Source organism: Cnephaeus nilssonii (genome assembly GCF_951640355.1).
Source record: "Cnephaeus nilssonii genome assembly, chromosome: 1".
NCBI classification, from domain to species: Eukaryota; Metazoa; Chordata; class Mammalia; order Chiroptera; family Vespertilionidae; genus Cnephaeus; species Cnephaeus nilssonii.
This window is the reverse complement of record NC_137072.1, coordinates 46,770,826-46,842,914: the sequence shown is the minus strand read 5'-3', so window position 1 is coordinate 46,842,914 and position 72,089 is coordinate 46,770,826.

Genomic DNA, 72,089 nt, shown 5'->3' with positions numbered 1-72,089 from the left:
ACTGCCCACTGAACATCCAACAGTTTCCTTTTTTATTGGATTTATTGAGGTGACGTTGGTTAATAAAATTATGTAGGTTTCAGGTGTACAGTTCTATAAAACATCATCTGTATATTGTATTGTCAAGTCTCAAAGCCGAGCCTCCTTTCACCACCATTTATCCCACATCTATCCTCTTCTGCCTCCCAACACGCCCCTTTCCTTCTGGTAATCACCATACTGTTGTCTGTATCTATGAGGGGTGTTTTTGCTTTTGTTTTGTTTTGTTTTGTTTGATCCCTTTGCTTTTTTCATCCAACCCCCCCCCCAACCCCTCTCCTCTGGCAGCTGTCGGTCTGATTTCTGTATCTATGAGTCTGCTCCTATTTTGTTTGTTAGTTTATTTTGTTCATTAGATTTCACATATAAGCAAAATCATATGGTATTTGTCTTTCTCTGACTGGCTTATTTCACTAAGCTTAATACTCTACAGGTCCATCCATGTTGTCACAAAAAAAAAATTTCCTTCTTTTTCACAACCAAGTAGTATTCCATTGTGTAAATGTACCACCTCTTTTTTTTTTCTCAGTTGTTTTTTTATTTCAAGGGAAACGATTTTAAATATAATATTATATGCAATAAACATTAATATCTCCAGAAAACTTATTTTAAATATGATAATGTTACTTGCAATAGACACCAATTATTCAAGAAAAATTATCTTACATATACTAATATTAATGCAATAGACATTAATATTTCAAGAATAAAAGGATTTTAAGTATAATAATATTACCAAAACTGTATTAACATAGTATGACATCACAAAAGTTGTAGGAAATATTAAAAAATCTGCAAATAACAAGATTATTTCTATTATATTCTAGAGTACCCCCCCCACCGGCTCTGTTTTTGTTCATCAGTTTATGTTGTTCATTATATTCCACAAATGAGTGAGATCATATGATATTTATCTTTCTCCGACTGGCTTATTTCGCCTAGCATGATGCTTTTAAAGTCTATTTTGTCAGGTATGAGTATTGCTACTCCAGCTTTGTTTTCTTTTCCATTTGCATGGAAAATTTTTTTTCATCCCTTCACTTTCATCCTGTTGGTGTCTTTTGTTTTGAGGTAGGTCTCTTGTAGACAGCATATAGTTGGGTCAGGTTTTTGTATACATTCAGCTACCCTACACCTTTTGATTGGAGCATTTAATCGATTTACATTTAGGGTTATTGTTGAGAGGTACTTATGTATAGCCATTTTCATTCTGTATGGCTAGGTTTCTCTCTCTATTTCTTCTTCTCAGCAATCCCTTATAGCAATCCCTTTAGCATTTCTTGTAATGCAGGCGTGGTGGTGATTAACTCCTTTAGCCTATAGAGTTTCTGATGAGAAATCAGGTGTCAGCCTGATGGGAGCTCCTTTGTAGGTAACAGTTTTCTTTTCTCTTGCTGCCTTTAAGATTCTCTCTTTGTATTTAATTTTTGGCATTTTAATTATGATGTGTCTGGGTGTGGGTCTGTTTGGGTTCTTCTTGTTTGGGGTTCTCTGTGCCTCCTGAACTTGTATAACTTTTTCCTTTACCAGGTTAGGGAAGTTTTCTACCATTAGTTCTTCAAACACCTCTTTTCTTTTCTTCCTTTCTGCCTCTTCTGGCTCACCTACTATTCTAATATTGTTACTTTTTACATTGTCCCACGTTTCCCTTAAGCTGTCCTCTTGTTTTTTAATTGTTTTTTCTTTATTTTTTCAACTCTGTCTTCTAAGTCACTGATTCAATCCTCAGCTTCCCCTAATCTGCTGTGTATTCCTTCCAATGTGTTTTTTATTTGTGTTATGTCATTCTTTATCTCAGACTGTTCTTTTTCCATAGTTACTATATCTTTTTTCATACTGTTGAGAATTTTTAGCATCATTACTCTGAACTCTGTTTCAAATAAATTTTTTATCTCTGCTTCATTTATCTCTTCTTCTGGAGAATTCTCTAGTTCTTTCATTTGGGGGTTGTTTCTTTGTTTCCTCATTTTAGTTGTCTGTGTGGGTTTGTGACTAAGTTTTAGGTAGATCCTCTATACCTCCCAATCTCTAGTGCAGGACAGTGTTAAAAGCTGTTTTTGACTAACGATCAAGCAAAGACTCAAAGCCTCCAGAGACCACCACAGAGAAACACATGACTCAGATACCAAGGGATGAATCCCAGATGGAACCAATCTTCACTCCCTTTTCCCCTCTACAGTGTGAGCCACCCACCCGGACTAAAAGTTCCTTATGAGAGGTGTGTCCTTCATTACTGTGCTCCAGCCCAACCTGGATACAACTGCCACTTGCCACCATACAGCTGAAGCATCCCATCTCTTCCCTTCTGGCCCTGTCCTATTTCTGAGCAGCTTCAATTATAACTCACCTTTTCTCTCTTCTATTTTCTAGTTCTGAAAGGGGAAGGGCAGTGTGTGCCTTGCTCTTTGTGGTATCCACAGTGTTCAACACAAAGCAAGTCTTTAGTATCATTGACAATTGGTCTCTGTCTATTTGTCTAAATTTTACCCATCAAATGACAATTATGGTGGTACTAGAGGCCCGGTGCACGACATTAATGCACGGGGGGGAGGGGAGTGTCCCTCAGCCCAGCCTGCACCCTCTCCAATCTGGGACATCCCTCTCACAATCCAGGACTGCTGGCTCCCAACTGCTCGCCTACCTGCCTTCCCGATTGCCCCTAACCGCTTCTGTTTGCCAGCCTGATCACCTCCTAACCACTCCCCTGCCAGCCTGATTGATGCCTAAGTGCTCCCCTGCCATCCTGTTTGCCCCTAACTGCCCTCCCCTTCAGGCCTGGTCACCCCTAACTGCCCTCCCTTGCAGGCCTGGTTACCCCTAACTGCCCTCCCATGTAGGTTTGGTTCCCCCCAACTGCTCTCCCCTGCAGGCCTGGTCGCCCCCAACTTCCCTCCTCTGCCAGCCTAGTCACCCCTAACTGCCCTCCCCTGCAGGTTTGATTGCCCCCAACTGCCCTCCCCTGCTGGCCTGATCACCCACAACTGCCCTCCCTTGCAGGCCTGGTCCCTCCCAACTGTCCTTCCCTGCTGGCCATATTGTGGTGGCCATTTTGTGTCCACATGGGGACAGCCATCTTTGACCACATGGGGACAGCCATCTTGTGTGTTGGAGTAATGGTCAATCTGCATATTACTCTTTTATTAGATAGGATAGAGGCCTGGTGCATGGGTGGGGGCCAGCTGGTTTGCCCTGAAGGGTGTCCTGGATCAGGGTGGGGGTTCTCTTGGGGCGTGGGGTGGCTTGGGCGAGGGGCCTGTGGTGGTTTGCAGGCTGGCAATGCCCCCCAGTGACCCAAGCAGAGGCCCTGGTATCTGGGATTTATTTATCTTCTATAATTGAAACTTTATAGCATTGAGTGGAGCCAAGCCTCCTGCTTGCTCTGTGGCCATAGCCATTTTTGTTGGGATTTATTTATCTTCTTTAATTGAAACTTTGTAGCCTTAAGTGGAGGCCAAGGCAGGCCAGGGCTGTGGAAACTTGGCTTCCTCCATTGCTGGGGGCAACTCAAGCCTCCTGCTCTCTCCAGCTCCGTGGCTGCCGCCATTTTTGTTGGGATTTATTTATGTTCTATAATTGAAACTTTGTAGCCTTAAGCAGAGGCCAAGGTAGGCCAGGGCAGGCGGAAAGCTTGGTTTCCTCCATTGCTAAGGAAACTCAAGCCTCCTGCTCTCTCCGTGGCTACAGCCATCTTGGTTGGGTTAATTTGCATACTCGCTCCTGATTGGCTGGTGGGCATGGCTGGTGGGTGTAGTGGAGTGATGGTTAATTTGCCTATTACTCTTTTATTAGATAGGATAAGCCTGATTGGAAATATCTGAAATGGCCCCATTCCATCCATCTTGTAACAATTCTAATGGATAAATCCTTTTCAGGAAACTCAGTTGTATGGGCACTTTCTGGGAGGGGTGGGGATGAAGGTAGAATTCTGCATCCTAGAAGCATATTTTCTCCGTATCATTGTTTTTCTTCCTTTTGGGACTATGCAAGGATAACCATAAGCCTGTCCTCAATATTCAGTGAATTGAAGATAAGTAACATTTCCCCAGCTCAATGTGGTTCAGACTGAATATGGCCAGTTCCTCACCTTGCCCCTCATACTAACTTCTACCCACCAGCCTTCCCTTTTCCTTTAATATACTAGTACACCTTCACTCCCTGAGCACAGCTTTCTTACTTACTAATAACACCAGGGAGGGCTGTTACTAGTAAGTAAGAAAGAGAGTTTGATTCAATGTTTATCTTAAGAAAAAGTAAAATATCCATGGGCATTAAATAACTGATATTTCTAAATGAGAAAAAAATAATTAGGAATATACCTATTTGAAACCCCTTTGAGAAGATTCTTGGAAAAAAATAACATAGTTGAATAAAGTTCTGTCAGACTATTTTAATCTTCCCTGACAAATTGACAGATCAGGTGAAATTAGTGGTGAGCATGCCTTTAAATTCTGATCATGGAGCAGACTTACCCATAAATCAAAAGGTAAAACTTATCTATCAAGTAACAATTATGGGGATATAAGCCTGATTGGAAAGCTGCACTGACAGTGTGGTTGATTCTCTCTTACCGGAGGGACATATAACCAGGTGCCACAGACTGGAGTCACGCAGGAATTAGAACTGACCTAGTGAAAATACATGATTTTATTCCTGGGACTCTTACTTATGCATTTTAAGAAGTATATCTGATTGCATACTCCTTTTTCCCAAACTTAAATTTTACATATGGGGATGAGGTAAGTGTGTGTGTGGGGGGGAGGGGGTGGGGGGGGAGAGATCCAAGGATATATCTTATCTATACACAGAGTACCCAAGTTAAAAATATTTGGCATCTTGCCCTGGCCCGTGTGGCTCAGTTGGTTGGCATTGTCCCATGCACCAAATGTTTTCTGTTGTATTCCTGGTCAGGGCACACAGCTGGGTTCAGTTTTGATGACCAGTAGGGGGTGTGAAGGAAGCAGCCAATCGATGTTACACTTTCCCATTGATGTTTCTCTCCCTCTTTCTCTCCCTTCACCTCTCTAAAATTCAATACATTAATCTTTAATTTATATAATAAAGAGGTAATATGCAAATTGACCATCATTCCAACACACAAGATGGCCACCCCCATGTGGTCAAAGATTGCTGCCCCCATGTGGACACAAGATGGCCATCACAAGATGGCCAGCAGGGGAGGGTAGTTGGGGGCGATCAGGCCTGCAGGGGAGGGCAGTTGGGGGCAATCAGGCCTGCAGGAGAGGGCAGTTAGGGGTGAACTGAATGGCAGAGGAGGGCAGTTGGGGTGGACCAGGCCGGCAGGGGAGGACAGTTAGGGGTGACCAGGCTGTCAGGGGAGGGCAGTTAGGGGTGACCAGGCCAGCAGGGGGGGCAGTTAGGGGCAATTGGGCCGGCAGGGGAGCAGATAGCCATTGATCAGGCTGGCAGGGGAGTGGTTAGGGGGTGATCAGGCTGGCAGGCAGAAGCAGTTAGGGGCAATCAGGCAGGCAGGCAGGCAAGCAGTTGGGAGCCAGCAGTCCTGGATTGTGAGAGGGATGTCCCAGATTGGAGAGGGTGCAGGCTGGGCTGAGGATCACACACACACACAAACACCCCCGTGCATGAATTCCGTGCACCAGGCCTCTAGTGTGTGTGTGTGTGTGTGTATATATATATATATATATATATATATATATATATGTGTGTGTGTGTGTGTGTGTGTGTGTGTGTGTGTGTGTGTGTGTGTATGTATATACATATCTTTCCAAGTTAGAAGGGAAAAATAAGACTCATGCTTTTTCCAATCATCCAGCCCTCAAAATGAGCTTTTTAAAGAGTGCAAAAAGTGCACTTAAGGATATGTAATATGAATTTATTCTTTGTGTTTTACTGACATTGGCATGAACAAGTAAATCGAAAGTCAAAATATCCGTCTCTAAAACTAAAGCAACAGTCTTAGTGAGCAAGAATTTACTTTGTAATTCTCTCTCCACAGACAGACGCATTGTTGCTAAGGTGGCAAGTTATTGCTGTTGGTCAGAAACATTCTTGCCTTCAGTGTTGAGGTTTTTTCCTGCCTGAGGGGAAACCACTGTGCTCCATCAGCAAAGCTCTTGGTCTTGTAGCTTTCGAAGGGGAAGCTAATACTCATTGTTAAATCTACAAGGGAATATGTTCACCAAGATAACCTTAGCAAAAATTACCTCATCATGAATATTAAATTAGAAGCTATTCATTCCAACAGTGCCCCCCCCCCCCATGTACATTCTACACAGAGAAAGTTTGCATTGCACCTCTCAACTGAAGTAAGTGGGAGAAGAGAGTGGGACTCAAAATAAGAACAAGCTTTCATAAATGGAACACGTAACATGTCAATTGCAAAGAGTGTGTAAATGTGAAGTATTGTGCTGGTCATTCAAGCTGTCCAAACGTGGAAAGTCCTGCCTGAAAACTTCTGCATGTCCCATCACTAAATGAGCTCAAGTAGTTCCCCCAAGGACAGTGTCAGAGGGAATCCCCACACCAGATGTTTTGGTGAGATTTCAAAAAGCCCTTCCAACACCAAAGAGGTGATCACACTGGAACCTAAATTGTTACTCCAAACATATCCACTGTTTTTACTCTCCTTTCTTTTTTTTATATATGTTTTTACTGATTTAAGAAAGGAAGGGAGAGAGAGAGGAATAGAAACATCAATGATGAGAGAGAATCATTGACCAGCTGCCTCCTGCATGGCCCCAACTGGGGATCGAGCCGGCAACCTGGGCACATGCTCTGACCGGGAATCGAACTGTGACCTCCTGGTTCATAGGTCGATGCTCAACCACTAAACCACACTGGCCAGGCTGTCCACTGTTTTTTTCAAACCATAGATGCATGTGCATACCTTATTCCAATTGTGTTCTAAATTAATTTCAAAAAGTCATTTCTAATGAGTTGAAAGCAGATGTTTTTGTTCTTTAAATGGCTGTAAAAATTTTTATTAATGGAAAAAAGTTAGAGTACTTTTTTTAAAAAGTAGCATAAAAAAAGGATATAAGCTTTGTAACTAGCACTTATTAGCTATATTACCTTGGGCAGAATGCTTAACCCCTCGGAGTCTCAGTTTCATCAGCTGCTAAAACAAAGAACACAGTCCTGTGAATTTGTTGAGAGGACCTCATGGGGTAATATGCCCAATTCCTATGGCCCAGACGCTGCCCAATCAATGGTATCCACTATTATTACTGTTGTTCTTATAAATAGAGAATAAAATAAAGACCTTGTGATGTGAACTTGTTTTTATATTGCAGAAGCACTAAACACCTTAAAAGGAAGAATTATAATCCTGAATTTTTTTATATCATTTCTTCAGAAGCATTTTTCATTTAAAAACTTTCCTTGGAAATGGAGGACATGATACAAAAGAATAAAATCACCTTTTTTTTTTTCCCCAGACAGAATGTTAGACAATGTTACTTGTTTTTTAAATGAAACCTTTTGAGCCATGTTCCTGGGAAAATGATTTGTGGTCTGAGCATCAACAAAGGAATAACCTGTGGCAAAGAGGTCTATTAGGAATCATCCCTCTTGGAGCCCTTATAACTTTCAGTTTCCTGAAAACAAGGATTTGTGCTGAAGGACCTCAAATCAAGATAGAAAATTTAGGGAAAATTAATAGTAACACATTAAAAATCTCATAGCATATTTTTAAATATATTTTTATTGATTTCAGAGCGGGAGAGAGAGAGACAGAAACATCAATGAGGAAAGAGAAACATTGAATGGCTGCCTCCTACCTGCCACCCCTACCAGGAATCAAGCCTGCAGTCCAAGCATGTGCCTTGACTGGTAATCAAACCAGGACCTCCTGGTTCATAGGTCGATGCTCAACCACCCAGACACACTGGCCAGGCTCATAGCATAATTCTCACCTCTCAGATGCACAAGTCAAATGACCACCCACAGTACACTTTTGTGAAATAATAAGCTTTCCCTGAGAAAGAAAACATTTGCAAACTTTTCCCATCCCTTTCTCTCTCTCTCTCTCTCTCTCTCTCTCTCTCTCTCACACACACACACACACACACACACACACCAGTGGTATATAATCAGAGGGTTTTACAACTCCCTGGAAAACAGCCTACACATATAGAGTGTATCAGCACTGTAGCACTGTCTGGAAATGGAATAGTTGGACGTCAAACATTGTGAGCTCTCTAACAGTGGAACCTGCAGTTTCAGATGTTAAAATACTAAGTTTTCCTGAAGCAGAAGAATAAACTTCCAGATTTCTCCCGATCTCAGCTTAAAGTGTTCAGTTGGTTGTATTTAGTTTTCCTAAATTCAACCTGTGAATGACTATTATTCAGTAACTTTGATAAACAAGCAGACTACCTTCACTTTTCAAAGCATTGTTTTACCCCCTTCTAGTCCCGACTCTTCAAAACACTCATCGTTTCTTACTCAAACTGGGAGCAGATAGAACCAGTCACGCTCCGCCCTCCCCCACCCCTGGTACTCAGAACACTGTAAGAAGTTAAATAAAACCTATCCACCTGCCTCTTAAATAAAACTTTTAAATCAGCTGATACACTTGCTACCAGTGGATCTCGCAGGGTGTCCAGGAAGGTGAAAGGAAACACTGAGAAACACTGGAACACACTGAGAGAAAGGCATTCTTCACGTTCATTGAACTGGGAGAGGGCTAGAGGTGTTGTATCCCCACCCTTCATGTTACTGATGAGGAAACCAAGTCGCACCTCAGCACCCAGCTTGTTAAAGGCAGAGCTTAAAGTAAACCTGATACCCAACCCCTAGTTCAGCTTTCACTCACACATACACACACACCTCAGTTTCACTTGAAATTCTCCCTCTTGTTTGATAAAGAGTGAAACCACTAAAAATTGTTGTGAAAAAAACTGGTTTTATAGTTGACTGACTTAATTTCAGAGGAGAGAGACAGAAGGATGCCTCAAAGCAACATGATTACCAGAATGGCATCTAGTCAGGCACAGTCGTGGGGGATGGGAGAGTCCAGAAGACCCCTGAGGGAGAAAGTAAAGGGGAAAAACGTCCTATGACTTAACCGTGATTTAATTATGGGAAAGCCTCTATCTGTGGAGTGGGAGGAGGATGAGTAACATTAATTGCCACTTTGGGCTTCCTCCCCAAAGTACTTAGGACTGGTTTTTCCAGGAAGAGCACAGACAAGCTACCACAGCCCATGGCACATTTCCCCACAGCCCATAGCTGGCCTGGCACCCCTCTCCCCGCAGATGTGCTCCTGGCCCTGGTCTCCATTCAGAGAGCACAGCCCAGGACACGGTGCTGGCAGGAGAGGAAGTGGTGGTGGTGGCATTAGAAGACAGAGGAGGACAGGACTAGAGCTCTGGTGTTTCTCAATCTGCGCTTGTCCAACATTCAGAGGGAGCCGCTGCCTGGGTGGCAGTTGAGAGCAATGGATGTGCTCACCTAGGACAGCCCCTTCCCTCCGATCCTAGCTCTCCTTTCCCTTCAGCGTTCAAAAGAGCAGCCCAGGTTGGGAGCTACCACGTCAGCGTCCACTGGCAACATTCAGGAAAACCTTGCGTTCACACGTGACCAGTGTTCCCAGTCAAAACCTGTGGCTTCTGTTTTCTTTCTTCATTCTCCTGTATCTTTCTGGCCATTTCAGCATAGTTGACATTATGGAGAATTTTGAAGATAAATTAGGACTGAAAGGACGAGTAGAATCTGTCCCACATTATTCCAGGAAGTGAAAATAACATAAATGACTTTAAAAAAAATACATTTTTATTGATTTCAGAGAGGAAAGGAGAGGGAGAGAGAGAGAGAAAAAATATCAATGATGAGAGAAAATCATTGCTTGGCTGCCTCCTGCACACCCCCTACTGGGGATCAAGCCTGCAACCTGGTCCTGTGCCCATGACCAGAATCAAACCCGGGACCCTTCACCCTTCAGTCTGCAGGCTGATGCCCTATCTACTGAGCCTGCTAGGGCTAACATAAATGACTTTTTAAAGAATGGCCCTAGCTGGTTTGGCTCCGTGGATAGAGCGTCGGCCTGTGGACTAAAGGGTCCCAGGTTCGATTCCGGCCAAGGGCACATGCTGGGATTGCGGACTCGATCCCCCCAGTAGGGGGCGTGCAGGAGGCAGCCAATCAATGATTCTCTCTCATCATTGATGTTTCTATCTCTCTATCCCTCTCCCTTCCTCTCTGAAATCAATAAAAATATATTTTTTTTAAAAAAATAAATAAATAAAGAATGTCTGCTGTTCATATATCACCTTCACAATTCTTCCATGTTACATACTTAACATTTTATTTAAATTGACTTTTTAAAGTTTTAATATTTACTTTAGTCTCAGTCTAAAAACTAAAAATCTGTCAAATCATGGATTTGAAGTGCATGTGTATTTTTCTAGATTACATTAAATTTAAATATATAACTGAACATTTTTGAAGTTTACTCATATACCACCAAAAGTTACCCGTGGGAAGCATTGACTTGGGCAACACTGAATTAGTCAAATGAAAGCATGCGGTGAAGCATACAGGACAAAGTACTGTTAGGTGGAACTTTGATATAGGGGGGAGAGTAAGGAGCAATAAAAAGGGGGGAATGGAATTAAAGCAACGCTGAAAGGAAATTCATCTGCTAGACACAAACAGGATGCACTGCAGGTGAGAAGGCCTAGATCTGAGGAGGCCAGAAGTCTATTCCAGATAGTGGGAGCCTGGACTACACTGACAGGCTTGGGAGAGGGGAGGGGGACAGGATGAAAAGCTCAATTTTAGTAGAAAAGCAGACAAGAACCTGCTGACAGAGAAGAAGAAAACTGAAGGCGACAACATCAAGGATGACTGCCATGTTCACAGCAGTGATGGCTAATGCTGTTGGCAGATGACACTGACATGAAAATGTCCAATAAGCATTTTGTAATGTGGTTTAAGGGCTGGATGAGGGGCAGGACCCCTGATTTGGGAGTGAGCAGCAGAGATTTAAAATTGTTGTGGAAAATTTTAAATGCATTTTAGATTAATTTAAGGAATGGATATGCATCCCAAGATACACAGTAAGAAGAGCAAAGTACAGTCCTATTCGGGACTCCAGGCTGAAGGAGTGGAGGAGGAGGTCATTGCTCAACAACAAAAAATCTACTCTAGAGTAGGTTCCTCAGCCTTAGCAGGGCCTTGGAAAGATTGGGGAACTTTAAAAATTACAGGATCTGGATCCCACCCCCAGACCAATTAAATATGTCTTTCTGGGGCCATAGCATTAATATTTTTTACCAAATTAAGATTCTGAAAAGTATGGAGAATTCAAGGCATATAAAAACTTTAAACCAGGCCTCCTAATCCTCCACTTCAAGAAGCAACCCAATTTTCTAGAGCATTTTCTACATAGAGATAAAAAGTGAAATAAAGTACATGATTATATTAACAGTGATTTTATCTGTGTAGGATTTCTGTTTTTTTTTTAATGTGGGTTTTTTTTTTCTGAAATCTCCATTTTTTTACATCCTTTTTCCTCCCATTTTATTCAGAACTTTAGTTGTTTCATTTGTGAAGGTCTTTCAGGGTATTTAGTTTGGGCAATCATTTTTTTAAAATATATTTTATTGATTTTAGAGAGGAAGGGAGAGGGAGAGAGAGAAACATCAATGATGAGAGAGAATCATCGATTGGCTGCCTCCTGCATGCCCCACACTGGGGATGAAGCCCACAACCCAGGCATGTGCCCTGACCAGGAATGGAACTCTGACCACCTGGTTCATAGGTTGATGCTCAACCACTGAGCCATGCTGACTGGGCTGGACAATCATTTTTAATAAAATAAAAATGTATTTATCTATGTGCACTTTGCCAAGTTTTCTTTGTCTCACTTGTCAATGCTTCTAAAATTGTAGGGACTAGTACAAGATATATTTTTTTATCCTGTGTATTTTTTAATGATTTTTAAATATTTATTTGGATGCTGTTCATAACTAATGCTTTCAAGAGATCTTTCTTTTTTTCTTTTTTCCCTTTATTGTTGATAGTATTACAGATGTCCCTCCTCCCCCCCCATTGCCTCCCTCCACCTGGTTCTCCCCCCACCCAACTTTCGTCACTCTATTGTCTGTGTCCATAGGTAATGCATACATGCATATAAGATCTTTGTTTACTAGTAATCTCTTCCTGCCCGTCCCACCCCCCATCCCTTTGAGAATCATCAGTCTGTCCCATTTCCATGCCTCTGATTCTATTTTATTCACCAGTTTATTCTGTTCATTATATTTCTTATTCATGTATTTTGATTTTTAGATTCAATTGTTGATAGGTATGTATTTGTTGCCATTTTGTTGTTCATATTTTTTATCTTTTTCTTTTTCTCCTTCTTCCTCTTCTTAAAGAGTACACTTCAACATTTCATATAATACTGGTTCGGTGGTGATGAACTCCTTGTCTGTGAAATTTAAGAGATGCTCTTAACTTAGGGAATCTTATACAGAGTAGGGCAAAAGTAGGTTTTCAGCTGTTTGTATGGAAAATAATACCATAATTAATGACAATATAAGAACAAATTCTGTGTTTTGAATACTCACAATTGTAAATCTACCTTGCCCTACCCTGTATTTACTCATTATTTCCAAAACTTTAAAAATCTAACATTGGAAGAGAGCCAAGATGGCGGCGGAGGTGAACGGCTGATCTGCTGCCTCGCATGGCAGTTTTGGAAAAACAACTAAAAGATGGACTGGTGAGCGCGGCGACTCCTGCTCGCATCTCCCCAGACCGGGCAGCGGCTCCTCTCAGCCAGCACCGCAGCCGGGGCCATGAGCTCGTGGGCGCCGCGGCAGCTGCTGTGGCGGCGGCCGCGGACTCGGCGCAGCGGCTCTCGGTGAAGGAAGAGACCATCTTTCTGCGAGACGGGCCCACCCGCGTCACCGACCTGGCCCAGCTCCCCACTGAGATCCTAGGGGCCCCGGAGACCGCCAACACCGACTTAGAGGATTCTTAAGACTTCCTGTCTTACACTCAAGTCCTCTAGCCATTTTGAGAGAGGAGGACCAAGAAGGCAGCGAAGTCAAACAAAGGAACTTCGCGCACAGCAATTTCAAAGTTAAACAAAGGAACTTCGCCGCGCACAGAGCGTCTGCCACCCAGAACCACAGGAGAGCTGGCTGAATGGTGGATTTACAGCTAAGAGAGAAGAGGAAAGAGCGAACTCTGGAGAAGCTGAGGTGCGGAGGCGCGTGGGTCGGGGGAAGGGACTTGTGGCTTTTGTTCCAACCCTAGGGGAGATTAGCTCCCCAGATGCCTGCGGGAAGAGGCTGGACTCTCGGCCTTCCTGTCGGAGAGTGGGAGTGACTTCCTTGTGGAGGTGCGCCCAGCAATCAGTGTTTGCTGCGCTGGAGTGCGGAATGAGGGGGCTTGCAAACGTGGAAAACAGAAAAAGCAGACTTGCAGCCAGTGCGGTTCACCTCGCCATGGCCTGGTGGCGCCCTGAGGCCCCGCCCCGCCCTGAGACCCGCCCCGCCCTGGGACCCGCCCCGCTCGTTTTGCAGGTCCGCCCCGCACGTCTTGCAGGCACACCTGGGCTCCAAGCAACGGCTTTTGCATGTGGGTGGCCTGCCCTATGGCAGCTTGACCAGATAAACTGCGGTTCTAGTCGGACTGCTCTAGGGACGCTCAGACAGGAGGAGGAAACTGCAGTTTTCGCCGTAAGTCCTGCTGAGTGGTCTCAGGTAGTAGCTGACCTACACACCATTGGAGACCCAGAAACGAGGGCATCTAGTGGTCGGTGTGAGATGACACCAGATTTCAACCACTCGCATAAAGGACACATTCCAGAGGCAGAATCAATGAGCGCCAAAGCCTTGCTGCACCAAGACCCGGCCCATAAATCTGTCTCCTACATAGCAACTCTTCCTTTATAGACACAGAGGATCTGCACGGCCAATTGGCCTGGAGGACAATTCCTCCCAGCGACACCAACAACAATCAAGACTTAACTATACAAAGGAAGACCAAGATGGAGGCATAGGGCGGAAGCCTGATTGCTGCCTACCACAACAATTTTGAGTCTACGACGGGAGAGCGGAGCAGACACCATCCAGAACCACCGGAGGGCTGACTGAGCAGATGCTCTACAACTAGAATAAAAGAGAGGGGTACTCGGGATGATGCTGATGCCGGTGACCCAAAGATCACACTTTAAGAACTACGGCTCAGACGACACAGTGGCGGCCTGGAACGTGCTCGGCGCAGTTCCCCCGGCGGTCTCCGGCTGAGGGGAAGGCCCCACTCGCTGCCGAGCACGGACAGACGAGCCCCTGGGAGACATGGGGTGGGAGACTCCGCGCTTGCTGACCTCCGAGTCCTTCAAGAATCTCAACGCCCCGGAAGCGGCCAGGTGCGCACGCTCGGTGACTGGCCACCGCTGCAGACCCAAGGGCCGACGCAGCCACCCCGGACCAGCCCGCTGCCGCGCACCGGGCACACCGGAGCTTCGCCGAGCCCGCTGCCCAACGAGTTCTGCGGCGGCTGCCCTGGAGCTCTGAGAAAATGGCCGAAGGAATTACTGAGATGGAATTGACCAACAGGAAATGGGATCAAGAAGACGAAACCCCGCTGGGTCCCGGATCCGGGTGAAGCTGCGCGCCCCTGGGTCCGGGTGAGGCTGGGAACTGGGTCAGGGTGAGTCTGGGTCCCGGGTCCGGGCGAGGCCGCGGGCCCCCGGATCCGGGTGAGCCTGGGGCCCCGGGTCCGGGCGAGGCCGCGGGCCCCCGGATCCGGGTGAGCCTGGGGCCCCGGGTCCGGGCGAGGCCGCGGGCCCCCGGATCCGGGTGAGCCTGGGCCCCGGGTCCGGGTGAAGCCGTGCCCCCCCTGGGTCCGGCCGAGACCAAACCAGAGGGAGTCGGAACTGCATTATCACCATTTGTCCACCATCCAGAGCTGAGGGGTCAGTGCCGACATGTACTCATAAGGAACTGGTGGACATTGATATTGGGTCTCAAAAGAACTGTTGGTCCAGAAAGAAACTCACTACAGACTGATTTTTTGCCTGTCAGCATAACTATTATTGCCCGTCGCACATTCAATTCTTATAAGTACATCTCTAGTGACACATGATTTCGCTCATCTAGGGGAAATGATGAACAACATGGACTGATGAACAAGAACAGAACCAGAAACAAGGAGGCACCGATCGGACTTTCGGGCCTCAGAGGGAGGATAGGGGAGGGTGGGGGGAGGGGGGAGAGATCAACCAAAGGTCTTGTGTGCATGCATAAGAGCCTAACCAATGGTTAAGTTCAACAGGGGGTTGGGGCATCCATGGGGAGGGGTGTGGGATGGGAATGGGGGGATGAGGACAAATATGTGACACCTTAATCAATAAAGAAATTTAAAAAAAATAAAATAAAATAAAATAAAATAAAATAAAAATCTAACATTAAAAAATAATGAAATGTTTATACAATTTCAGATTTTTTTAAGTTCTTTTTGTTGTTGTTACTTTTCACATTGGATATGAAAGAAATAAACTTCCAAAAGAAAATGCCCATCCTAAATTCAGCTATATCCTTCAAGTTGTCCTGTGTAATGATGCCTGGTACACATTTGAAATATTTTCTCAGATGTGAATTTAAATACATAGAGGCAATCCATTCTAAACAGCATATGTGCTGGTAAGGCTGTGATATTGGAAAATTAACTCCATCATTTACCTATAGCCTTTTAGAACAACTTATTCCAGATAGTGAAAAGCATTCTTTCCTAAAACTCAGTAAGTCACACTAAAAAATTCAACATTTTTTTAATGTTTTTGTTAGGCAACAATAATATCTCATACTTATATAAAGCTTACTATATGGTAAAATAAGGAAACTGAGTCCAATAAAAGTTAAATAACCTAAGATTATATATAAAAGAAATAAATAGCTCATTATTAAGTTCTATATTAAGTGAGAGACAATTCACTAAGAAATCAACATGTAGAAAAGTGTTGTAAATCCTAGAATATCAGAAATTGTTTTCTTGGAGATCAAGATTTAACCAAAGAACTTATATGCATATACTAGTATGTATAACCCATGTATGCAGACAATAGCGCAGTGAAGACTTGTGGGGGTGGGGAGTAGAGAGGTCAATGGGGGAAAAAAACAGGGACATCTGTAATACTTTCAACAATAAAGATAGATTTAAAAAAAGATCTAGATTTTTATGTCACACATTTGTTTTCTTCTTCACATCCTTTCAAATACACACTATGTTCATAACTTTATAACCTCTTACCTGATAGTATTTACAGAACAAATTGTGTGCATCTTCCACACAAGACCCCTTTAAATATCTGAAAATAGTGATTAGGTACACTGACTGGTAAGCTCTCTTTTTTACATACTGAACAGCCCCATTCATTGACCTGTTCCTCACAGAGATGTCTGTCTTCTGGTTACTCTCCCCAGACCGCCTAAGAATTTTATATCTTTTTCTGAATTCTATGAACGTGATAATTCAAGTTAAGCCCAATCAAATCTGAGGGGGATGGGGGAATAGTGCCTGCTTCATTTTTTGCTACTTCTCTCATGATGCTCATTTCCTATTGAGATTTTTCATCTCTACATCCCATTCTGAATTCACTGTTGATGCTCTCTGTGAATAACTTCAAGTTTTCTCAGGAGTTGAAGCCAAGACACATGGCCCACTCTGATGCTTATAAACTGCTTGTTTCTTTTTACAGGTGTTAAAGAGCATTAAAATCCTTTTGAACTCATAGTCAAAGTGGACTAGACGTGGCAAGAGAAAAACACATGGAATCAAGCTCTATATAACATTCATGGAAGAAAATTTAATACAGTTGTCCAACAGTTAAGCCTTAGGGTTCATCCTATATGAAGATTTCAGAAAGTTTCTGTGATTATTTTAATACCAAAAGGATACTTTCAAATGATTCTTCTGTCTCCATAGAAAATTTCTAAAGGCATCATAGGTGCCCAACCAGCGTGGCTCAGTGGTTAAACATCGGCCTATGAACCAGGAGGTCATGGTTCAATTCCCAGTCAGGGCACATGCCTGGGTTATGGGCTCGATCCTCATTGGGGGGCATGCAGAAGGCAACTAATCAATTATTCTCTCTCACCATTGATGTTTCTATCTCTCTCTCCCTCTCCCTTTCTCTCTGCAATCAATAAAACTATATTTTTTAAAAATAAAATAAAACCATCATAGGGTATCCTCACAAAATTTATGAAACCAAGCCACATTATCTAAAAATGCATCCTTTGTCTTAAGGGCTGGTTTTCATTTGATTGGGGGAGGGGAACTGGTATTTTTATCTTTTCATCAGGAGACAAAATTCACACTGCAGTTTACTTGTAGACAGGGATTTGGCAGGATGAATAGAAAAATGGAAGTTTCTCCAAGCAGGAGCCAAGCCTTTATGATCTCAAACAGCAGCTCAAACTGTCTGAATGAGTGGGCAGAACAAAACCTGTGAGATTGTGATGGAGCTGGGTCGCTAATGGACAGAATGAGGATGACAGAGGTTGAAAGAGAGACCAAAAAGTAAAGAAAGGCTAAAGAAGGGGAAGCAGCAAATTGAGGTGAGAAAAATAATAGTTGCCAAAATGATAAAGCGACAAAGTCAGGAGTTAGGGAGGGACTGAAAGTAGGAAGAATAGAGGATGATTTACAAAAGAGGTGGAACAATTCACGGAAAACTGCTAGAATAGAATAGAACAATCAAGTGTACAATAGCTAAAATCTCCTGTTTCCTAGGAGAATTTTTAATACATAGATATTTTCTCATGTTTAATATTTGCATAATATTAAATTAAGAAAAGCTTTACTTTCAAGAATTTGGACTAAGTGAATGAAAGAGGTAATATTTCAAGTAAGAAACAGGATTTCTCAATCTTGGCACACGTCAGAATCATCTGGAGAACTTTTAAAAATTAAATTTTTCATTTGATTTCTCTTATAGTAGATTTTTTTAAACTTTACAAGTGAAATTTTAAAAAATATATAGCTATCTTTTCAGTTTAAAGCTTAACTCAGCAGGGAGTCATTACTAGACCTGTGGAAAATTACCTCTCTAGTTTTATTGAACTTTTCTGGAGTATTTAAATTTTTAGACATCTTCCTTTCCTTGCAACTTCTTTATAACTTTCATTTTGAATTTTCATGATGTCACGGGGAAATGCTTCTGCAGTGTTTCTATGCTAAATCAATACATTGATTCCCTTTTCAAATGATGTCCCCGTTGAGAAAGACACACTGATTTCAAGATCTACATGGCTAAACAGAGCCTCAGGTTCAAGTTCCCCACCACTATCAACAGATTGTGGAAGAAAGAAAACTACTGATTTAAATCCTGAAATGAAATTACTGATTTCTGGGAAAAGCATACGACTTTCAGAGAAAAAGAAGATGCTACTGCATGAAAATATTCCTGCTAAAAATGTAATTTTTCAGGAAAATTATACCTTTGTTACCATATGACTAATGATGAAGAATCCATATTAAGTGGGGTTTTTTTTCTAAAGCACTTAAATTTAAAATAAAGATTTTCTATTTGAATATCTAAGGCAGGGGTCCTCAAACTTTTTAAACAGGGGGCCAGTTCACTGTCCCTCAGACTGTTGGAGGGCCGGACTATAGTTTAAAAAAAAACTATGGACAAATTCCTATGCACACTGCACATATCTTATTTTGAAGTAGAAAAACAAAACGGCAGAAACACCCGCATGTGGCCCACGGGCCGTAGTTTGAGGACGCCTGATCTAAGGTACAGATAAAATTACATTTAGAATATCCCTACCTTCAAAGAGGGCAAAGACAACTAGGAATTCTATTTTCTTATATCAAAAATATATTTTTTAATTTCTTCTTTTAAGACTTGTGAAACATTCCCTCCATGTGTAAATCTAAAGGGATTTCTAATTAGCTGATGCTAAATATTAAACTACCAGTTAAAAATAAATATGTTTCAACATTGTAGTATATAGTAAAAAGGGTAACTGTTACAGAATTGGGGTATAAACAAAGAGCAAACATTTTCAGCCTAATGAATAATTGTGAAACACGTAATTGTTTTCTGAATCACTAAGTTTTACCATCAAACTTGTCTACCCTTCACTTTACACTAAATAGATTGGTAGCTTTTATATCCACATTGAACTTTCAAAAAATTGCAGATTTGCTCAGCTGGTGTTGCTCAGTTGGTTGGGTGTTGACCCATGAACAAAGAGGTCAAAGGTTTCCTGGTCAGGGCACATGCGCGGATTGTGGGCTTGATCCCCAGTCGGGGAGGCAGCTGATCAATGTTTCTCTCTCATTGATGTTTCTCTCTCATTGATGTTCTCTCTCTCTCTCTCTCTCTCTCTCTCTCTCTCTCTCTCTCTCTCTCTCTCTCTCTCTTTTAGTTCAGTTGAGTATCTTCTTTTACTCACCAAGGATGAGCTTCCTCTTAGAGTAACTCTATCATGACATCTCTCAGCCTTTGTTCATGTTTCTCCATTTGACTTGATTACCCCTAATTCTCCAAACCTACTTCTCTAACTGTCCTTCTTTCAAGTATCGTATCTTCCATGAGACTTTCCAACTGTCAAGCTTACTTTCCTTCCCTCTTTATCTTACTAGAATGACAAAACCACAGCCAGTGAGGAAGGAAAGTGGAAAAGAGGCTCCACTGGTATGTTAAACATAGTTGTCCTTTTATGTCATCAGGTCAGTCAGATTTAATGACAACATAAATTTTGTGTGGTGGAATTTTTTCCCAACCTTGCTGAGAAAGAAAAGGGACTCATATTCATTGTGTGTTGACTCTGTGCAGATACTTCCTACATGTCTCATTTAACTCAAACAACTGTCCCCTAGATGTCGCCCCTTAAAGGTTGTCTGCATGTTGTGCCTTACTAAACACTTCTTTACAAGCCAGGAGGTTGCCTTTGATCTGCTGCAGGAATGAAAGCATTGATATACTCTAAATCATCACCCCTAGCCAACTTTCTTAAAATTCAATGAGTCACAATAAGATCATACAACTAAGCAAAGCAGTTACCTGGAAAAGCATATTATGGCATCAGCAAGCCTCAACAGCATGATACTTAGAATCAGGTTTTTGCAGCCATCCTATAGAGATTTGGTTTCTCTGTCAAAGTGAATAAAAAACATTGGCTTTAACATCCTCCAGACCAAAATAATTTTTACCCACTCCATAGGGCTCCTATAAAAAAGCTGAGAGAATTAGTAGATTCAGGACTATTAATAGATATGTTCTAGAAATCGAATTCATGTGCCTGAATCTTATACCCTAGAAAGCACTCTACAGTAATCCCCCCTTATCTGCAGTTTCAGGTACCTGTGGTAAACCACAGTCTAAAGATATTAAATAGAATATTCCAAAAATTAATTTAAATTACACACCTTCTGAGTTATATGAGCAAATCTCACACCATCGTGCTCTGTCCCACGCTGGACTTGAATCATTCCTTTGTCCAGAATATCCACTCTGTATACCTGCTAGCTAGTCAAAAAAACCTCCACTGTCAAGGATCCCCAACTGTTGACATTGTCTGCTCCTGACATCCAGCCATCAATATCATCATTGCTCTGACATAGTCTCAAAAAGTCAGTATTAACTTAACACTCCATCCCAGTGCCTCCCGACATCATTCACTTCCCTTCATCTCATCACATAAGCATTGTATCATCTCATATCATCACAAGAAGGGTGAGGACAGTACCATAAGAGATTTTAAGAGAGGCCACATTCACAGAAATTTTATTACAATATATTATTATAATCATCTTTTTTATTGTTGTTAATCTCTTACTGTACCTACTTTATAAATTATATTTAACCATAGATATGTAGGTATAGGGGGAAAAAACATAGTACATGTTTTTTTGGTATTATCCACCATTTCAGGCACCTACTGGGGGTCTTGTAACATATCCCCCATGGACATGGGGAGACTATTGTATTTAGTCCTTAAGGCTTCTAACATTAAATCTCACTCTATTGTTTGATCCTCAACTTTTCATAAACACCCCTAAGAACTACCTTTGATCCTGACTGGCGTGGCTCAGTGGTTGAGCATTGACCTATGAACCAAGAGGTCACAGTTCCATTCCTGGTCAGGGCACATGCCCAGGTTGCGGGCTTGATCCTCAGTGTGGGTCATGCAAGAGGCAGCCAATTAATGATTCTCTGTCATCATTGATGTTTTCATCTCTCTCTCCTTCTCCCACCCTCTCTGAAATCAATAAAAATTTTTTTAAAAGAAATCATCTTTGAAACCCATTACCACAATTGCTATAACATGCTAAGGTTGATACTTATATTACCCAGAGCTCCGGTCATAAAAAGTTCCCATGGGATTAAGTCTGAAAGATATTTCATTTCCTGAGTTACTACTTTCTTCTCCCCTATGTTCTTCTTTTTACTTTGAAAGCTTGGCAATTCTAAGATAAGTTTGAAGCTAAATTAAAAAAAAACAACATAATGACACATTTTTGCAGAGGGATTTTTTTCTTCGGGCCTAATTTTTTATTCATATTTAACAAAGTTGACTAAAGTTATTTGTAACTGCAAGTTTTCTTATACCCTAGGGTAGACTCAGGATACCGGTAAATTTAATAAATAGATGCTAAGCACTTACTATGTTTATGCAACTGTAGTAATTATTTTTTTATTTTGAACAATCCTCTGAAAGTAAACATTCTAAAATGCAAACCTATGTCCGTCCCTGACTAAACCTTGAGAATGAAGTTCAAGTTCCTAAATATAATTGGCCTCTGGATTCCTGAAAGTTCTGCCCTCTAAAGAAAGTTCTGCCAGGCTGTTCTGGATCTTTTAAGATATAGAATCAGGAGGTCAGTTAGACAAGGAAAAGACCAGAGAAGGAGAACAACTTAAAAACAGTAAGTAAACTTATAAAGAGACTAGAGGCCCGGTGCATGAAATTCATGCACGGGGGGGGGGGGGGGGGGGCGGGGAGGGTGTCCCTCAGCCCAGCCTGCACTCTCTCCAATCTGGGACCCCTCGAGGGATGTCAGGCTGCCCGTTTAGGCCCGATCCCAGTAAGATTGGGCCTAAACATGCAGTCAGACATCCCTCTCACAATCCAGGACTGCTGGCTCCCAACTGCTCGCCTGCCTGCCTTCCTGATTGCCCCTAACCGCTTCTGCCTGCCAACCTGATCACCCCCTAACCACTCTCCTGCCAGCCTGATTGATGCCTAACTGCTCCCTGGCAGCCTGATTGCCCCTAACTGCCCTCCCCTACAGGCCTGGTCACCCCTAACTGCCCTCCCCTGCAGGCCTGGTCCCCCCAACTGCTCTCCCCTGCAGGCCTGGGTCCCCCGCCCCCCCCCCCCCGCCAACTGCCATTTCCTACAGGCCCAGTCACTCCCAACTTCCCTCCTCTGCTGGCCTGGTCACCCCTAACTGCCCTCCCCTGCAGGCTTGATCACCCCCAACTGCCCTCCCTTGCAGGCCTGGTCCCTCCCAACTGCCCTCCCCTGCTGGCCTGATCGCCCACAACTGCCCTCTCCTGCTGGCCATCTTGTGGCAGCCATCTTGTGTCCACATGGGGGCAGCCATCTTTGACCACAGGGGGGCAGCCATCTTGTGTGTTGGAGTGATGGTCAATTTCCATATTACTCTTTTATTAGATAGGATAGAAGAGAAAGGGGAGAAGGGAAGAGATAGATGAGTGCTGGGTACCAAGAAAACACTGGAGAATGACAGGCGCATAGGTCAGTCTTGAAGTGTTAGAATACAGTAAAAATAGCAAGTAGGATTTGGAAGGGGGGGGGGGGATGAGGATTTTAATGTTTTTTTGTAAAATAAAGAGCAGAACTACTTAATGACTTTTTGTAATAGGACTTTGATTTCTTCCAGGCCATTCCATAAAGAAATGGGGCTATGTGGGACCCTGGGTTCTATTTTGGAGAACACAAGTAAAACGCATAAACCTTTCTCTTTTTGTTAATTTGGCCATTATAACTTCTCCTTAGCTCACCACACTCACTCTGGCTCTATGAGTTGCCTGTGGTTCACAGAGCCAATCGTTTTTTTCCTCACATCTGAGTCTCTGCAATTTTCAAACATCGCTCTGTCAACCTAGAACCCTCACTGTCATTCCCTCTTTTACAGCCACCTAAGGCCCAAACTTTCTTCAAAATCAGCTAAATGTTTACCTCCAGGAAACCTCCTTCTCACCCCATTTACAGTCTCAGGTCTGATAGATGCATATCTGTGTAACACAGAGAAGGCACATGCCTGCCTCATCAGTCTCTTTACTTCTGTCTCTCCCACCACACTGAGCAACATGAGGCAGGATGGTGAACAGCAGGACAATGAGCAATGTCCCAGGTGAAACTAGGAGAAAAGAAACACATGGCCTCAGGAACTCAGAGTGGTTATAAAATTGAACCTCCTTCCAAGACACTTCTCCTAAGACAGTGTTCTCAGACATTAGTGGACATTGGCATCCCCTGAAGGACTTGTTGAGATTGATTGAAAGTCCACCCCCAGAGTTTCTAATAAATGGGTCTGGGTTGGGGGCTAAGAATTGGCACAAGCTCCCAGGTGGTGTGATGTGCTGGGGCCAAGTGCACACTTCTCCAAGCCCTACCCTGAACTGTTTGCCATTCCATCTTTCGCCTTCCAGATTCTAAGCACCATTCACTGGCAGGAAGTGACTTGGGACTCTTTAACTCCTCTCTGTGCCCATCCTCTTATTCTAAGCCTTCAGGAAGTAATAAGGCAGTTGCTCACCCATTGGAGATCATTTTGTGGAGTAGGTAGGAATGCACAGGGTCTCCCGGCCAGCATGGCTCAGGGATTGAGCATCAACCTATGGACCAGGAGGTTACAGTTCTATTCCCAGTCAGGAAATATGCCCCGATTGCAGGCTCGATCCCCAGTGTGGAGTGTGCAGGAGGCAGCCGATCAATGATTCTCTCTCATCATTGATGTTTCTATCTCTTCCTCTCTGAAATCAATAAAAATACATGGGCGGGGAGGGGGGGAGGGGAGAGAGAATACACAGGGCCCAAAGATAGAGCTGGATCCAAGTCTGACTTCTGCCATTTACAAACTATGACCTCAGCAAGTTTCTAATTTCTGAGCCTCTGTATATGCCCAGCATTCAACACATTGCCCACATAGAGCATGAACATAATCAGTTATTATTATTATTGATGGGAAGGTCTTTCCAGACAAGATCTGCTTCCTGTCTTCTCTTCTTTAAGCCCTCTTACTTACTGTAATTTATATAACAGCCCATGTAACCATATAGTTTTTAAGACTCCCAGGTGTTTCCAATATACAGGGCACCAACTGCTAGAATCCTCTCCATCCCAGTGCACCTCCTTCACCTCCAGCAATACAAGCAGAACTCTCCATTCCCTGGAGCTAAGACAAGGTATCCCATTAGGATAAACTACACCTATCTGAGAACCTTCGATAGAAAGTGTAGGAGTCCAGACATGGAAAAGAAAATAGAGAAATGCCAAGTAAACACATGGGTGGAGGTCAGATGAGGGGGTTAAGTTATCACTAAGGTAAAGGAATTATACCCACAGAGCAGAAAAATCCATGCAAGCCAGGACAAAGTCAGAGTCGGGGAGACAGAAACTAAGTAATGGGAAAGCCCCCAGATGCTACCTGGATCTAAGGCCCTTCCTCGTGAGGCTCCGTGAGGCCTTCTGAAACCAGAAATGTGTTGAAAAGGAGGAATCCCTCCAGCTTTCCGCAAATCAATGCAAGTCAAAGAAGAGTTGGCCTTACCCAAGCATTGCGTCCGTAGCTTCAATTACATTCCCTCCTCTACTGATGGTAAGAGTTTAGAAAACACTTCAGGAAAAATCTTACAAGAATCCATAGGCAGCAAAATAGCAGACATATGTCGTAGCAATATCTCTACCGATACAGCTCCTAGGACAATGGAAACTAAGGAGAAAATAAACAAATGGGACTACATCAAAATAAAAAGCTTCTGCACAGCAAAAGAAACCATCAACAAAACAACAAGAAAGCCCACTGCATGGGACAGGGGTCCTCAAACTTTTTAAACAGGGGGCCAGTTCACTGTCCCTCAGACCGTTGGAGGGCCGGACTATAGTTTAAAAAAAAACTATGAACAAATTCCTATGCACACTGCACATATCTTATTTTGAAGTAAAAAAACAAAACGGCAAAAACACCCGCATGTGGCCCACGGGCCGTAGTTTGAGGACGCCTGGCATGGGAGAACATATTTGCCAATGTTATCTCCAATAAGGTTTTAATCTCCAAAATTGATAGGGAACTCATAAAACTTAACAAAAGGAAGATAAACAATCTAATCAAAAATGGGCAAAGGACCTAAATAGACACTTTCTGAAAGAGGTCAGACAGAAGACCAAGAGACGTATGAAAACAATGTCACTAATCATCCAAGAGATACAAATCAAAACAATAATGAGGTACCATCTCACACCTGTCAGAATGGCTATCATCAACAATCAACAAACAACAAGTGCTAGAGAGGATGTGGAGAAAAAGAAACCCTCTTGCACTTATGGTGGGAATGCAGACTAGTGCAGCCACTGTGGAAAACAGTATGGAGTTTCCTCAAAAAATTAAAAATGGAACTTCCATTTGACCCAGTAATCTCACTTCTAGGAATATATCCCAAGAAAACAGAAACACCAATCAGAAAGGATATATGCACCCCTATGTTCACAGCAGCACAATTTACCATAGCTAAGATTGGGAAACAGCTTAAGTGCCCCTCAGATGAGTGGATTAGAAAACTGTGGTACATCTACACAATGGAATACTACGCTGCTGTAAAAAAGAAGGAATTGTTACCATTTGCAACAGCATGGATGGAACTGGAGAGCATCATGCTAAGTGAACTAAGTCAGTCAGAGAAACATAAATATCACATGATCTCACTCATTTGTGAAATATAATGAACAACATAAACTGATGAACAAAAATAGAACCAGAGACATTGAACAGACTGTCCAACCTATGAGGGAAGGTGGGGGGTGAGGGGTTAAGAGATCAACCAAAGGACTTGTATGCATGCATATGAGCATAACCAATGAAGACAGACAGTAGGGGGATGAGGGCATGTGCTGGGGGCTGGGGGCGGCCGGGGAGAGGTCAATGGGGGAAAAGGAGACTTATGTAATACTTTAAGCAATAAGAAATTTAAATTAAAAGTATAAATTAACAGAAAATAAAAATTAAAACACTCCAGGAATCAAATAGTCAAAGTTTCTTATTCTACAATGGGAAAAACGACCCAGTCAAATACAGTAAGTAGAAAAGCCAGAAAAGAATCCAAGTGTTTTAATTCCAAGTTCATGTTTCCGCTGTACTGTCTTTTCTTACGCTCTAATTAATCTTCTACCATCTCTAATCTGTTCATTTTCCAGCGGGCCAGGCAGCCAAGCCAAAGAATGAATTCTTACCTAGTTCAGCTGGTCTCAAGATGCCAATTCCCAAAACATTTCTTTTTTAAGGCCCACTTGCTTTCTCATCAAAGAGCCCTGGGTTCATCAGAGAGAGAGAGAGAGAGAGAGAGAGAGAGAGAGAGAGAGAGAGAGAGAGAGAAGGAAAGAGATATAGAAACTATGAAGAAATTATAAGAGGAAATAGCAGGAGTGGCTAGTTAATGTCATGCTACCTTACGAATTCCAAGGATTTTCAGCATGGAGAAGCAGGCTCCCAGAGCCATTAGAAGTGCTTGGGGAGGTTTTAAAATTCCCCGTGCCCAGACCAATTAAATCAGAATTTCTGAAGGGGAAATTCAGACGGGAGGGTTGTTAAGGTTTCCCAGGTGATTCCAATGTGTAGAATCACTGCTGTAATAAGCCATATGCCAGTTCCTCTCCCAGACTCTAAGGCTCATCAGCTGGTGTATAAGCTTTCTGGGTGGGAAACAGCTGTGTGTGAGAGAGGGTAGTTCTTGGGCAGTAAAAAGGGAAGTTAAATAGCTAGTAAAGACTAAAGGCACACTTTAATTTTAAAATAATGCCTTTAATTTTATCAACTCAACTTTTGCTTGTTTTACAGACTTATTTCTCCTCTTCTGTTCCATAAAATTATAGAGCTAAAGCAATAGTGCTATTGGGATCAATGCTGTTCATCACTAGAGGTGAATGGCATGCCTTTTCTTAACAGTCTTCTGTGAACTGGTGGAGCCAAAATAAATTAGGTCTGCTCTGTCCTTCTCTGCTAAGCTGGTTGCCTGACCCATTGGTCCTTCCTTTCCACTCCTTCAGACCAGCACTTCCTCCTATCAAGGCTCACTCAAGGGATCACATGCATGGGCAGAAACTTGGAAGGCTTCATAAGGGAAGCACTGGCCTGGCATTTATCTATCATCACCTCGATAAAAATGTAGTGTGGATGTTATCAGCTGGCTAGGACCTGGATAGCAGAAAAGATTAAGAAGGCAGCTCATAAGGAGGAGAAAAAAAAGAGGTAGAAAACTATAACATACTAGTGTCCCAGTTCATGGATTCATGTACATTGAAAGGAAATTAATTAGAAGAAATATATATTTTTTTTAAATATATTTTATTGATTTTTTACAGAGAGGAAGGGAGAGGGACAGAGAGTTAGAAACATCGATGAGAGAGAAACATCGATCAGCTGCCTCCTGCACACCCACAACTGGGGATGTGCCCGCAACCAAGGTACATGCCCTTGACCAGAATCGAACCCGGGACCCTTCAGTCCACAGGCCGACGCTCTATTCACCGAGCCAAACCGGTTTCAGCTAGAAGAAACATTTTAATATTGCTATTTGCCCTTTCTCTATAATAGAAGTGTCAACCAAATTAATGATTGACAATGACAGATCGAAACATACATGAGTGATTGAATTGTGATTGGTGCCAGCAAGAGCTTTATATGTATTGCGCATGTGCGAGTCAACTTAGCCTTTCATATATATACTAGAGGCCCAGTGCACAAAGTTCGTGCACTGGGGGCATGTCCCTCAGCCCAGCCTGCACCCTCTCCAATCTGGGACCCCTCGGGGGATGTCCTACTGCTGGTATAAGGATTGGGCCTAAAACAGCAGTCAGACATCCCTCTCAAAATCCAGGACTGCTGGCTCCCAACCACTCGCCTGCCTGCCTGCCTGATTGCCCCTAACTGCTTCTGCCTGCCAGCCTGATCACCCCCTAACCACTCCCCTGCCAGCCTGATTGACACCTAACTGCTCCCCTGCCAGCCCGATTGCCCCTAACTGCCCTCCCCTGCCGGCCCAGTCACCCCCAACTGCCCTCCCCTGCCAGCTCAGTCACCCTCAACTGCTCTCCCCTGCAGGCCTGGTTACCCCTAACTGCCCTCCCCTGCAGGTCTGGTTGCCCCCAACTGCCCTCCCCTGCCAACCTGGTCGCCCCCAACTGCCCCCCTCCCCTGCAGGCCCGGTCACCCCCAACTGCCTTCCCCTGCAGGCCCTGTTGCCCCCAACTGCCTTCCCCTGCTGGTTCAGTCGCCCACAACTGCCCTCCCCTACCGGCCATCTTGTGGCAGCCATCTTGTGACCACATGGGGTCAGCCATCTTGTGTGAGGGTGTGATGGTCAATTTGCATATTACCTCTTTATTATATAAGATAGAATAAACTGGCTTAATTAGACCTGCTTTCTGATTTAGCTAAATTTTTTCCAGCCCAGTGAAGCACCCCAATGTCTTTCAGGTAATTGTCAGCAACATAGCAGTAAATATCAACACGAAACAGATTATTATTGTAGATCACACAGGGAGAACAAAGGGTAAAATATTAACTGTAGCAGTGTTTGACTATATTCTGCGAAGTGAGAAAACCTGAAGTCATTTTCAAGGTCCACCATTTCTTCTTTTCAGTTAGGTCAAGTTTCTAAACTTTCTAAATTTCCATTTTCTGGCTAATAAAAAGAAAATAGGATTCTACCAAGTCTCCTATCTAACTACTCCAGGACTTCTGTGAGGATCAAATGAGATGAGGCATCTGTGTTCATTGGTTAGGCTTATATGAGAGGGCATGAGTGGGGGATAAGGACACATATGTAATACCTTAATCAATAAAGAAAAAAATTAATTAAAAAAATGAGATGAGGCACAGGAAGACGCTTCATAAACATTTGGTTAAACCAGTGATGGGCAACCTTTTGAGCTTGGTGTGTCAAACTTCACCAAAAAACCGAGCATAACTCGGGTAGTGTGTCACTTTGAGGAAAAAACATTATTTCGCGATATTTATAGTTTAAATAACATAAATGTATAATTGTTATATATAATTGTATTTAATAAACCAAAAACTAAATATTTAACTTACCTGCTTAGTGACTTCTTTGTTCATCCATCAGTCGGTTTCTTTTGTTGGTCTTGATATTATTTAGCTTGTGTGGGGTGCCGTGAACTAAGATAAGTGAGGGGGAGGGGGAATTCTTTAACTAACTTGCCTATTAGTGACTTTTTTGTTGCTGAATTTCATTGGCTAAATCTTCAATTGAAGGTTGGTATTTTGTACACTTCAGGCCCAAGCAAGCGCTACTAACTTCATCTGTCAATCTGTTTCTTTTGTTGGTTTTGATATTATTTAACGCTGAGAATAAGGCCTCACAAAAGTATGTAGAGGGAAAAATTGTGAGTAAAGCCATTGCTATATTTTTCAGGGTGCTAAAAGTGTCTGGTAGTCGGTTCCAGGCACTCCAAATTTCCTGTTCGTAGTGGCACTCCTCTTGATTCTCCAAGCGGCACCTTTCCAGATTCTCAAGCTTTGACCTCAAGTCGGCAAACACCTGAGCCCATATACTGTCTTGAAATTCTGCAAGTTGCATCTCCAAATCATCAATTTGCATCCATTGGAAACCATTTAATTCCAAACTACTGTAGACTACTACATCAGGATACTTAATTATTTTCATGGTCTGTTCTAGACTTCTAAATTGACTAAATCTATCACTAAAATGGTCAAGTAACCAGTCTAAAACATGCTGGTACTTCATATGCAAGAGTTCCATTTCATTTTGTACAGCTGCACTGGCCTTCTCAAAATACTTTGTTACTCGAGGAAAATACTTATAAGTTTTAGTTTCTACATCTTGCTTGAAAATTTTAACTTTACTTTCAAAAGCTTTTATGGCCCTAACCGGTTTGGCTCAATGAATAGAGCGTCGGCCTGCGGACTGAAAGGTCCCAGGTTCGATTCCGGTCAAGGGCATGTACCTTGGTTGCGGGCACATCCCCAGTAGGGAGTGTGCAAGAGGCAGCTGAATCGATGTTTCTCTCTCATCGATGTTTCTAACTCTCTATCCCTCTCCTTTCCTCTCTGTAAAAAATCAATAAAATATATTTTAAAAAAAAAAAAAAGCTTTTATGTATCCAAACATAATGTCAATACTTTTGCCAAAACCTTGTAACTTTAAGTTCAGTTCATTAATACGAACAGAGAGATCTGTAAAAAACATCAGGGTGTTGACCCACTTATCATCATTAAGCTGAGGAAAGTTTCCCAGATCCTTATCGTCAAGAAATACCTTAATTTCTTCAAAGCACTTTACAAAGCGCTCAAGAACTTTGCCTTAGCTCAGCCATCTTACATTATTGTACATCAGCAGTCCACTGTAGGTGGAATCGACCTCCAGTAAAAGTGCCAAAAATTCTTGCTTGTGAAGGGGGCGAGCAGCTATTAAATTAACTATTTTTGTAACAACTGACATTAAGTCATTTAAGTCGGTGAATCCTGCCTTGGCACATAAAGCCTCCTGATGGATAATACAATGAAAAGGCACAATCGGATGTCCAATAGCTTCTGTAAACAATTTGACAAATCCGACTTTTTCCCCCACCATATTTGGTGCCCCATCTGTCGTCACTGACACAACTTTAGAGATATCAATGCTTAGGTCACAAAATGTTTGTATAACAACCTTACATATTTCGCTTCGTGATTTACTTGTTGACACTGATACTAACTTGATCAATTCTTCTCTCATTGTGAGACCATCAGAATATCGACCAATAATGGCCAACTGAGCATGTGATGTGACATCAGTAGTTTCATCAAGAGAGATCGAAAAATATTTACACTTCCTTATGTCTCTCTTCAATTGATGTTGTACATTTGTTTTCAGTCTCATTATTCGGTCTTTTATGATATTTCTACTGAGTGGTATCTCAGATATTCTCTTAATCATTGTATCTTTATTCTGCATATCGTGAAATAGAACTGGTGCACATCTTAGGAGAGTTTCTTTAATAAATTCTCCCTCACTGAGCGCTTTTTCATGCTGAGCTATAGAGTGAGCAATGCTCAAACTTGCAGATGTTAAATTTGTAGAGCCTTTCATAAATTTAAGGATGGAATTAGATTGCCTCTTATAAAGGTGTAGCTTCCTGGAAATCATCCTCACTTTTTTTCCAAGAGCTGGGAATGATTAGTTTCAAAATGTCTATTTGTATTCCACGTTCTGCTTACTACCGTTTCAGTACATAGAATGCAAAATGATCTGCCATTTTTTTCTATAAAGCCATACATCTCGGTCCATGTCTCTTGAAAGGGTCGGCCACTGCTACAACCACTTCCTTTACTTAACCTTAGTTTTTTATTTTTTGGGTTCTCCATCAGGGGGGCAGTGACAGAAGATAGAATTATAGATAGCTTGTTAGGCCTGCAGGCAATTAAGGGTTAACTAGCCTAACTAACCACAAAATAGTGCATATAACTGTCTTTTAGGAAAGGGCAGGGTTAATAAGCAGAAATAGGGGTTAATAAGGATGCACAACAGTAATAGTGGTTAAATGGAGTCTGCACTATGGAGCAAGATGGTGTTCCTTATGTGAATTAAAATGGCTGCTGCTATTTCTAATGGCAGGAAATGGCACCCATAGCACGCCACAAACCCTCGCCTCTCCCAGCCTCCCCCTCACTTATCTCAGTAATGATGGATTAGAAATCCATGACACCCCAGAACAGTAGATAATGGTTGCTGTGGTTAACTGTTATTTGGTTACTGGTAATGGCAGGGCTCCCAGAGATGCGTCCCCCAGTGCGTTCCGCTGCTCCCTGCTCTGCCGACGGAAGTGAGGGCAAAGATCCCGGCTTAACAGGAAGTCCCATAACTAGACGCTCTGTGCCAGACTTCTGTTGTTTTGGCCTACAGACCTCCGGCACAGAGTGTCTAATAGTGGAGGATGAAACATTTGTGACTAGAGTCTTGGAGTTAGAGTCTAGTCGCAAATGTTTCATCCTCAGGAGCAACAAATGTTTCATCCTTGGCATGCGGCCACCTCAGCGGCCGCGTGTCATCAGAAATGGCTACGCGTGTCAGTGCTGACACGTGTGTCAGTGCTGACATGTGTGTCATAGGTTCGCCATCACTGGGTTAAACTGTAAAATGTTTGCACCTGGCTATCAAGCAAGTCAGGTTCCTGGGCTTAAGAAACTCCAAGGAGGCTAGTCGCTAGGGAGAGGAAGCTGGGCATTGCTAGGTTATGTCATTACCTGGCACTCACAGCAACTATTTCCAGGCTGGGCTGAGCTGTGGGCTGCATTTTGCACCATTGGGTCTTGGCAGCATTGGCTGCAATTGGCTGGGCTGTCGCTCTGGGGTGGTGGCAGGGCCTGTGTTGGTTTGTTGGCACCAGGTCCACAGTGCAGTTTATTTTTAAATGGCCAGTGCATGTCATGGCAGCTCCGGTGTTGAGCGTCTGCCCCCTGGTGGTCAGTACGCATCATAGCTACCAGTTGGATGGACGGACATTTAGCCTTTGATATATATAGATGTTTGGAAGTCCACGATATTATACTGGAAGCCCTCAAATAGACAACTAAGCATATCTCTTTGATTCCAGGTAAATAAATGGAACTATTTCAAATGCTCCTTTATCAATGAGTTAGGAGAGGCAGCATGGTGTAATGAAAGATAGGACCTGAAATCAGGTTCAAATCTCACCTCTTCCACAAACTAACTCTACATCCATGTGGGAAAGTTTTTTAAGACTTCCTTAACCTCTGCTTACTCACCTGTAAAACAGGGATAATACTACCTATCTTTCAGGGTTTTAAAGACTGTTGTTCTCATATGTATGCACGTAGTATGATGAGTGGAAATAATGAGCACTCAGATAATTGTGGCAACAAGAAGAATAAGCATAGCCATCATATTCACAGCAGCAGTTGATGTTGTTATTGGACCATAGCAACAAAGAAATAGCTTATATCCCAAATCAAAAGCTCACATTTTATTTTATTCAATGTTTAGGTTTTTATTTTGTGAAAGTTTGACATAAATAATATCTATAGGTATAAACTAAAATTTACAGTTATAAACAAAATTTCTTTAAGAAAGTCCCTTTAATTTCTGGTTTTAAGATACTACAGTAATAAGAGAAGGTTTAAGACAACATTTTTACTAGTAGTCCTTAACCATTAATCAAATATTATCTGATTTTCAAAGCAATGAGGGGAAAAAAAGATATTAATTCTATAATAAATAAAATATTCAGAAGTGGAGAGATTAGTATAAAAGGTAAAAATTTGCAGTCAATAGAAATTCCTTGCCAAATATGTAAAGAAATAAACTATTCTTTACCAGAATATTTAGTAAAGAAAATAATGACCTAACACAACCTGGCAAAAAGGTGCATGAAAACTTTCTACTGAAGGTTCTGAGTGTATCAGGCAAATGACCAACAAATGCATACATTATTTTCTAAATTTAAAAAAAAAGAAAGCATTAAATAGCTGTCTGACCTAAGGAATATTTCTTAATCTCTCTAAACATCATTTTCCTCATCAGTAAAGTTGGGATAATAATAATGAGGTTATTGTTATACTAGAGGCCCGGTGCACGAATTCATGCACAGGTGGGGTCCCTCGGCCTAGCCAGCTATTAGGGCCTATCAGGGCTGTCTTGCCCAGTCCCAATTGGGGCTGATCAGGGCAGCCGGCCAGCCTCGGGGAGGGACTATGGGAGGTTGGCTGTGGAAGCGCACTGACCACCAGGGGGCAGCTCCTACATTGAGTGTCTGCCCCCTGGTGGTTAGTGCGTGTCATAATGACTGGTCAATACTGGTCACAACAGTCACTTAGGCTTTTATATATATAGACTAGAGGCCCGGTGCACGAAATTCGTGCACAGAGGGGGGTTGTCCCTCAGCCCAGCCTGTACCCTCTCCAATCTGGGACCCCTGGAGGGATGTCCGACTGCCCGTTTAGGCCCGATCCTGGTGGGATCGGGCCTAAACGGGCAGTCGGACATCCCTCTCACAATCCAGGACTGCTGGCTCCCAACTGCTTGCCTGCCTGCCTTCCTGATTGCCCCTAACCGCTTCTGCCTGCCAGCCTGATCACCCCCTAACCACTCTGTTGCCAGCCTGTTTGCCCCCAACTTCCCTCCTCTGCTGGCCTGGTCACCCCTAACTGCCCTCTCCTGCAGGGTTGATCACCTCCAACTGCCCTCCCTTGCAGGTTTGGTCCCTCTCAACTGCCATCCCTTGCAGGCAAGGTGCCTCCCAACTGCCCTCCCTTGCAGGCCGTGTGCCTCCCAACTGCCCTCCCCTGCTGGCCATCTTGTGGTGGCCATCTTGTGTCCACATGGGGGCAGGATCTTTGACCACATGGGGGCAGCTATATTGTGTGTTGCAGTGATGATCAATCTGCATATTACTCTTTTATTAGATAGGATAGAGGCCTGGTACAGGGGAGGGGGCCAGCTGGTTTGCCCTGAAGGGTGTCCGGATCAGGCGGGGATTCCCTTGGGGTGTGGGGCGGCCTGAGCGAGGGGCCTGTGGTGGTTTGCAGGCCGGCCACGCCCCCTGGCAACCCAAGCAGAGGCCCTGGTATCTGGAATTTATTTTCCTTCTACAATTGAAACTTTGTAGCCTGGAGCGGAGCCAAGCCTGGGGCTCCCTCCGAGGCCGGCAGCCATTTGTGTTGGGGTTATAATTGAAACTTTGTTGCCTTAAGCGGGTGGGCCTGGCCAGGGTGTGTGGAAAGCTTTGCTTCCCCTGTTGGTGGCGGCAACCCTGGCCTGCTCTCTCAAGCTCCATTCTGTCGCCATTTGTTTGAATTTGTTTACCTTCTATAATTGAAACTTTGTAGCTTGAGTGGAGGCTTAGGCCTGGCCAGGGCAGGCAGAAAGCTTGGCTTCCTCTGTTACCTAGGAAACCTTGCTCTCTGTGGCTGTAGCCATCTTGGTTTGGGTTAATTTGCATACTCGCTCTGATTGGATGGTGGGCGTGGCTTGTGGGCATGGCTTGTGGGTGTGTCGGAGGTATGGTCAATTTGCATATTTGTCTATTGTTATATAGGATGTGTAGAATTACTAGTTGGTGGTACACATAAAGCACTTAATATAACGTCTATCACTTGGTTATTATTGTCTATCATTGTAACTCTGCTACTAGGATTAAAGTAATTTAGTAGAAGAATTTTTGAAGACATCAGAAAATAATAATCTTCCTAATTTCTAATACCTGAACCTGTCACAAGATGAGAGTGAAGTTTCAGGTATGTCACAGGCTCCCAGTGTCCTCACTTACTCTGTTTGTAAGTAGGAATTACTAACCTGAGGGAAGTACTGAACAGGAGTTCTGGGCTTTAATCAAGCAAGCTAGTTATGTTAAGAATGACACCTCTTGCCCTAACCGGTTTGGCTCAGTGGATAGAGCGTCGGCCTGCGGACTGAAGGGTCCCAGGTTTGATTCTGGTCAAGGGCATGTACCTTGGTTGCGGGCACATCCCCAGTGGAGGGTGTGCAGGAGGCAGCTGATGGATGTTTCTCTCTAACTGTCTATCTCTCTTCCTTCCTCTCTGTAAAAAATCAATAAAATATATTTTTTTAAAAAAAGAAAAGAATGACACCTCTTATCACCCACTTGTCATGATTCTTTTTCAAAAACATTTTGATCAAAAAGCTATTTTACAGAGTTTTACATTTCTAACAGTGAGAGAGCCTTTCTAATTAATCATCAAATTAGCCTGGACAACATTTCGGGAGTGTGTGAGAAGTTGTTACTGGGAAGTAGCACATAGGAAGAGCATGGTAGAATGGAGTTTGCCTGTCAGGGCATCCATCCTTAAGCAATGACCTCAGTAGACTTTGCAAAGGGCATGGTAAACCTTTCTGTTTTATTGATTTATTAATTGACTATTTCTTAAGCACTTAGGAGTGACCAACTGTTATAACAAGCAAACCTGAAATTTCATTGGTTTTTCACTACATGATGTAGTTCTCATACATAGAATCCCATCAAACATCCTAATTGGATCAATAGCTTTCATTCATGGAAATCCCAGGTAGTTCTATCAGTGAGCCTGCCATGTCCTAGGACCTCTTCAGAACCCTCTGCTGCATATTCCACACCCAGCTAGACAACAGGCAAAAAGAGATCTCAGAAATTGTGTGCCTGACACTTAAGCACTTCAGCTTAGAGTAAATACACATCACTCCCTACAGCACATTGCCATGAACTAGATACATGGTCCCATTGAGATGCAAGGGAAGCTGGGAAAACTAGCTAGGTAGCCAGTTCCCAGAAACAATTGTCCACTGTGGAAGGGGAGGGTGGTGTGATTCTGTGTTGCTCAATTAACCTTCACTGCTATAGCACCCAGGCACTGGGGATAGATTGATTTCTTTTTAATAAATATCTCTCTCATTATGGAGCTCACAGTCTAATTCATTTACTCTAATTAGAAGCTCTCTCTTAATGACCCAGTGGGCTGAATTGCCTTTTATCAACTTTGCTCTAGTCTCTGTCTATATTATGGAACTACATGTCCCAAAATTCCTTTCCAGCACCAGTCAGGGTTGGCTTCTGCCAAAGAGGTGTTCACAAAGATTTGTGCAGAAGCCATTTTTCTCAGCAGCAGCTGCTTGCAGGCAGATGAGATCATTGTTGGCAGCACTCCTTGGCAATCTGTGCTTCTCCCATGAATCACCTGCTGAAAGCAGGCAGCTGAGGTCATCAGAAGCTTCCAGTGGCTCCAGCCGTCCTCCTGAGAATAGCCCTCTTCAGTATTCCTTGCAACTAGGATCATTGATAGTGGCTGTCCTGCAATCCTGCACTTTTTAATTTGATGAAAAATAATCTTCTAGCCTTTCTCTCTCTCAGCAATTTCAAGGCTCTGTATTAATTTTCTTCCTATCCAAAATACTAGTGGGATTTCTGTTTTCTGACAAAACCTGATATATGCCAGGTATTATGCTAGATAATAGAGAATACAATTGACAGACCAAATAGATAAATGTCTGCCTTTATTGTGTTTATTTGTAATAAACTCAGTGAAAAACAAATATAAAACATAATAAACACACACACACACACACACACATATATATGTGTGTGTGTGTGTGTGTGTGTATATGTGTGTGTGTGTGTGTGTGTGTGTGTGTATATATATATATATATATATATATATATATATATATATATATATATCCTATCTAATAAAAGAGTAATATGCAAATTGATCATCACTCCAACACACAAGATGGCTGCCCCCATGTGGTCAAAGATGGCTGCCCCCATGTGGACACAAGATGACCACCACAAGATGGCCAGCAGGGAAGGGCAGTTGGAAGGGACCAGGCCTGCAAGGGAGGGCAGTTGTGGGCAATCAGGCCAGCAGGGGAGGGCAGTTGGGAGGGACCAGGTCTGCAAGGGAGGGCAGTTGGGGGCAATCAAGCCTGCAGGGGAGGGCAGTTAGGGGTGACCAGGCCAGCAGAGGAGGGAAGTTGGGGGCAAAAAGGCTGGTAGGGGAGCAGTTAGGCATCAATCAGGCTGGCAGGGGAACAGTTAGGCATCATACAGGCTGGCAGGGGAGCAGTTAGGCATCAATCAGGCTGGCAGGGGAGTGGTTAGGGGGTGATCAGGCTGGCAGGCAGAAGCAGTTAGGGGCAATCAGGAAGGCAGGCAGGCGAGCAGTTGGGAGCCAGCAGTCCTGGATTGTGAGAGGGATGTCCGACTGCCCGTTTAGGCCCGATTGAGGGGTTCCAGATTGGAGAGGGTGCAGACTGGGCTGAGGGACACACCACCCCCATGCACGAATTTCATGCACTGGGCCTCTAGTATATATATATATATATATATATATATATATATATATATTCTCACAAGCACTTTAAAGAAAAACTATAGGGTGCTACAAGATTGTCCAATAAGAGAACTTTTTTCAAGAGGGGTAATATAAAAGTCGGGATGAGTAGATGCCCACCATCGCCATCAGTTAGAAAGGAGGGGCGGGGCGGAGATTAGGAATAACTCAATGCTACATTACCAGTAGAATGAATTTGGCAGAATTGTTGACTAATTAAATGTTGTTGCCCTGGCCAGCGTTGCTCAGTGGTTGGAGCATCAGCTCAAGCACTGAATGATTGCGGGTTCAATTCCCTGTCAAAAGTACATACCTGGGTTGCAGGTTTGGTTCCCAGATCTGGTCAGGGAGGCAATCAATGATGAGGCAACCAATGATGTGTCTCTCTCACATCAATGACTCTCTCTCTCTCTCTCTCTCTTTCTCTCTCTCTCTTTCTCTCTCTCTTTCCTCTCCCTCCCTCCCTTCAAACTCTCTCTAAAAATCAATGGAAAAAATATCCTCTGGTGAGGATTAACCAAACAAAATAAAATGTTTTTGATGTCTCTGAATGATAATGATAAGATGACATATCACAGGAGGGGGTCACAATTTATCAAGGTCACAATAAATATCTTCCAGAGACAATAAACCCTACTTTCTTTTATGTAATATGACAAAATATTCCATATTAACTTTATCACTCAAGGATTTAGATCATTAGTAAAATGAAAAAAACATTTGGCTATAAATATAGTTTTTAATATACTAGTAAAGTAAATATTGAAATTTTAGAAGGAGGATCAAGTAAAACCAAGTAGATGATTGCTCTGGATAGTTCTGGTCAAGAAAAGATGGTACTTATATTCTTTCCACACATTAATTGCACGTATCAGTCAATGGCTAAAATACTTATTTATTTTATGTTTTATAAACTAATCTAGATTAGAGAAAGACCATCAATATTCACTAATGGGATGTTTATTGATAGTATGAAAATTCTAAGATATAATTATCATTAGCTCCTTTTTCATTATTATTGCTAATGTGAACATAGTTCACAATAAATAATTAATATTATATTAATATCTTGGAAAAAGAAACAATCATGATGGGGCAACCATTGGGTTCCATGCTGACCACAACTAGAACATATAAAATTTTTATAAAAGTCTAATTAACTCTTTATCTCTTCAACCTTCAGGGATAGGTCTCTTAATTTACCTACTCCCAACTTCTGAATATAGTTAAGGAGATTTCTTATAACCTCTGTCCAGTAGTTCAAAGTTTAGCACCTGGCAAGTCTAGCTACCTGCCCTATAATGTTATTGCACAGAATCAGAGACTGGCCCAGTTCTTTATAAACAAGCTTCCAGAATGCATTGGTCTGGTCAACAAATATTTACTGAACACCTTGTGTGTGTTATGCCCTGGAGGTATAACTTAAGAGGATCTATATGATCCCTACCCCAATAGAGTTTGAGAGTGTTGGGGGGGCGGGGAGTGCAGGATAGAAGGAGGAGATAAGATGTACATGGAAGAAAGTAAGGGGCAATTCATCCAAACTCGACAAATTTGAGAGTTTCCCAGAATAAATTCATTCTAACCAAGACCTGAAAGATGCTAAAGAAAGTTATCCTTGCACAGAAAAGAGGTAAAATTATCTGCAGAAGAAACAGCCTTGAGAAACCTGGGAGTAAGAACAACCACGGCAGGTGTTCTATTGGAGCAACTGGGAAGAGTTCAGTGTGGCTAGATTTTTAAATGACAGCATTGAGTGTTGCAATACATGAGGTCAGAGAATTAAGAAGATTTTGCAGGACCTGGTAAGCCAAGTTAGAGAGTTTGTACTGTAAGAGCAATTTGAAGCCATTGAAGGATATAAATTAGGAGAATGGTAGGAAATTTTTAACATTTTGGAAATTTCATTTTGACCCCCATATGTAGAATGGAAAGGAAAATGAGGAAAACAAGAGGAGGAGGAGCTATAGAAGATTATTGCCATAATTCAAATAAGAAATTATACTACTTTAATCTATGGCAGTGAGTCTTTCTCTGGATTTACTGACTGCTATTGAGTTTCATTTAGAATCGGGTTCCACTTACCCCTTTGGGACTGTAAGGGGTAAATGGAACCCGATTCTAAATAAAACTCCACTTACCCCTTACATTCTACATGTTAAATTCCTACTTTCTTCACTTACCCCTTACATTCTACATGTTAAATTCCTACTTTCTCCACTTACCCCTTACATTCTACATGTTAAATTCCTACTTTCTCCACTTACCCCTTACATTCTACATGTTAAATTCCTACTTTCTCCACTTACCCCTTACATTCTACATGTTAAATCCCTACTTTCTCCACTTACCCCTTACATTCTACATGTTAAATTCCTACTCATAATTAGTTTCAGTAACTGAATTTCTAATACATGATACCAAATATACTTGAAAGTAACTGACTCTCAGACTGTCCCTCTGCCAATTGCCTTAAACATATCTTCCCAACCATGCCATGCTATGCTCACCCCTGGGACCTGTATTTCTTGCCTACCACAGACCTTTCCCTAAATAACTCCTACCCTACTTTTCCTGATGCTGAGATCTTTCAACTTGCTGTCATTCCTCTGTGAAATTGTTTGCTCTCCAACTCCTTGCCATGTTGCCTTACTCTCCCTATGACTGAAGCTCCAATTAAAACACTGGTGGTAGCATGGATTCTAAGATGCATTGACATAGATCTTAGAATTTTGAAGCTGCCCTGATCTGCAGTCCTTAGACTGGGATCTAGTGGCATAGATATTTGCTAAACCTGCATCTAATAGCTATTTTGACCCAAATAAGCAAATTCACCATCTAAATATCATGAGAGCAATTATAAGTTTAGAGGTACATTGATTCATTCATTCTGTTGTCATTGAAGGTCAGCCCTATGCATTGAATTTTGCTAACATCTGGAAAAGATGAAAATGTCAAATGGCACATAATTCTTTCTTCCAAGAAGTTAAGCCAGTTGGAAAACCAACGAATATAAACACTGAACATTAGCTAATAATATAATTATCTCAAGATGATAGATATTGATTTAATTGGATGCTTACCCTGTGCCAGGTTCTGAGCCAAACGCATGACATGTCATTTTTTTAAATTGTTGTAATTGCCCTGCAAATTTTTTAAAAACTGGCAATGAGACTCAGAGAAGTTAGGCGACTTATCCAAGATCGTGCGGATGGTAAATAGTAAAAGAGGAATAAGTCCCAAGTCTGTTTTACCACAGGGGATTTGCCTTTTACCTGTATGCAGCGGGTGCTTGCCTCTAACGCTCATGAATCATTTTATATCCTAGTCTAAAACCCATCACTAATTCCTCCAGTATGGATGGATGCCAAGTCTATATGTGAGATGAAATGAGGACATGAAAAAGTATCTATAGCATGTGATAGCTTTATTTCTAGGTTTTGGAGTCTAATAAAGCAAGCACTAGACCACTATGTGCTACTCCTTGATTTTTGCCTTCCTCTCATCTCTATTACTCATGTACCTGTGTGGATGGTAAACTTAGGGTAATTGATACTAGAGGAAGATGTACACCAAAATGCAGGGGAAAGGTTATTAGGTGCCATTTTCTATAAATGGATATTTATATTAAAAGATTCAAATATTTTTCAGGTTTTTGCTATTAATTCAAGGGTATAGGTATCCCAGCCAAATGACAAAATACTCAAGTTTTCTTGGTAGATATGTCCTTGTAGTGAAGATGGGTAGCACAGCTTCATGACAATTAAAAGCATCATTTAGCTTAATTTACCCTGACTCAAGCAAATTTCTGATTTAAATTTAGCTTCAAAAATAGACCCTTCTAACAAAAAGCAAAAAAAAAAAAAAGTATCTTCAACTGATCAGCTTTTTTAAGTTTTCCTGTCAGTTTCAGTAGTGATATTTTTCATTGAACATGTATTAGCTAGCATTCTAGATCTTAAATGTCTATCACATGTACTTGAAATATATAGCATGTTATAAATCTAACCCATAAATTCCTCCCACTTTCTAAATGCTCCTTTATTTCCTATCGATATAAATAGCTTCACTATCCTCTCAGGTCACCTACACCAAATGCTGAGAAGTTATCTTCAAATTCTTCCTCTCCTTGGTCCTTGCATTAAACTGGTCATTGTGGCCTGTTAATTCACCCATGTAACATTTTTTTAACACCATTGCTGCTATCTTGGTCCCTCGTCAATTCTCCCCAAATGCTATAAAGTTCTCTCTACCACTTACTATTATTTTAAATCAATTATTGCCTTAAACAGAACTTTTTAAATTCTGACTGACATGACCTAAATAACAAAACCAAAAAAGGGAAATGTACTGGCTCAAGTAACAAAAAATGTAAGAGTACTAACCTCAGTTGCAATTGGATCTATGGACTCAAGCCTATTTTTAGGTTTCTTTTTCCATCCCTCAGCTCTGGTTTTTGTCAATATACTGGCCTTATTCTCACCTATTGCAGGCAGACTTTCTCCACATGGTGAGTTTGGCACATATGAAGATACACCAGCCAAATCCCCCTTCCAGACAGGACCTGCTACCAGCTGCAGGAATGCAGTGAGCCAACAGCCTCCAGGGGTCTGTGTCTCATCTGCACAGAGCCAGCTCATTTGAGGTCACACCTTCTGATGGTAGCATGTGTCTGGCGACTGATTGAAGCTGGCCAGCCACTTGGGTCCATGAAGCACACCAAGGGCTTCATTCACTCCAGACAGGTTGGCTAAGGCTTTGCCAAACCCGCACTGCAGCTCACTATGTATCTTTTCTGTCCTTTGATAGGGGTTAATCACCAAGAATCACCTCCACCCCAAACTCCATCTCTGTCTGCTTCTAGAGGACCCAGCATAAACAGTGGGTGACATGGCCCAAGTGATCAGACTTCACATAGCACAGCTGAACTCTGATTAGAATAATCCTAAAGATGGACTCTGATTGGCCCTACTTGGTTCACATATCATTCTTTGGAGGAATTAATAGGGCCGTGGAATCAGGGACACCACATGGAGCGAGGAGGAGATATCTAAAGGAAGGAAGAGGTTGTCTTTTGTAATCTCCCATGCACCCAACTGAGTGCTCTTTCTAAAACATAGATCTTAGCCTGTTTGTTTGTGTTTTTTTGTTAAACATTATCAACTTTCTCCATTGCTTACAGCAGAATATTGGTGGAAAACACTCATTCTAACACAAAACACTCTAAAGGACACAGCTTCAGCAAAACACTTCTGTGGGGCGTGTTACTTAGGAACACTTTCTGACTCAGATAGGGATTGCATTTTGCCTAAGAAGTTGTCCAGAGGAATGCAGCTGCTGCCTTTAGTGCAGCTGCTCCAATGTGTCAAGGCCGGCCAGCATGCTGGCAGTTCTCATGGCTTTTCATTCTTGGCGGCAACATGGTTGCCAAGACTTTAGCCATCATGACCTCATTTAAAACAGGACAAAGCTGGGAGGAAGGAGGCACACCAAAGCTTTCCCAGAACCACCACCCCAGGTGCACACACATACATATACACACAAACCCACCAGGTTTCTACTAACAGTTTATGGACAAGAAATAAGTCGTGGGAAAGTGCTAGCTGCAGGGAAATGACAGAAAGTAAGGCTCTGAGCTGATTGATGTTTCTAACTCTCTATCCCTCTCTCTTCCTCTCTGTAAAAAATCAATAAAGTATATATTTTAAAAAAAGAAAGAAAGTAAGTCTCTGTAAGAGTCATGAAGGAATTTAAACTAGAGAAGAGGCAAAGTGAGTTTCCCAACACAAGAGAGTTAGAAATTGACAATGAAAAGGTTGTAGAATTGTAGGTTCCAGCAAGGCAAAGGGATGTTTGGAGTCAGAGTACCAGGCAGAAGAAAGGAGGATGATTGGAGGCAATGAGTACAGTAGAAAGCTCGAAAATTGGGATTGTGGAGTTACTTGAAGTTATGTGTAATGATCAGGTATAAGATAGAGGCATGGGAGTCAGGGGTTAAGTGGAAGCGTGAATACAGAACAAGATCAATGGAGGAGAGGAGGGCAGCCAAGCAAGTGTCCAGCATAGAGCAGAAACTGGGCAAATAAATGATAAACTGACTGACTTTCCAGTCAATAGTATCTAGATTTCTTTCCTGAGATGGAAGCCTCCTGTCAAAAAGCTTTCTCCTTTCTTATGTCTATAGGCGCCTAATGTCAACATGCTCAAAGTTCAAATCATAATCTCTCAGTTTGGAGCACCCCACCCCTCTTTTGTGTTCTATGGTTAGCTAAGTGTGCCTGGTTATCTCAGCCAGAAATCTCGTTTTTCTTGACTCCTTCTCTTTCTCGCTGTCTATATCTTATCAGTTATAAGCAATAATTGCTAACTTAGAATTATTATCATTGTTTCTTCTCTTCCTCTGATATGTTGGCCAAACCTACATCCTTTCTTATGAGGACTTTTGTAGAAATCTTTGAAATAATCTCCCTATATGAAAATGACTTTTCTTAAAACTTCCTTTCAATTGAAATTTTCTCAAGAATTCCAAAGTAACATGTTAACCCCAATCTATGAATCTAGAGAAAGATGTGCAAAGTACCACCTGTTCCTCCTGCCAATGCAATGTGAATAAACTATTATCCATCTTTCACATGTCAACAACAAACATAACTAGTCACTTACATGATTATTTTTACTATTTGTTTTTACAAAATGGGGCAGACCTATATGCCCTATATGCTAATTTAGAGGATCCTAAAGCCAGCATCTAACACACTAATGTACCTCAGTAATTTGTGGGTTATGTTTGAATTATTTTGTTACTTTTGCTTATCATAGTAAGCACGTATTAATCACAACCTTATTTGCCTGTTAGATTCTTAGTCATGACCTCTATCCTCACAGTGCAATCTTGTTCACTGATATGTTTCTACTACTAGAGCAGGGTCTAATGTTAAACACAGGTTTTTTTGATTGAGTGCGTGGATAGTTAAATAGCAATAGCAAATAATGTGTCACTAAAACAAGAGCTGAAATTTGAGAATGTACTCAATGGACCAGTGCTACCAGGACAGACTATGTGCTTACATGTATTATCTCTTTTGCTACTCAAAACCTAGGAAGTAGATAGTGATATTATAACTTCATTTAGTAGATGAAGGAATAGAAGCTTAGAGAAAATTGTTACTTGCTCAGAAGTCATGATCCAGGTGAAAGATCAAGACTTTAACCAAGGTCTATCTAATGCCATGCTCTTAATGAGTATGGTACTAACAAATGCATTAACTTTATAACAGTTAGAGCATATTTCAAAATTTTTCCAAAATACATTTTGTCACTCACTTGCATTTTATTAGGCATTTTTTTTCTAGTTTTCCGTTTTTATTTTTATTGAGGGAGAATTGGCATATAACATTAGTTTACAACATAATGATTCAGTATTTGCATATGTTGTGAAATGATGACAAGTCTAGTTAGTATTCTCATCATACCTAGTTACAGTTTTTCTCTTGTGTTGAAAACTCTTTAAGACTTACTCTCAGCAACTTCTAAATATTCAATACAGTATTATTAGCTATAGTCACCATGCTGTACATTATATCCCCATGACTTATTTACTTATTTATTTTATAAATGGAAGTTTGTGCTTTTGACCTCATTCATCCATTTCACCCACCCCCTACTGTCTGCCTCCAGCAACCAATACCAATCTGTTCTCTGTATCTATGAGCTTGGGTTTTTGTTTTTTGTTTTTTAGGGTGTTGTTTGTTTGTTTGTTTGTTTTGGAGGGGGTTCATTTCACATGGAAGTGAGATTATGCATTATTTGTCTTTCTCTGACTTGTTTCATTTAGCAATAATTCCCTCAAGGTCCTCTCATATAGTTGCAAATAGCAGGATTTCCTTCCTATTTTATTGCTGAATAATATTTTATTGTATACACACATGCACATCACACTTTCTTTATTCATTCATTCACCAAAGAAACTTAGGTTGTTTTCATGTCTTGGCTACTGAGAGTAATGTTACAATGAACATGGAGGTACAGAAATCATTTTCATTTTCCTGAGATAAATACTCAGAAGAGGAATTGCTGGAACATGTGGCAGTTCTACTTTTAATCTTTTGAGGAACCTCCATACTGTTTTCCATACCTATTTACATTTTCCTGCACCAGTTTACATTCCTACCAACAATGCACAAGGGTTCCCTTTTCTCCACATCCTCTTCAACACTTGTTACTGTTTGTCATTTTAATAATAGCTACTCTGTGAGGTGATATCTCATTGTGGTTTTGATTTGCATTTCCCTGATGACTAGTGATTTGGAACTTTTTTTTTTTCATTTACCTGTTGGCCATCTGGATGTCTTCTTTGGGAGAAAAAAAAGGTCTATTCAGATCCTCTGCCCATTTTTTAATAATATTTATTTTGTTATTGGGTTGTATGAGTTCTTTAAATATTTTGGATTAACCCCTTATCAGATATATGACTTGCAAATATTTTATCCCATTCAGTAGGTTGCCTTTTCATTTTGGTGATGGTTTCCTTTACTGTAAAGATGCTTTTCAGTTTGACAGCTCAGCATTTCTCATTCCTGCAACTTCTCTGTTCTCTGCTGTGGCCTGTAGAGAGTAACTTTTACTATAAACTCTTCATAGTGATGAGAATTGTTAATTATCTATGGTAATTTCTTTTTTTGAGACAGGGATTTAAATAATTGGACAACATTTTTATCTGTTCAACAGATCAATCAATTAATGTTAATACTTTTGCTGCAGGAAACCCTATTTTCAAGAATAAGTTTATTCTAGTAAGCATATTTTACTCTAAGCCTAAAGCAGCTATGACAGGATATACAAAGGTTTCTTAAGTAATGCAAATAAAATCCCCTATTTTTTTCTTTATGAACTAACGTGAAGAATACTTTGATTTCTTGACAGGTTGGAGTGAGAAGTAGAGAGCTGGGGACCTCCTGGTATTATTCCTTATACACAATAAATGATCCCTGAACTGCTTTCTAAAGAAATGGGATACACAGGGCTATGTGATGTTGGACTAGAGATTTTTCTTTTTTAGATGAAGCATTTTGAAAGGGGATAAGGTGGAAATTGTTTTGTTTCACTATGTGGTGTGTCATATAAATCCCCTGTACAGAAGAGAGTTATCATGGGAGACCTGACTTCTATCCTTTGCAAGGCTTACTTACTAAAGTTGACCCTTGGTTAGTGTCTGGGAACCTGAATTTTGAGATAGAGGATTTCCACCTTTTCTAGAAATGTTAAAAATGGTTCACTGTTCCTAAACTGTGCCATATATTTAGTTTATTCTGAAGAGCTGCTTTCCTTCTGGGAGTCTGGAATTTGGGTGCCAGGAGGAGGATGCCTACATCACCAACCTCCCAAAAGCCTGGGCGCTGAGTTTTTAACAAGCTTCCCCGGTTGGGAACAGCCAGCAATGTGTTGTCACAACTTGTTGGGGAAATTAAGGGCACCATGTGAAGCTAGCACCTGATTTTCCCCAGACTTCACCCCACGTACCTTTTTCTTTTGCTGATTGAGCTTTGTGCCTTTTGCTATAATAAACCATAGCTGTGAATATGAATATATGCTGGGTCTTGTGAGCTCTCTGAGTAATTCACCAAACCTGGGAGTGACCTTGGAGACCTTCAACACAGCACCTGTTGACTTTTATAAAAAATTTTAGCGTATCACCCATCTATTGAGTTTTCACTATGTGCCCAACTATTTTTTAAACATTGGTATTATAATAATAAGTAAGGTACGTCCCTTTTCAGAAGCCTCTGGTGCAGTGGTGTGGTTCTCACGCAAGGCTGATTTTATCTCCCAGGGGATATTTGACAATGTCCGCAGACAGTTTTGATTTGTTACCACAGGGAAAATGCTACTGACATCAAGTGGGTAGAAGTCAGGGACATTGGAAACATCCTGCAGTATAAACAGAACAGCTCTCCCCCCACCACCCCCACAATAAAGAATTATGCAGTCCAAAATGTCAATAGTGCCAAGGTGGAGAAACCCTGAGCTAGTGGTAGAAACAGACACATAAACAGATAATTTTAATAGAATGTGAAAACTCTTCATTGATTTTCTCTTTCCCAGGGACCTTGTCTTCTGTCCTACCTTAGCCACTCATTCCCCAAACCGGGACCTTCCACCTATGACCCTTTCATTTTCTTTCACACACCCCACAACCTCCTGTTTCCCCTGAAAAGGTTAAATCCCATAGTCAATTACTGTAACTAGTCCCTTTCATAAACTCCAACACCCCCACACCTAGTTCCCTTTGTAGGCCTCACTTGGCCAATCACAATATTATTAAATCCAAGTTAGTGCCTACGCCAGACCCACAATGCAGTTGACCTTGACTGGTTTCACTTTAAATTCATGATCACTAACCATCAAGTGTGCCCTGAATACTGCCTTCCATGATGTCTCTGCAGTCCCCTCATTCTCTCATTCAACAAATTCATACCTTGTCCTCTCTCCTCAAATGTCCTATACCTCCTATCCCTTCTTTACTCTCAAGTTGCTCATGCCATGTCCAGTTCCACGAGATAATAAAAGCAATCAGAAGATAACTTCCATAAGCTATCATGGCCACAGCCACCTGTGTAGAGGCAACCGGCACCAGAACTCTATCTTCTTCCCTTGATAAAGCATGAACTCTGTGTGTCAACCAGATCTGACCCTCTCCCACTTGCTCAAGGACGTTACTCTAGCAACTCTGTCCCACCTTTTCTGCATAATCATTGCTCCTTTGCTCATTGCATCTTTCCTACAAACACAAAAATGTTATCTTCTCTGTCTTAAAATACTTCCTATCCTGACCCCACTCCCTCTGGTCACTGACCCATTTCTCATCTTCCCTGCAGAGCAAAATTCCTCAGGATTGTCATTTGTATGTGCTGCTTTGAATTTTCTTTTCCTATTCATTCCTGAGCCAATTCAGGTTCTTACCAGCACTGTTCTCCCAAATCTGCTCTTGTCACCTGAAATGGTAAGTCATCTTCTTATAAGTCAGATTGGAGGTAGGGATCCCAGGACATTCTGGTGCCCCAGGGCTGTGCTAAAGCTTTCTTGCTGACCTGACTTGATGATCCCGTTTCTTTCATGGACTGCACAGTTCCTCTCAGCTCTCTGAATCATGACTTCACTTTTAACTCCCTGACTAATTGCTTTGTTCTCTTAGCAACTCTAAGCTCAGTTCCAATGAAAAATAATGGAATTGGCCAGTTCATAATTTCAGGCCAGGCTACATCATGTATTATCTACAAGGCTATATACTAGAGCTGATTTGGCTCAGGTCTACCCTGCCAGTTCAAACACTGGCCACACGGAGGCAAAAAATAGCCCATTGTTGCTTCTCTGAGTTAGAAGCTGAGGGCAAGGCAGCTTTATCAAAGAAGGAACGTAAGACAACCAGTGTTGTGGCACTCACTACATTTTCAATTATTTCCTCCCTCTCAAATGGCATGGATCACATTCTGCTGTGTGATAGTAATCCATATATACTACATGTGACACCTCCTAAATTGAGGAGTCTGCATTCAAATTCTGTGTCTTAGTCATCTCCATATCTTTCAGCCCATTGACTGTGTGCCTGGAACTTAATAAAGCCACATTAGGGCAATATAAAAGGAACATTTACACTAATGACCTGAAGCATATTTTCCCAATTCTGACCACACTTCGTCCTGTCCTCATGACTGACTGTCTCTTCTTCAGCTGGTACATCCTCCTAGCCTCTCCAGCTCCACCCTAGACTAAAAATTCAGTAGGAAGTACAGTGACTCACACATTTACTGCTCTTTTCCAAGAACCTTGCTAGCCCATCCTAGGTGATCTGTGAATGTTAATTGAATGAATAGTAACTGAACATTGGTCCCAGATTCATCACTTTGGCTCCATATTATGGCTCTCTGGCTAGACCTTGGTGATACAGTAACATCTGCGGTTGTGTCTATTGCTTAGACTCTTTTCCCCACCTTCATTCCTTGCCCTGTCCCAAGGCCATGTTGGAAAGCCTGGCAAAGTACAGTGCATTAAAAAAGGGGGGCATGTGCCCTTACCAGTGTGGTTCCATGGTTAGAGCGTCGCCCTTGCACTGAAGGGTCTTGGATTCAATTCCTGATCCAGGGCATGTTCCTGGGTTACAGGTTCAATCCCCAGCTCCTTCCAAGGCACTTGCAGAGGACAATCAATCAATGTGTCTCTCTCGCATTGATGTTTCTCTCTCTCTCTCTCTCTCTCTCTACCCCCCCTCCTTTCCTCCCTATCTAAAATCAATGGAGGCCCTAACCGGTTTGGCTCAGTGGATAGAGCATAGGCCTGCAAACTCAAGGGTCCCAGGTTCAATTCCAGCAAGGGCATGTACCTTGGTTGCAGGCACATCCCCAGTAGGGGGTGTTCAGGAGGCAGCTGATCAATGTCTCTCTCTCATCAATGTTTCTAACTCTCTATCCCTCTCCCTTCCTCTCTGTAAAAAATCGATAAAATATATTTAAAAAAATAAATAAATAAAATCAATGGAGAAGCCAAGCCAGGCCAGCATGGCTCAATGGTTGAGCATTGGCATATAGACCAGGAGGTCACTGTTCAATGCCTGGTCAGGGCACATGCCTGGGAGTGTGGGCTCAATCCCCAGTGTGGGGTATGCAAGAGGCAGTTGATCAATGATTCTCTCTCATCATTGATGTTTCTATCTCTCTATCCTTCTCTGAAATTAATAAAAATATTTTTTTAAAAAATAAAATCAGTGCAGAAAATATACTTAGGTGAGGATTAACAAAACAAACAAACACACAAAAATAGCTTTTAAAAAGGGGGGGCATGCAATACATTTTTAGCAAACAAATTAGCATCCTGAAAATGTAACCCACTCCCAGATAGGCCCAGAGCTATTAATATGGCTATCTGCTTTTCCTCAGCCCCCATTACCATGCATAATAGAAGAGAAATAAGCCCAACCAGCCAGTGTGGCTCAGTGGTTGAGTGTCAACCTATGAACCAGTAGGTCAAGGTCCCATTCCTGTTCAGGGCACATGCCCAGGTTGTGAGCTTGATCTCTAGAGTGGGGAGTGCAGGAGGCAGCCAATCAGTGATTCTCTCTTATCACTGATGCTTCTCTCTCTCCCTTCCTCTCTGAAATCAATAAAAATATATTTTTAAAAAAGAAAAGAAATAAGCTCATTTAATAGTAGTGTGAATGCTACTACTAATAAAGATAAGAGCTATATTACAGCCAAATTGCATATTTTTTACAGAATGGGGAAATTTTCATATTGCTCTATATTTAAGTATATATTATTCAGAAAGGGATTTGGGGCTGATATGGTCTCTGTAGCATTTTTCTTCTTTCTTTTACCTATTAAAACCCACATTTTGGATAGTTCACAGATCATTGGTATCCCTACCAGAGGAGGAGAAATACAAATAGTAAAGGAACTAAAATTCAAATTTATCAACTGAGCTGTTTGTCCATAACTCTGATAGTTTAGAAAAATAAAGATGGGTATGAAACCCCAGCAGAAGAGGTAGGAGGCTGAAATCAGTGATTAGAAGTGAAATGTGAACCCTGGCCTATGGAATTCCCTTATAGTATTTCTGGATGCTAGGTCAGTTTCTCAGTCAAAGGGGAACACATATTCTCAGTGGAGCACTTAGCAAGTATGATAGAGTGGGGGGAGGTGTGACAGAAAGGAGCCAGAGAGTGAATTACACACATGTTTCAGTTGAAGATGCTCCTGGCAAGCTGTAAATTACGATATGGTCATTTACAAGGGAGTCCATAATTGCTAGAGGGATTTTTGTGTCGGGAGACAGATTCAATAAAATAAATTTTAAAAAAATATATCAGTATCAGCTTATATAAGATTCTCCCTGCCTTCTCTAATTGATTATTGACCATCCTCTGTTGATGACTGAGGAATGATAACAACTTAATTAATTTTTTCATTGAAGATAACCACATTGCTCTAATCCGAGTGTGCCTATATAAGCTAGCCAGGAGGTGTGCGGCTGCAATGTAGATTTTGAAGAATCTCCAAGCCAACCCTATGATTCAAATAAAATGACAATATAGAACATCATTTTTGTTCCTATTTGATTATTATTATTACTAGAGGTCCAGTGCACAAAATTCGTGCATGGGGGGGGGGGGTGTCCCTCAGGCCAGCCTGCACCCTCTCCAATCTGGGACCCTTCGAGGGATGTCCGGCTACCCGTTTAGGTCCGATCCTGATGGGATCGGGCCTAAACGGGCAGCCGAACATCCCTCTCACAGTCCAGGACTGCTGGCTCCCAACTGCTTGCCTGCCTGCCTTCCTGATTGCCCCTAACCGCTTCTGCCTGCCAGCCTGATCACCCCTTAACCACTCCCCTGCCAGCCTGATTGATGCCTAACTGCTCCCCTGCCAGCGTGTTTGCCCCTAACTGCCCTCCCCTTTAGGCCTGATCACCCCTAACTGGCCTCCCTTGGAGGCCTGGTCCCCCCAACTGCTCTCCCCTGCAGGCCTGGGTCCCACCCAATTGCCCTTCCTTACAGGCCCAGTCACCCGCAACTTCCCTCCTCTGCTGGCCTGGTCACCCCTGACTGCCCTCACCTGCAGGTTTGATTGCCCCAACTGCCCTCCCTTGCAGGCCTGGTCCTTCCCAACTGCCCTCCCCTGCTGGCCATCTTGTGCCGGCCATCTTGTGTCCACATGGGGGCAGGATCTTTGACCACATGGGGGCAGCCATCTTGTGTGTTGGAGTGATGGTCAATCTGCATATTACTCTTTTATTAGATAGAATAGAGGCCTGGTACATGGGTGGTGGCCAGCTGGTTTTCCCTGAGGGGTATCCCGGATCAGGGTGGGGGTTCTCTTGGGGTGTGGGGCGGCCTGGGTGAAGGGCCTGTGGTGGTTTGCAGGCAGGCCACGCCCCCTGGAGACCCAAGCGGAGGCCCTGCTATCTGGGATTTATGTATCTTCTACAATTGAAACTTTGTAGCCTGGAGCGGAGGCCTAGGCCAGCCAGGGCTGCAGAAGCTTTGCTTCCCTCATTGCCAGGGACAACCCTTGCCTCCTGCTCTTTCCAGCTCCGTAGCTGCCGCCATTTCTGTTTGGATTTGTTTACCTTCTATAATTGAAACTTTGTAGCCTTGAGTGGAGACTTAGGCCGGCAAGGGCAGGCGGAAAGCTTGGCTTCCTTTGTTACCGGGGAAACACAAGCCTCCCTGCTGCTCTCTGTGGCTATAGCCATCTTGGTTGGGTTTATTTGCATATTTGCTCCTGATTGGCTAGTGGGTGTGGCTTGTGGGTGTGGCTTGTGGGTGTAGCAGAGTTGGGGTCAATTTGCATATTACTCTTTTATTATTTTCATCCTCACCGGAGGATATTTTTCCATTGGTTTCTTAGAGAGAGTGGAAAAGAGGGAAAGACAGAGAGAAATACTGATGTGAAAGAAACACACCAATTGGTTGCCTCCTGCATGAGCCCTGACCAGGGCCCAGGCCTAGTAGGAGATTCTGCAACCCAGGTACATACCCTTGATCAGAATCGAACCCAAGACTCCTCGGTCCGCAGACCAACACCTTACTCATTGAGCCAAACAGGCTAGGGCAATTTTTGCTCCTATTTGAGAAGATTGAATCCTGTTGTATGCAAAACATCTTTCTGTTTTTTGCTCTACATTTACTATATTAGACTGAAAATATATGTCAAAGAAAATCAGTAAAGATTAGTTATATTTATATGAAACATGGACTTGCCTGAATCAGAGCAACATAAGTGATCAAATATCATCCAGATGGATGGAAAGACTAATCATAAATTTTAATACACAAATCAGTTGTTAGACATGTTAATTTTCTCTTCTTCCTAGTTCTTCCTATTTTTGTGTCCTTATTTTCTGTGACTTAAAGTTTAATTTATAAAATAAAGTTATATATTTTTTTATTTTCAGTAGCCCCTTAAAGAGCAAAACAGACCACTACTATAAGTCATAGCAGTCTGAGATTTTTTTTAAAGATATTCACAGAAAAAGTAAGAAAGCCTAAATTTGGACTTTTTTTTTTTTCTGTTTGGTAGCTATTCCAACTGCATTACCTAGGTTAGTATCCACTTTTTAATAATTTTACTGGCTCTTGTTTTCCCAAGTTCTAATTTTGATTTTTTTGTCTTTCTCTCCTCTAATAGAGTTAAATTCCACTTTTACCTACTCAGAACAGTGAGATCATCATAGTAAGCACTGTGAGGAACTGTCAAGTTCATTTAGACAAATATCTATCCCACACTGAGTTTACATTCTAATAAGAATAAGTCACGCCTGGCCGCTGTGGCTCAGTGATTGATTGCCGACCTATGAACCAGGAGGTCATGGTTCGATTCCCGGTCAGGGCATATGCCCAGGTTGCAGGCTTAATCCCAGATTGTGCAGGAAGCAGCCAATCAATGATTCTCTCTCATCATTGATGTTTCTCTCTCTCTCTCTCTTCCTCTCCCTTCCTTTCTGAAATCAATCAAGACATATTTTTTTAAAAAGAATAAATTATAATTACTTAAATAACTAGAAAGTAAGATAGAAATAGATACGTGGGGAAGAGTTGTGCACATAAATGGCCAAAATTCAGAAAACAGATATATGAATCCTGGATCGGGAGGTTAAAGTAGACATTAAGAGAAAGAGCTGAGCCTTAAAGGATAGGTGGGGTTTATATTCACTGGGACAGGAAAATGGCCAGATATAACTGTATGAGATGACCAAATTTAGTAACTAATAGCAGTTTCTATGTTTCCTCTCTCTTCAAACCTTGCTGACCTCATACTTATTTGGGAAAGAGTGGTGTGGCTTATTCACTATTGAGCTTGGTATCCAGCAATGCCTTTATGGTGATGGTGGGTGCAGGAATGCACCATCAAGAGCTGTTACTCACAGCAGTATTGACACAGATACGCATCTTCACCTTCACTGCTTATTACGTGGGAACAAATGGATATGCCAATACATGGTCTGCATAACATGACCTCTTCTCTAAATAAAGAATGTACCTTGTATTCTATTCACAGCAGGAATTGCAAAGTGAGAATTTATTCTTTTTTTTTCCATAGAAATGTCTTTTAATTTTCACTTAGCCTTCTGAGTAGCATGCAGTTGTTGGTGGAGGCTGTAATGCTAGGAAGATAAAGAAGGAACGATCACATAAAAGGTAGGTTTTCATTAAAATAATTTCAATAATTTATTAAATACTTTTCAGATGGCTAATATTTTCTGTCAATTTGATTACCTAAAGTACTTTAATTAGTCCTTTAAATTTTAGAACCAGATTTTGAGGCTCACTATTCACCAAGAAGATGGCAGTGATGTGGATGAGAATATTCCTATAATTCTTTCTAATCAAGATATAAAACCCAGAAACCCTAAAGAAAAAGATTGACACATTTGATTACATAAAACCACAATACTTTTATATGAAAAGATACTATAAACAAACGTAAACTGGAAGAAAGTACTTTCAACTTGTATGATAGAGGGTAAATATCAATTTATATGGGAAGCTCTTACAAGTTATTTATAAGTAACATTACCACCAGTAAGCATATAAAACTACTAGAGGCCCGGTGCACGAAATTCATGCACGGGGGTGGGGAGGGGTGTTCTCTCAGCCCAGTCTGCACCCTCTCCAATCTGGGACCCCTCGAGGGATGTCTGACTGCCCATTTAGGCCTGATCCCAGTCGGACATCCTTCTCAAAATCCAGGACTGCTGGCTCCAAACCGCTTGCCTGCCTGCCAGCCTGATCACACCCTAACCGCTTCCCTGCCAGCCTGATCGGCTCCTAACTGCTCCCCTGCTGTCCTGATTGCCCCTAACTGCCCTCCCCTGCCAGCCTGGTTACCCCTAAATGCCCTACCCTGCTGGCCTGATCACCCCCAACTGCCCTCCCCTGCTGGCCCGGTCACCCCTAACAACCCTCCCTTGCCAACCTGGTCACCCCTAACTGCCCTCCCCTGCAGGCCTGGTCCCCCTTAACTGCCCTCCCCTGCAGTCTTGATCACCCCCAACTGCCCTCCCTTGCAGGCCTGGTCCCTCCCAACTGCCCTCCCCCACAGGCCTGATTGCCCACAACTGCCCTCCCCTGCAGGCCATCTTGGGTTGGCCATTTTGTGTACACATGGCGGCAGCCATCTTTGACCACATGGGGGCGGCCATCTTGTGTGTTAGAGTGATGGTCAATTTTCATATTACTCTTTTATTAGATAGGATTCCCATTACTACTAATCAATTACAATTTAAACAAGAAGAAATTAATTTACTTATAAGGCAAGCCAAGATTTAAAAGAATAATAATATCTAGCGTTGGTGAATGTAAGAGAAAATTAGCACAATCATGCACTTTTATGCACTTTTTTATATTTTTATTGATTTCAATAGTAAAGGAGAAGGAGAGAGAGATAGAAACATCAATGATGAGATAGAATCATCAATTGGCTGTGTGCCACCCACTTGGATGGAGCCCGCAACCTGGGCGTGTACCCTGACCAGGAATCGAACCATGACCTCCTGGTTTACAGGTCGGCACTCAACCACTGGGCCACATAGGCCAGGCCAAGTATAAATTATCACAACACTTCAACAAGCTACTTAGTAATATTTCTCAAAATAAGTGCACAATTGCTTTGACCCAGCAATTTTACTTCTCGGATTTTATCCTACATTAATACAGAAACATATGAAACATAAATACAATCATCTTAACAGTGTTTGTCATTGCAAAAAAGTTAGAAATAACCAAAAAATATTTCAATGATATTGCTTACATACATTTCCACAAATTTTACAATAAACATGTATCCATTTTATAATTTCAACAAAAACTTTAAGTATGAAAGGGTAGGAGAGGGAAGAGAAAACTTATTTAAAATGTTAAATTGGAAAATTAACTTTACCATAAATGACACAGACAATACAGGCAGTGCAGCTTCCTGAATCTTAACATTATTCTATATTTCCTGGTTTTCACCTCATTTATTATAAATGATGTACTTTCTTATTTTAGACCAATAACACTTTATCATCTCCACCATCTCTTCTTGCATCAGCTCTTTTTTTATTCTTGGCAGCACTGACTTCTCCCATTTTATAACCTAAGTTTACTTAGATTGTTTTAATTCAACAAACAGTAAAGAATGGTTGGAACAATTGCTATAATGAGGGTTTAGACTCCTGACTGATCCACAATTCCTATTTAACCCAGGCAGTAGCTGGAATTAGTTCAATTTTTTTTTTATTTTTTATTTTTTTAGTTTACCTGTTTTCTTTTACTGACTCTGAGACTTTCCTGACTTCTCTCTGCCTCCTCTTCAGTTCGCTGCTTCTTCCTTCCCTCTCTCTTCTTTCCTCTCTCCTCTCCCTCCATACAGATTATGAGCACAATTTTTCCTCATCCGCCTGACTGCAGCTTAGTCTAAAGCAAGAAGAGAACACAGTGACTGGAGGAGGGAAATCATTTACTGGCAGAACTTAGGCTTGTGTATGTCGCCTTCTGCATAAAGAAACCTCTCTGCTTTGATCATTATCTTATGTTAATTTTTTTAAACATCCTGCTATCCTTTTCGTTAAACCATCAGGATCTCATTATTAATAACTCCTTGTCCCCATGCACATTTCATCTCTTCAGTCATTCAGTAATTTACATTTGTCCAATTGTTACCCTTGCCTCACTTCTGCTTTCACTCATTCCTTTAGCAGTGCTAGCAACATGCACAATTAAGAAATGGACACTTTAGAGGTGAAGGTTTTAATAAAATAAAATGAAAACAACTTAAATGCAGACAACAGTATGGTGATTACCAAGAGAAAGGGGGTGGGAGGTAGAAGAGGGTAAAGAGGAATAAATAGTGACAGAAGGAAACTTGACTTAGGGTGATGAACACACCATACAATATACAGATGGTGTGTTATAGAAATGCACACCTAAAACCTATATAATTATGTTAACCAATGTCACCCCAATAAATTTAAAAAAGAAAGAAAATCAGCATGAGACAAATCTTCAAAGATAAAAGAAAAATATTGACTTTTCAATGTATTAGGTAATACTTCAAAGTTCTTTTTTAACATTTACAACTGAGGTAAAGTTTGTTATTGCTTTCCAATAACATGTAAAGGGTGAGATAGAATGGATATATCATGACAAATGAACTAAGATCCTAAAAGATAAAAAATGATTTACTTGTTAGCTCTTAATATTAAGAAGTCAGAACTGCTATTGAGACATTATACCTGTGAGTCTGCAAAAGGAGCGTAGGTGATATTTTAAAGAGATGTTATTTCATCCCTTTGAAATAGAAAATTGTCTAAGAGAAACACCACAGTCTTAACCGTTTTCTTTACCTCTTGACTCATTGCTCCATCCACCCTCTCCTTTCTAGAGAGATCTACCTAATAATATTCTATTCTCCAAATTCTATATACCTTAGTGTGGCATCCATCCACAGTCTGTCCTCCTGCCATTCTCTCACCTTGCATCCACCCCATTGCCTTAGTGACGTATGGGTATTCCCTGGTGTAATTCACTCTGATGGCCCATGCTATCCCCACTGTCTGGAATCCTTTTGCCAGCCCGCTGCATAGCTACATTCCTCTGCCAGCTGTTGTCTCAGCTCCAGAGTCACCACTCCTTGTGTGTGCCTGACGCCTGAATCCCTAAGCAAGCATAGAGCGTAGGCACTCCTTTCTCGTCTCCTCTGTCTTTGCACATACCTCCATTATAGCACACACACACACACACACACACACACACACACACACACACACTATACATTTATACATATTATTGTAGATACTTTGTTTAGTGTATCTAGTTCCTCACTATATTGTACTTTTCTGCAAGCAGAAACCATATCTTTTCATCTCTATGACCTCAGCATCTAGACTGGCACCTGGCATTTAGAAGGCGCCTATATCAGTGAGAGTTCTTGCTTGTAGGCCACTAAAATCAAGCATGGTTAAGTTACGAGAAGGCTGGATAGAGAAATGGGCTCAGAAAATGGGCAGAAACCAAAGGATTGGGGCTGCAGAACCCAAATAAAAGCCACGCCATAGGAACAGTATAGTCACCTCGCTACCACAGGTCTGTGCCGACATCACTGTGTGGACACATGGTGCTGACATCGCTAGACTCTAAATACTTTTTAATTATTTCTAGTCCTTGTTTCACTGCCCCACACTGAAAATTCTGGGGTCAAGCCTCCAGATAGCTGAGCCTAGTTCATGAATTACAGGTAATGGTGATAGGGAGAGTAAGGAGAAATAGACTTCACATTTCATCAATCTTGCCATGGATAATCCCCCAACAGTAAGAAAAATTATACCCTGAGCAGAAAAATAATTTTAATGCTCATGACAATTACCACATATTAATCATGTTGCCACCATTGACTACAACAATAAACAGAATATATTTAAGGTGCACTTGATAATTTTGAATCCAACTTTAAGAACAATAAAATAAATTTTATTACCTCTGATTATTACAGATTTGTGTAACAGAAATAAATTGCACTAGGCAAATCCATTTGGGCAACTTTTAAAAATAACCTGGACTATCAAAAGATTTTTGAAGAAGGGAAAAAGCAAATAGAAATCTAATAATGCAATAGGTAAAGCATATTATCCCAACTCAACTACTGATTACATCAAAGCGATCACAGAAATTGCCTAGAAGAGAAATGACCATGTTCTTTATTTAAATGTTATCTACTTAAATGTCTACTAATCAATTACAAAAATGTCTGATGTACATAAAAATTATGAGACTTTGGACAAGGCAGGAATGTTGCACATAACTAAACACATAAAAAGAGACACATTTGAGAATAAAACTCTCTAAATACAGTTTCACTGTATACGCAGTGAAACTGAGGCTAATAAATGTGTTGCCAGCAGACCACACTACCAGAAATTCAGAGAAAGTTATTCAGGCTGCAGGGATATTATCTTGGATGGAAGACTGAATATGCAGAAAGAAGTAAAAAGCACAAAAAAGTAAATATGTAAGTTAATATAAAATATTTTAAATTTATTTTAAAATAGTTGAGTGTTTAAAGTAATAATGATGATGTTTTATTGGCTTTTATACATAGAACATTAAAACATACGTCAAAAAGAAGCACAAAGTAGCCCTAGCCAGTTTGGCTCAGTGGATAGAGCATCGGCCTGCAAACTGAAGGGTCCCAGGTTTGATTCCAGTCAAGGGCACATGCCCAGGTTGCAGGATCGATCCCCAGTAGGGGGCATTCAGGAGGCAGCCGACCAATGATTCTCTTGTATCATCTCTCTCTCCTTCTTCCTTCCTCTCTGAAATCAATAAAAATATATGTTAAAAAAAAAAACACACAAAGTATAGGAAGTGGCATGAATGGCATTCCAGATAATGTTCTTACATTACTGTTGAAATAGTGTAATATGAATTTTGAGCTTGACTATGAAATTTTAATTGTACATATTATAAATGCTTATACTAACCTATAAAATTATTGCAAAGGATAATCCAGTAGAAAAGCTACACTACAATAAAAATATACTCAATTCAAAATGGGAAAGAAAGGACATAAGGACAAAAACACACACACAACCAAATGGAACAAACAGAAAACAAAATAGCAAGACAATACTAGTATACTTATACCAATACTGAGTAATTGCATTAAATATAAATGGACTAAACATTCCAGTTAAAAGATCATCAGAATGCATAAAAATAAGACCTAGTCATATGCTATTTACAAAAGATACAATTTAAATGGAATGTCATAGATAACGAGAAAATTACAGCAAGGAAAGATATATACCATGCAAACCCTAACTTTAAAAAAAAAGCTATTGTAAAAAAAATAGCTACTTTGTTACATTAATGTTAAATAAAGTAGGCTTCATAATGAAGTAAAAAGAGGAATATTTCATATTGATAAAAAGTCAATTCATTTTAAAAACCTAAATATGAAATGTATGTACCAATGTATGTACCTAGCAACATACTCTCAAAACTTACAAAGCAAAAATTAATTTGAATTCAAAATAAATAGACAATCTTACAATATAGTTGGCAGTTGAAGAATTTTTGGAAACTCTAGATAAGCTCATTCTGGAAGGAAATTGGCAGAGCAAATATTCCATATGGATAAAACGTCCTTATTCTGGAAACTGATGCCTGAAAGAACTTTTATCCAGAAGGATGTCAAATCAATGTCTGGTTTCAAGGCTTTTAAAGACAAGATAACAATATGGAATCTAAGTAACAAAATAAACTGGTGAATGGAGTGGATCCAGAGACATGGGAACATCGAACCTAGTGCAAAATCTCAGAGGGAAGGCAGGGGAGGGTGGGTGGGTGGGAGGTAATCAATCAAAGACCTTGTATGCATATATGCATAACCCATGGACACAGACAATAGAGTGCTAAAGGCCTGGGGTCGGGGGAAGGGGAGCTGGAGAGGGTCAATGGGGGGAAAAGGAAACATATGTAATACTTTCAATAATAAAGAACTATTTTAAAAAATGAAGACAAGATACAGTCTTGCTTGGGGGCAATATGGCAGGCTACAAATTGAAACCCTTTTGATCTGGCACAGTGAGAACCTCAGGGCTTCAGGCATATCAGTAAGCACACACTGCCATCCTACTGCAGGAGCAATCAGAAGTCATAGACGATCGAGCTCTTTTTTCCAACATGCCCTCCTGAATTGCTATGCCAGCAAATGGAGACGTACTTTTTGGAGAATAACATACCTTTCAAGATTCTGCTCCTTGTTGATAATGCTCCCAGACATCCTCCTTTCATTAGTGATGTTTACCCCAATAACAAAGTGGTTTTAATCTCTCCTAACACCACCAATTTGAACCAATAGATCAAGGAGCTCTATTACCTTTTAAGGCCTACTACCTGAAGAGGACCTTTGTCCAAGCTATTGATGACACTGATGTAATTCTGGGAGGATTACATCTATGACTGCCTCGGGAACCTTGTTTGGGCTTGGGTGATGCCACCAAGGACTGTAGGAATGGCATCTGGAAGAAGACACTCAAGAGGTTTGTCCAAGGCTTCAAAGTAGTTGCCAAGGAGGAGAAGACTTCAAAAATTAACAGGGTTGTGATTCAGGTGGCAAACAACTTTCACCTGGGTGTGGAGGAGGATGACCTAAGGAGGTGCTGTTGGAACTGGAATAGGAATGCATGGCCGAAGAAGAGGCAAGATCAAAGGAAACTTCAGGAAAACAAAAAGAAGACCAAGAACCTTCACAGTGAAAGGGTTAGCAGAAGCTTTTTCAGATCTCAAAAGCTCCTTAAAAGTGTGAAAACATGGGCCCCAACACCAAAGGGTTTTTATTAATAGAGAGAAATGTTCACGTTGCATTATCTGCTTACAAACAAATATAAGATGAAAAAAAAAAAAAAGCCAAATGAAGCCAACCAGCATGGACATATCTGTGAAAAGAGTGACACCTCCTTAAGAAGATCCTCAGACAAGTCCTTCAGGAAGTGTTCCATAAGAGGGCATTGTTGCCAAGGGAGACAAGACACTCCCACGTGTGTTCTTGCCCCTGAAGACCTACCACTGGGACAAGACATAGAGGTGGAAGACAGTGATATTGAATCCTGACCCCATGTAGGCCTAGGCTAACATGTGTGCTTGTGCCTTAGTTTTTAGCAAAACAGTTTAGAGAGTAGAAAATAAACAATTTTAAATATAGAAAAAAGGCTTATAGAATAAGGACAAAAGGATTTTTGCACTGATGTACAATGTGTTTGTGTTTTAAGATAAATGTTGCTATAAAAGAGTTAAAATTTTATACAAAGTTAAATTAATAGCTAATATGCTAATTAGAACAAACAGCAGAACAACGTCCGGATGACCTTCTGGACAACCGTCCAGACGAACTTTAGGACAAAGCCGGGGTTGCAAGGGCCAAGCCCCTTGCACGAATTTCGTGCATTGGGCCTCTAGTAAAGTTATAAAGTTACAGTAAGCTAAGGTTAATTTATTGAAGAGAGAAATATATCCTATATAATAAAGATGTAACATGCAAATAGTCATTATGCCGTGATATGTAACAACCAACCATGTAATGACTGGATCGTGGATCAGCAGGAGGGTGGAGCAGTGAGCTACAAGCAGGTTGCAGAGAGCTACAGGAGGGGGCAGGACAGCAAGCTATGGGGGGCGGGGGGCAGAGGGAGCTACAGGAGGGCGGGGCAGTGGGCAGAGAGCTACAGGAGGGCAGCAGTGAGCTAATGGCTACAAGCAGGCCGAGGAAAGCTACAGAAGGGGGCAGGGCAGCAAGTTATGAGGGAGGTGGGCGAGGGGGCAGGGGGAGCTACAGGAGGGCGGGACAGTGGGTGGAGAGCTACTGGAGGGCGGCAGTGAGCTACTGGCAAGCTACTGGTGCATGGATTCGTACGCAGGGCTACTAGTATTTTATAAATTTGGTGTAACATAAATGTACAATGTTTATAAAGTCTACAGAAGTGTACAGTATGTCCTAAACTTTCGCATTCACGCACCACTTACTCACTGACACCCCAGAGCAACTTTCAGTTCTGCAAGCTCTGTTAAAGGTAAGTGCCAGCTACCAGTGAACCACTTTTTATTATTTATACTATTTTTAACTGTATCTCTTCTATGTTTAGATATGCTTAGATACAAAAATACTTACCATTTTGTTACAGTTGCCTACAGTACTCAGTACAGTAACATGCTGTAAAAGTTTATAGCCTAGGAACAATAGACTATACCATATACTCTAGTTGTGTAGTAAGCTATATTATCTATGCTTGTAGAAGTATACTCTGTGATGTGCAAACAATGATGAAATTGCCTAAATGATGCATTTCTCAGAATGTATCCTCTCTGTTAAGCTACACATGACTGTACTCTTACTTTACCCCTTCTCAGTGGTATGAGGGAGCCAAATCCTGCCAGTTCTTACAGACAAGGACAAGCTTCATAATTTGCAGGGCCTAGTGCAAAGTGAGAAATGCAAGCCCATTTGGAGCAAGGAAGTTAATTTCTCATTCCCAAAGGCCTCCCACCCCAACCCATGGCAGGTGGGTAATACCAAAAGAAACACTCTGATACCTCGAAGGGGACTGGGCAAGGGTCCCCAACCGAGTTGGATGACTTTGATGTTTTTCAGTTCTACTATGATGCACCTAGGTATAAATTTGTTAAATTTTCTTGTTTGGAATTTGTTGGATGATATTGGAATGTTTCATCATTTCTTGAAAATTCTCATCTGTAATATCTTCATATACTTCCTCTGCTTCATTCTCTCTCTCAAACAGAAATTTCAACTAAATATATTTATACATATATATATATATGTTTGACCTTTTCTGTTTATTCTCCCTATATTTTTACCTATTTTTTATATTTTTCATCCCTCTGTCCCTCTGAACTATTAAGATCATCTCTTTAGTTTTTGTTGATTAATTTTTTCTTAGATGTGAATAATTTGTTTTCAACCTGTCTATTGAGTTTTCATTTTAATTATTATAATTTTCATTTCTAGGGCTTCTGTTTTGTGCTTTTTCAGATTTGCTCAAATTTCATTTTATTGAAATATATTTTCATTCTTTGTATTCTGTGTCCTATAATCCCAAAATATGAAGTTTGAATAATGGTTTGTTTTCTTTCTTTCATAGAATAGCTTATTTCCTTATCCTAATATATAAAAACCCAGGGTCTGTAACATCCAAAATGACCGAAGGCTTGACCAAACCCCAGGCTGCGTGCACAGCAGGCTCCGGTGGGCGGGGACTGGGGAGTGGGCTGAACTGCTGACCTCTCAGGGAGAGAGAGGCAGGGCTGATCAGTGGCTACCGTGGCTGCAGATCAGACCCTGCTTCTCTCTCTCTCTCCGGGCCTCACCAGCAGCCACACCTCTCTCTCTCTCTCCAAGAGATCAGCAGTTCAGCCTGCTGGCCAGCAGCCTGGGGTGGCTGTTGATCAGCCTCACCTCTCTGATCAGGCCCGGAAATAGGCCCAGAGATGCTGACTGGCATAGAAACCAACCAATCAGAACCTAATCTGGGTAAACTGCAAAGGCAGATCCTAAGGTGGGGGCTGAGGAGGGGTTTTAAGGGCAACAGCTATTTCGTGTAAGGAATAAGAAAGCAGTTCAATTTTTAAATGACCAGTTTGGCAGTATAATATATATGGCTGGCTATCAGTCCAGATATAGGGGTTATGTATTTTTGTCTGCCAAGAGCATCTCCTCCTGCTGAAAAGGCTCCCCCCCCCCCATTTAAGCAATCCTATCCTATATAATCTATCTATACTAATAAAAGGGTAATATGCTAATTAGACCAGGTCAACTGGCAATCTTTCAGACATCCAACTTCCTTCCAGACAAAGCCATGGTAGTGGGGGCCGAGGCAGAGGCAGTTAGGGGCGATCAGGCTGGGAGGGAAGGGCAGTTGGGGGCGAGATCAGGCTGGCAGGGGAGGGCTGTTGGGGGCGAGATCAGGCTGGCAGGGGAGGACCATTGGGGGTGATCAGGCAGGCAGGCAGGTGAACAGTTAGGAGCCAGTGGTCCCAGATTGCGAGAGGGATGTCCAGCTGCCAGTACAGGGATCGGGCCTAAACCAGCAGTTGGACATCCCCCAAGGGATCCCTGATTGGAGAGGGTGCAGACTAGGCTGAGGGAACTTCCCCCCCTCTTCCCCCCCCCACCCGGTGCATGACTTTCATTCATCGGGCCACTAGTATTTAATAACATTTTTTATTATACACTGTTCATATGCCTTGTAACTTTGTGAAAATGTGTTAATGCCTGGTTTGAAGATATGTTATTCCTTTCAGGTGTCTTGAGGTACCTTAAACTGAATTCTCAACTTGGATTTTTGACTAGCCAGGTAGCATAAATTAGGGTCACAAAATTGAATTGTGGTTATAAATATCAAAAAAAATTTTAATATTTTCATTAACTACCAAGTTTTGAGACTGGCACTTTTTCTTATACTTTACCAAAGAGAAAGAGGAGGTAGATTTATTTCTAGTCAATGCACACTGTGAATGTGAAGTCCTTTGTGACCTCAGCCTTATGTAAGGGATTTTTTTATTAGACTCTCACTTTAGGTGGCTTCCAGAATGGTTTTTTCCCTTCTAAAATTTCACAATCTCACAAAACCAATGCTCAAGTTCTCATGCTGTGGTTACTGCCCACCCCACACCCCCACCCCAAAGCCTGCTTTGAGTGTGTCCTCCATGCACTTATCTGGGTACCCAGGTACACCACTGTCTCTGGCCTGCATATTTCTTATTTCTTGCCATTAATGAGTGCAATTAAAGAGTATTTTTTTATATTTTATCCAAAATTTCTATTGGCCTTTTTCACACAATTTGTTAATGCCCTATTGTCTTAAGTGCTCAAAACGTGAGTCTGTTATGAATTATTTGGCGGCAAATTAAAAAAATAATTTAATAGTTGCTATAAATAGTTGTGTCTTTTTCTCATGAAACAAGAAATCTGGAGGTAGATATTCCAGACCAGTGCAGTTGCTCAATGACAATAACGAACACTCAGGATTTTTCTAAGTCTCTGCTCAGCTAAATTTAGCGTTTTCACTTTTATCTTCATTGCTTGTCAACATGGTTACAAGTTAGCTACTGCTCCTTAAGGAATTAGTTCATTTTATCAGCAGAACAAAGGGGAAAAGCCAAAAGAAAAAAACGACTGGGCCAACTAAGTTAGCTCCTTTTTATTAAGAAATAAATAATTCCTGGCCTGTTTGCTCAGTGGTTAGAGTGTTGGCCTGCAGATTGAAGGGTCATGGGTTCAATTCCAGTCAAGGGCACCTGCCTTGGTTGCAGCCTCCATCCCCAGTGAGGGGCATGCAGGAAGCAGCTGATCAATGATTCTTGCTCATCATTGATGTTTCTATCTCTCTCCCCCTCTCCCTTTTTCTCTGAAGCCAATAAAAATATATACATATATTTTTAAAATTCTTTATTGTTTAAAGTATTATATAAGTCTCCTTTTTCCCCCATTGACCTCTCCCCGGCTGCCCCCACTCCCCAGCACATGCCCTCACCTGCCCACCTCGTCTGTGTCCATTGGTTATGCTCATGTGCATGCATACAAGTCCTTTGGTTGATCTCTTACCCCTCACCCCCCACCCCCGCCTTCCCTCATAGATTGGACAGTCTGCTCAACGCTTCTATGACTCGAGTTCTATTTTTGTTCATCAGTTTATGTTGTTCATCATATTCTACAAATGAGTGAGATCATGTGATATATTTTTTTAAAAATCAATGAAAAATAAAAAGATATTCTTGGGTGAGGATTAATTAAAAAAATAAAAATTCATTTTCTCTCATATTCTGAGTACAACATGGAAAATAACTTAATTATAAGATATATATGTGTATATGTATGTATATTTACATATTCACTTAAAATTATTAGGAAGTTCATAAAAAAAGAAATAAAGTAAACTTTCTCATGTTTCTCATTGGCAGAATTAAATTACATGGCTACCTTGGACCAATAAATGGCAAAGGTACATGAAAATATCATTTCTAATTTGGACGAATCACAGCCTATTCCCTGAAGATAGGATAAGACCCTACTCTTCTTGAACTCAGTTCTCCATTGCTACCTGAATAAATGTGAGTTCTGTGAGCAGACAATAGGGAGCTGGAGAATTCACACTGATAGGCATTAGACTCTAATGGTTCTCAACCTTCCTAATGCTGTGACCCTTTAATACAGTTCCTCATGTTGTGGTGACCCCCAACCATAAAATTATTTTCGTTGCTACTTCATAACTGTAATTTTGCTACTGTTATGAATCGTAATGTAAATATCTGTGTTTTCCGATGGTCTTAGGCAACCCCTGTGAAAGGGTCGTTCGACCCCGAAAGGGGTCGCGACCCACAGGTTGAGAACCGCTGCTGATTAGAGTATGTCTGCTGTAACACCTAACACTCTCTCAGCATCAGCCCTTTCTACCTGGAGTGCCTTGTCTTTTCCTGTATCTGTTTGCATAAGTCTTCATTTTCTTTGCATCCAAGCTTAGGGCTACCTTTTGTTAAGGCCTTTGGCCTAATCCTCTGCCCATGGGGTTTACTCTCTTCCCATGCATCAAGTGGTAATCAACTATTATAGAGTGCAACTTTCGTCTGAGTATGAGCATTTGCTGCATTATGTTATTCTTTCCATCTCCAAAATCAGAGTGTAAGCTCCTTAAGAGTATGACTCATTTCTCATCACCTAGCCTCAGACCTTGAACATACTATATGCTCAATCAGTCGATGTTAATTGTTTACTAAAGAACAAATTGACTCTCATTACTTCTGTTCTCCATAACTCTGTTTAATGACATCACTTCTTTGATACTTATCCTAAACCCTTATCCCATGACTCTGTTTTATACCTTAATCTTATTTACTTCTGCTTTTTAACTGCAATTAACTAATCACATAGAATCTGTCCTTCCAGATGATTTGTTGTAGGTTACCATGTTCCCCCTTGGCTCATGTGATTCTGTGCTATTCTAGTTATCCTCCTGTTTCTGTCTTTTCCCACCAATTTTGCTGGTTCCTCTTTACACATTATTCCTATTACCTTTTACTCTGTCTCCTGCGAGTTCATGTTTAGACCACCTTTCCTCATCAACCTTATTCTTTTGAGCAGACTTATTCTGACTTAGATGACTCCCAAAAGCAATGAGAATAGTTCTATTAATTTCTTTATCTTTACTTATTGCCTCGTTATCATCTCAAGCTCAGAATTTCCAAAACTAAATTTATCATCTTAAATCCAAACATAGTATTTATTCCAATTTTCCTATTTATTCCACTGATACCATCAGACAAGAGTCACATGATCTCACTCATATGTAGAATCTAATGAACAAAATAAACTGATGAACAAAACAGATCCAGAGGCATAGAAGCATAGAACAGACTAACAAATCTCAGAGAGCAGGGAGGGGGCCAGAAGAAATTAACCAAAGAACTTATATGCATGACCCATGGACACAGAGAATAGTATGGTGAAGGCATCCTGGGGAGAGGGGGAGGGTGCAGGGTGGAGGGGATCAATGGGGGAAAGGGGATATCTGTAATATTTTCAACAATAAAGATACATTTTAAAAAAAAACTTTTCTAATCTTAGAACAGTAAATATTTGAGGTGTTTCTACCTGTTCCTGTCATGGTGATTCAATCTTTGAAGTGACTCTGAAATAGATTACTTCATTTTTCCTCCTTTAAAGCTCAGGCATATTTACCACAATTAACTAATCTCAAGCAATTCTTCTTGTCACAGATGCCTTATTTCTTCAATCTTTCCTAAACAGATTAATTTTATTTCAATTAACTTAAATGAAGTCATAATTCTGAGCCAGAAACCTTCCATGACTCTCCACTACCCACAGCATGAAGTCTAGATTCATGAGGCTGCCTTCCAGAGTCAAGTCTAATCTGATTCCCTTGACATAGTCAAGTTAGTTGTCCATTCCCCCAACAGGAATGAAAGTTATACTAGAATAAGTTCATTTCACCTCTGTGGGGTTTTTTTGTTTTTATATTTTCATTGACTGCAGAGAGGAAGGGAGAGGGAGAGATAGAAACATCAATGAGGAGAGAGAATTACTGACCAGCTGCCTCATGCATGCCCCTCACTGGGGATCGAGCCAGCAACCCCAGCATGTGCTCTGACAGAGACTCCAACCATGACCTCCTGGTTCCTAGGTCGATGCTCAACCACTGAGCCACGCCTCCCTGCCTCACCTCTGTGTTTTTACTCTGCCAGGCTTCCACCCACCTTTTCCCAGATTAGCAGCTTTGCTCCTGCTTCTCCCACAGAGGACTTGCAGAGATCACCTTGAATGAACAACAGAATCTTATTCCTGATATTCAGGAGCCAATAAAACCTTTCCTCTACTTTCGATAGATTTGACACCCTAATGAGTGTACAGAACAATGGATAACATGTACTATGGATTCTTTGTAGCAACAATTATTTTCATGTCTTTCTTATACATACTTTATTGGGGGTTTTGTTGTTGCTGCCATTGTAACTCTCTTGCGTGCCAACACCCCCCTACCTTTTTTTAAGATATGCATTTTATGAAATTTGAAGATGAAAAGAGCTTGCTTGAAACCACTTAGCTGACCGGGGGATTGTACACCTTTACATGATCCTATTTTTGTTTTCAAAAGAGAGCAACTCCATATGGATATTGGTCTTCTGAGGGGACTTACACAGGTGGCAAGCCACTTAACATGGTGGAGATTTCCTTTTAATTATGTTCAGGTTGGATGCCTCTTACAAAATAAGTAATCTGGACTGATTTCTTTTTGTCATTGTATCAGAATGTTCACACTAATATTTTTTTATTTTGAAGATTGTTTATTGGAAAACAGTTTTGATTTTTAAGAATCTGTTTCATTTGATCTTAATGTATTTTCTTTCCCAATAGAGCAGAGACATCTCAAAAATGTTTTTCTTTAATGTTGTTGTTTTTTTAATCTGGACTAATGTCTTGTAAAAGTGAAGTGCCTGCATGCTAAAACAAATGTGCACTTGAATGCACAATTGATTAACCAATTTTCAAATAATTAACTTTTTAGATTTTGCATGTGCATTTGTTGCTCATTTGACCATATAATAATTAATTAGCCTAATTATAATGGATTGCACCTTCAAGTCCTGCATGCATATTATAATAGAATGACAGCATTTTATATTACTTTTTATATTTTAGACAAACAGACAAGCACACACCAGCAAAGGAAGAGAGTTTTAAGGTGAGGGACATTTTACATCTGTGGAAGTTGACATTTTGATTAATGAAGTGTTACAGTTGTTTCTAATGTATTTATTTGGTGGTGTATTCAGCAAAATTAATCCTGATAGATGAAATGTGTTTAAAGCATTGCTTACAAAATGAATGGTGTCTCCAAGCTAATAGAGTTATAAATGAACAGAAAAAAAAATGAAGAAGACTTTAAAAATGAGTCAAGTGAAAATAAATGCCAGATTAAAAAACAATTTACTCTGTGTGTCTGGAGAGCCAAAGAGAACTCAAGTGCAAAGAATTTGACTTATGGTCTAAGTGAGCAGCTGAAATATTTAAATATCAGGCTAATGCTATTCAGTCAGAATGGTGGGAGAGCTGCTTCGAGATGAGCTGCTTACCTTCACTTGTGGTATGTACAGCTAGCTGAACGACAAAAAATAAAAGTATGGCCCAGGTGGTATGGCTTGTCTGTTCAGTGGGGAGCATCAGCCTGTGCACCAAAGTGTTGCAGGTTCAATTCCTGGTCAAGGGCACTTACCTGTGTGGCAGGTTCCATCCCCTAGCCCCAGTTGGAGCACATGTGAGAGGCAACCAATTGCTGAGTCTCTCTCATCTCTCTCTCTCTCTCTCTCTCTCTCTCTCTCTCTCTCTCTCTCTCTCTCTCCCTTCCCTCCTTCTCTTCCACTCTCTCTCAAAAAAAAAAAAATCAATGAAAATAATATCCTTGGGTGAAGATTAACAAAACAACAACAAAAAACAAATGAAATTCTGTCTTTGGTGGTATATTGAGTCAAGCAGAGAAGTACAACCAAGGCACTCATAAGTGATTACAGGGGGTCATGCTATAACTTGAGAATTAGGCAAGACAAGAGCCAGAAATATTGAGTTGACTCAGGCATCAGAAAAGCAACGGGGATGAGCACAGAAAACTGAGGCCGGCCCCTCTGCAGGAACTTTTGCCCATCTCACTTTTTGGTTTTGAAAGCAGAATAGGTCTATTTAAAGTGATCACCATAGGACACTTATCTGCACATAAAAAAATTCTTCATTGCCCAGCTGGCATGGCTCAGTGGTTGAGCATCAACCTATGAACCAGGAGGTCAAGGTTCGATTCCCGGTCAGGGCACATGCCTGGGTTTCAGGCTTGATCCCCAGTGGGAAGCATGCAGGAGGCAGCCTATCAATGATTCTTTCTCATCA